This window comes from Lycium barbarum, chromosome 4, assembly GCF_019175385.1.
Source record: "Lycium barbarum isolate Lr01 chromosome 4, ASM1917538v2, whole genome shotgun sequence".
Lineage (NCBI taxonomy): Eukaryota > Viridiplantae > Streptophyta > Magnoliopsida > Solanales > Solanaceae > Lycium > Lycium barbarum.
In genome coordinates this window covers 5,564,988-5,621,967 of record NC_083340.1, presented here as the reverse complement: position 1 = coordinate 5,621,967, position 56,980 = coordinate 5,564,988, and the positions used below count along the sequence as shown (strand labels likewise).

General features: G+C 34.1%; 3 protein-coding genes across 5 annotated transcripts; all 3 read left to right on the top strand.

Annotated features, from left to right (window-relative positions):
* The first annotated feature begins 12,310 nt into the window (after positions 1–12,310).
* LOC132634968 (uncharacterized) lies at positions 12,311–32,108 on the top strand. Of its 3 annotated transcripts, XM_060351163.1 has the most exons (12): positions 12,483–12,963; positions 13,256–13,313; positions 26,323–26,472; positions 26,556–26,835; positions 26,920–27,007; positions 27,448–27,569; positions 27,651–27,723; positions 27,858–27,984; positions 28,576–28,736; positions 29,382–29,695; positions 31,702–31,830; positions 31,925–32,108. In XM_060351163.1, the coding sequence occupies exons 3-8, from the start codon at positions 26,329–26,331 to the stop codon at positions 27,982–27,984; spliced, it is 834 nt and encodes a 277-aa protein (XP_060207146.1). In that variant the 5' UTR covers positions 12,483–12,963; positions 13,256–13,313; positions 26,323–26,328; the 3' UTR covers positions 28,576–28,736; positions 29,382–29,695; positions 31,702–31,830; positions 31,925–32,108. The 3 variants fall into 3 exon arrangements, 1 of the variants encoding a protein (XP_060207146.1); XR_009580374.1 differs by lacking the exons at positions 12,483–12,963; positions 26,323–26,472; positions 26,556–26,835; ... (4 more) ...; positions 28,576–28,736; positions 29,382–29,695 and adding an exon at positions 12,311–12,466; XR_009580373.1 differs by lacking the exons at positions 26,323–26,472; positions 26,556–26,835; positions 26,920–27,007; ... (3 more) ...; positions 28,576–28,736; positions 29,382–29,695.
* A 3,175-nt stretch (positions 32,109–35,283) lies between these two features.
* LOC132634967 (acetylornithine aminotransferase, mitochondrial-like) lies at positions 35,284–38,945 on the top strand. The gene is made up of 3 exons (XM_060351162.1): positions 35,284–35,907; positions 36,553–36,987; positions 38,179–38,945. Exons 1-3 carry the CDS (start codon positions 35,521–35,523, stop codon positions 38,716–38,718), a joined length of 1,362 nt encoding a protein of 453 aa, XP_060207145.1. The 5' UTR covers positions 35,284–35,520; the 3' UTR covers positions 38,719–38,945.
* A 211-nt stretch (positions 38,946–39,156) lies between these two features.
* Positions 39,157–41,939, top strand: LOC132634966 (probable (S)-N-methylcoclaurine 3'-hydroxylase isozyme 2). Its single transcript, XM_060351161.1, has 2 exons — positions 39,157–40,642; positions 41,071–41,939. The coding sequence occupies exons 1-2, from the start codon at positions 39,761–39,763 to the stop codon at positions 41,677–41,679; spliced, it is 1,491 nt and encodes a 496-aa protein (XP_060207144.1). The 5' UTR covers positions 39,157–39,760; the 3' UTR covers positions 41,680–41,939.
* The last annotated feature ends 15,041 nt before the right edge of the window (positions 41,940–56,980 follow it).

Below are 56,980 nucleotides of genomic sequence, written 5' to 3'. Positions count from 1 at the left end.
GTTTCTACATTTCTATTAGATGTATTTAAGTTGATAGTACTTTTTAGTAAGAACAATACGAGTGAATTTGCAAAAGAATAATGAATTCTTTTCTCTTTTTTTAATGATATTTTAGAACAAACTATAGGATAAGAGAGATTACAACAACAACATATCAATGGTAATTCTACAAGTGGGTATGAGGAGAATAAAAGAGATTATAATTTTAAGATAGTTGATCAATCAATATTTTGTTTTTGATGAAAATAATTTTGGATAGAGAAATTACTAAGTAAGTAAATAACTATTTAGAGTGAAGTAATCTTCTAGTACTTTGTCAAAGTCTTTTTTGTTCTTTTGAGAAACAAAAATAGGAAGAATAAAGTTGAAATAGGAATAAGAAGAATTATTTTTATCTTCTTTTTGTGATACTTTTTTTTTTTTTTTTGGTTAGTATCTTCTTTTTGTTATACCAGTCTACTTAATCCAATTTATCCTAATTAAGCTTTCTCATTTTATCTTTTTTTGGTTTTACCTTAGCCTGCGCAATCTTAATTATCCTCTTCCTTTTATTCTTTAGGTGATTAAGGATAAATCTAATCGTCTTTATTTTATTGAACTCCAAAAATAAGTATATAATGCATAGAATTTTCTGGAAGACTCGTCATTATCGCAATTACTATTTTTTTGTCGATAAGACATCTTTATTGCATGACCTTAATGAAAATTGGTACTTAATGGAGTAACTACTAATCCATCTCTAACATTAGGGGTGTACAGACTAAATCGACAAACCGCACCAAACCGATAAATCGAATCAAACCGAGAAAAAAACCCGACTAGTGGTTTGGTTTGATTTGGTTTGGTGTTGGAAAAAAAACCCGACCATAATTGGTTTGGTTTGGTTTTAACTAAAAAAAGTCAAACCGAACCAAACCAACCCAACATTACATGTATTCAATTTTTAAAATATTTTATACGTAAAAATATTTATTTGTAAAGTAATTTATAAATATTTCTTAAATTTTTTCATAATTTCTTATATATTATCATATTATTCAAGCTTGAACTTTGAATTTTGAATGTCAATAAATTTTATATCCTATGGATGTTAGTAACTCAAATAAAGTCCAAACCAAAACCAACTCAACACTAATCCTAACAAAAGAAATTCAATTTACCACTAGAAATGACAATAATGTTGGATATCTATTCTTTAGTTTTGCATAATTGATTTAGAGAGTAAAAATACATAACTTAAGTTTTTTTTCTTTGTCATATAATTAATACTTATTTTAGCATGACTTAGTATTTTTAGATTATGGTCATTTTCTTTTATGGCTTGTTAATTAGCAATATTTATTTTAGCCGATTATATTAGATTTTGTTGAATATTTTAATACAATGTCCTCACTCTTCTCACATTTTGTGTTATTTTCTTAAGAAACATCTTAATTATATAATTGTATCTTACTAGGACTAAATAAATATTTAAAGTAAAAGTTATATGTTTTGTATCAAGACTATTCCGAAAAAAAACCCGAAAAATCCGAGAAAACCGAACAACCCGAGAAAACCCGAGGTTGAAAAAGCCGATTTTTTTTTGTTTGGTTTGGTGTATAAATTTTAAAACCCGACACAATTGGTTTGATTTGGTGTTTAAAAAATCCGAACCAACCTGGTCCATGTACACCCCTATCTAACATCAATGTTATTTTTTTAAGGGGCTAAACACCAATAAGATTCTATTTGTTGTCTTTTCTTCACATTATTATGTACTCATTGTCATTAAAAGGGTTGGACTGCATTTTTTAATTTTAAGTTATAAACAACATTTACACTCTATCGTTTTCTTGCAAGCCATAAATTAAGGAAGGTATTCCGTTGTTTTAAAGTTTTCTATTCTATAAGTTTAAATTTTGAAATATGTAAGGAGTACTAACAGAAATATTCTCTACATATATAGTTGAGGCTACAAATTAAAGTACCAAATTATTGGTTAAGAAATCATTAAGCAACCGCTTTCTACTAATGATATAATAATTGATCGTATTAGTACACTTTCCGTCACATATATTGCGTATCACACGTCAATAAATTGCTTTCTACTAATGATATAATAATTTATCGTATTAGTACACTTTCCGTCATATATATTGCGTATCACACGTCAATAAATTGCATTATCCAGTTCATTGCTTTTTCTTATTTAAAACCTGGGTTATGGTCGGTCGCTAATTTGCCACGTTTATAAAGATGTTAGTTGACAGACATATGTATTAATCCTATGATATCAACCAAAATACAAACATAACACAATCATTTTGTATCATCCCTTTTTACCGAACTAGCTTTTTAAAATATTCACAATATGAGTTGTTTCTGTTATTCTTTCTTTTATGTGCACTTTCGGCAAGAGGTAGGCATTAGTTTAGGCATAATCAAAATGCGAACCAAAATTTGATTATCTTCAATTTTGGATTGAATTTTAGGGATTAAAATATTGGATTTTGAATTTAATTTTAAAAAATCTAGATTTTGAATTGGATTGCGGACCTGAGATTTTGGATTTTTGTTTTTTTCAAAACTTTTAATTAGAAATCAGAAATTCCAATTTAAACATGATTTTACTATGTAATATATGGACTTGTTAAATCTTAGGCCTTAATACTTTTGTTGCTAAGAATTCACTTGATATATAATGATTTTATTTATGATACTTCATGAATATCCTATTTGGACGATGGTGGTGTGAATCAGAAATTATTAAGATATTTAATATGTTTAAATTAGATGTCCGTTTTTGTAAGAAGAAAAAGTGGCTCATCCGAAATAATCAAACTGATAAATTTGAAATCAAATTTTAAAAAAAGAATCAATATAATCTAAATTTATTTGAATTGCAATTTTTCTCAGTTCAAAATGAATAATAAAAATGTGTATATATCCAATCCAAACGGCTGGCCACCTTGCTTTTGGCTTTCGAATTTAGCTATGAAACCGTGATCCTGTTGAAATCCACTACGTATATATTAAACTGAAAAATACGCTATACAAATCAATGTTCCGTTTACGTGTAGAAATCTAGCAAGAATATTAAAATAACATACTATAGGTTGCATAGACAAATTAAAAAAAAAATAAGTGGGTTGTGGGGGGAGTATTCTATGTATTTAATTAATATTTTTAAATTTGGAAGTAATAAATGGCATAACCAATAATAGGGGTATGTACCTAGTTAACTCTACGTGTTAATGAGTCAGCAAACTAGATAACAGCTCATCGTATTGTACCACGTAGCTCATAGTCGGTGTGCGTGAAATTGTAAATTATTGAGAGAAAAAATATTTTCCCTCTATTACTAACTTAAGCCTGAAGCTATCGGAGTTTCACTTTTCCCTTCATTGGAATTGGAATCTACTTCACTAGATGGAACAAAGATCGAATTCTCCTAAACTTCCCGTGGAAAGTTTAGAATCCAACTTTATTTAATTTAATACAGGAATATATTTTTCTCGAACATCAGTTTTACCTGAATTGTTTGAAGCATCAGCTTTACCTTCGCCACTTAAGAGCCCTACTCATATTCCAAAGGCGGGTCCACTTTGTACCAAACAACACAACCAACACCCGTGATAATTAGAGCCAAGTAACGCCGGAAAAACCCGGGTCCACATGTTTATGAAGCAAGTTGAGTGGATAATCATCGTATTTAGTATATAGTTTACATGACTCGAATCTTTAATCTATTATTTAATGAGATAGAGTTAGAAATTTTATTTATACATATTAACAGAAATATTCTCTACATATTTTATTTATACATATAACAGAAGGTATTTTTTGATTATTAAATTCTAAATAAATTATTTATACATATTAAATTTCTTCATCAGATATAGAATTTGTAACAAACTTATTAAATTCTCCGAACCGTAGCCTTACTTAATGGTAGAACTGTACATCTAATCTAGAGCAAACTTGACTTAGATCGTCAATTCAGAGGGATTAATAGTTGACGATTTATTTTTTCGAATGAGATAGCATAAGATGCTACCAATTACCTCGAGTGATTAGCATTAATCTATTTAAATACATAGGTAATTAATTCTAATGCATTTCAAACTCCAAGTCACTTTTCAATTGAGATAGTTCGCATAAAAAAAAAAATCCTAAGTCTTGATAACAAGTTTATCGAAAACGGCAGTGCAATACAGAGTAGCGGCTGCCTTTTTGATGGTATACATGTTAAAATCAAAATAAGCAGGTGTCATAATATGTATTTTAATGACAAGTCGACAATAAATAACGATAAAAGAGATATCAAACAAATATAATAACTGAAAACAGTTCAGCAGATTGACCTTAGATATGATAATTCACTAAAAAGAGCTGTAAAAATATCGAGAAATTTTTTCCAACCCCGAAAAACTACATAGTGAATGCTAAAAAGTAAGAAGATCCTCAATTTTATAGAAGTCCAACCAAATATGAGAGATTTTTATTTTTCACTAGTAAAACTGACTTATGGTAAATGTTTGTCATTCTTCGAGTACAAAGAAAATTCAAATATGATTCATTTAAAGAAAATGCAAAACATTATACTTCCTCCATCCTAATTTATGTGATATAATTTAACTCGGTACGGAGTTTAAGAAAGAAAAGAAGATTTTTTAAACTTGTGATCTAGAACAAGTAATAGTTATTTGTGTAGCTGTAAATCATTTCATTAAGGATAAAAAAAGAAGTCTTCAATTAAATTATTTCTAAATAGAGAAATATATCATTCTTTTTTAAATAGACTACAAAGGAAAGTGTATTACATAAATTGGGACAAAGAAAGTATCATTTAAAATATGAGTTAGGAAATTACCTTCCCTTTTCGTTTTACATGTGATGACACTTTGTTTGAGACTAGCCACTTTTATATGACTTTTTTGGTCGGAACCAATTTCCTGAAATAGTGTGGAAATGCCAATGTGACCATATACTAAATTTTTAAAATTAGACCTCATTGTATTCTGAGGAGGACATGATTAGATTACACTATTGACTATTCGACCAAATTGAATGTATGAAAAAGGAATTCAGTGTCTCGAATGGGAATAAATGAATTGTTTCAACTTTCAAAAACTAAGGCACGCACTAGGGTTTTGAAAGTCAAGTAAGACTATTATACAAATTATAGTATTCAAATATCCTCCTTATAAAGAAACTTCCAAATTCTAGAAGGACTTGAATGGCTGCAGGTCAATTAATGTTCTCGAAATGGTTTATAACTTTATATATAGAGACTCATAAAGTCTATAGTATATAAATAATTAATTACAAATTTTTAGTTGCTAGACTTTCGGTTATAGGGTCGATTGAACTCAATAGTTTTGATCCAATTTTCTTTGTATTTGTCTTAAGAATTTTATAACCCAGCAACTTAAAAGAATTAAACTCTCAAACGCATAACCTTTAAATCCTGGCTCACTCTAAAAACCGAATCCTCAACTTACAAAATTAAAATACTGAATATGCTCGTGTCAGTCCATGACAAAGTTATTACTACTAGAAGTCAATTTTAATGTATAAGCCAAGAAGTGGAGGTACATGCTGACAGAGTAGTACAGGACTACAACTGGAATGATGGAGAAAGCAATATACATATATGGTGTAAATCAAGCAACTTAACTTTTCTTCTTCTGGAAACCTTACAACTGAATTGAAAGCGACACAGTATAAGTGAAATTTATCAAGTCAATATTATATTTTTCGACGTGTGTGTGTGTTATGGTAGAAAAATATTCACAGGTAGAAATTGTGGATGCTTATGTCAAAATACAAGGGGCCAAATTAAAGAGCTACGTCCTAAGATGGCTTGCTGATATATAAGGTTCTAAATTAGGTTCACATACATGGGGTTGATGATAGATTTAATGGGGTGTGTTTGTCAGTTTTTTTATGTAAAAATATTTGAATGGTACTTAAGATCTTTTAAAAAATATTTTCCCTAGGGAAAAATAAGTTTTTTCAAACTTGGGAAAATAACTTTTATGACGGAAATTTCATAAGTGACATGCCATGTTATGATTGTCTCTTCAACCCCCACCCCCACCCCCGTCACCCACCCCTCTCCCCCTCCCCTCGGCCAACCCCCACTCCCTCCCCCACACCCCCAACTCCTCATCCCCCTCTATCCACACCCACCGCAACCCACCTTCATAGTGTTTGTCTAAATTATTTTATATATATGCTTTTGGCAAAACACACACACAAAAAAAAAAAAAAAAAAAAAGGAGGTAAGAAAACCAAGTCTTTCTCAGGAAAATATATTCTAAAAGAAATTTTTTCTGCGGAAACATTCTTCTTCGTACAAACACACCCTTAGAGTTTCAAAGTTGAAATTTTGCAAGTGAAAACTTAAAAAACAACTTGAAATGCTGCTAAATAACATTTCTCTATTTTAAATTTGAAGTTGAAATTACCATACCAAATTAATAAACAAACATTTATATATAACAATCTTCAAATATTATTTCAAATCACATTCATTTTACAACGTACTTGTGGTTAAGCTAGGTTGCTAGAATGCCCACTAACAAAATCGCTATATTCTTACAAGTGGATGAAAATTTATGAAATAAATTGTGGATGACAAAAGAAATTTCTTAGCAGGCAGGATATGAACATTAGCCACTCAATGCAAATCAAAAGTAGCAAGTTGCATAATCTTTATCTAAGGATCACCATAAATAATGTAGTATACAGTTGGGAAGATACATATCTAACCACCAAAGGATGTGGTGGGACGGATGGAGCTACCCCTTTCTTAATCAGAGAAGTCTTGGATTTAAGCTCTGGATATGGAAAAAATCCTTAGTAGGGAGCGCTTCTCTCGAATGGAGCCCTACGAGGCGCGAATTCAAATATAATCAGGCTCTAATGTGAATACCGAACACCAGATAGAAACTTAAAAAAAAAAAAAAAAGGATATATAAGTGTTGCTTCAAAAGTCTAAGGACCGTGCATTTGTCACGTCATCTAGTATCTTCTGAATCCTAACTAACATATGCCCAAGGCAGTAGCATGCATGACTCCAAATTGTAGCAACATTTCGGACCCACAAAATCACAATTAGGTAAAGCAAGTAATCTAATGATTAACTATGTCAAAAGATCATAAAATGTTCAATTTCTAGAGTTCTAGACTCCTTGTAATCGTTGTGATCCCATTGATAATGTATAAGTACGTGAACCACGATAGTTCGGTATCTTTGTTAAAGAGCAATTGATTTTATATGTATTATATATTATATATGTATACCAACAATACAAAAGAAATCTGCACTATCATGTATAAGTTGACTTAATACAAGTTATAACAACAGCTAATTACTTTCCATATCAAACTAAATATGATCGATAACCTGAAAAACGAAGTAATGGCCAGCTTGTTTAACTGATTTCATTTCATTGAGAGTATACGCCCAACATGTATAATTTTTTTACAAAAATATTGCTATATACACGATAAGTAGGTACATATCCACTTGTTTAAAATCTTTCGTTTCTTTTAGTTTCTCATGCTGTATCGATATTCTCATTGGACCCTACTAATCCGGATTCGCGCTACGTAAAACCCATTTAAGGGGGAACCGTTCCCTAAAATGATTTTTTCCATACCAAGGGTTTAAACCCGAAATCTGATCAAGGATGGAGCAAGGGATCACCTATCCATCCATCACAATCCTAATTGGTTAAAATTAATCCAAGGTTACTTATAAATATTGCTATACACGGTATAAATAGCCATGTAGGTACGACTAAAATGTAACCAATTTTGCAAGGAGGAATATTTTTGTATATCATTTACATTTACTTTTGATAGATTATGATATATTCGTTGAACGAAAAAAGGGGCACCAACCATTTATTAGAAAATGTAACTTCATCATTTATCATTTTTATTAGACCATTTTATGATTATGGTGTCATATTAAAAAATAAAGAGGCACCAATTAATAAAGGTTGTGATTGAGTATTAAGTACTTCTTCATTCTTAATTAGAAGTTTCGAATTTGTATCCTAATATAAAATCATCTTTATTAGGAAGCTAGCTATTTATCCTTAATGTAAAAAAATTCGGACGCGAATCTGAAGATGCAAAACCACAAAAGTGAAAGGCGTGTGAAACATGTTATATTCGACTGAAATATTCGTTGTCATACAACACTGGATTGATGGGGAAACAAGGTAAAAGTGGCTAATTCTATATTCTTTTAATTTGTGATTCGAAAACTTTCCACGCATTTACGTTGAAAGATGTTCCCATGCTCAGACTACGACAACTACTATAAATGATTAATCATACCAACAGTAATTTACTGTTTGAATAACTTTTTTCATGGAGAGGAGAATCTCATTATTTTTTTTCAAAGCAAGAAAATAAAAATGACCTGTTGTTGACAATGACAGCTGATTGAATCATTTTGGATGTGGAAAACGTGGTCATTTTACAGCCATAATGTATAGTAACTTATTTTTCTGAAATTTGTTTATAACCATTTACTCTACTCCTCAAAATCACCGACACAAAATTCCATTTCTTGTGGTGCTTTATGGATTATATATTCTAACCTATGTACCAAATAACACGAGGTCAAAAAAGAAAAGGAAAAGAGAAAAGAATCTCTGGATCGGAAATGGAGCTTCGCTTGTTATCGCACATTGGATAAAATTCACAAATAATCACTTTTCAATTTTTATAAAAATAGCAATTGACATGAAATTTTAAATTTCATAAATAAAATTCAAGATACTATCATGCAATTTCATTGATAGAAGTTGAAACTCCATAACGATGATTATTGTCAATTACATTACTAAAACGTGACTCGAATACACTATTACTACCATATTAATTTAGTAATCGTTCTCGTTTACACTGAGACACATATTCAATTAGAGACGGAATACATTTTCCCCCATAGATTTGAAATCACATTTTGTAGGGTCCACTAAGATGAAGTGCTCTTTATTAAAAGTTTCTTCTTAATACTCAAATTTGAAATCTTGATTAAAGATAAAAGAAATTGTAAATTTAAAATTTCTTTTAAAAAAAAATTATTTAATGACCAACAATTGGATTTCTTAATAAAATAATGAGAATTAGCCAATTTATATTTTATCAGTTTTTTTTTTTTAATCATCACCCAATTCACCGCAACCTTTTGATGTATTATATGTGTTTGGTTGGTTGGTAACGAGAAAGGGAAAGGAAACCACTGTCAACAAATTATGGAAAACAAACCAACATAATTACGGAAAACCATTGAAAATTTGAAATAGCCAAAAAGGGTAACACAATTATGATTGATTTGAGATTGCATGTCCATAATTTCAATTTTTCCAACTACAAAAATATTTTTTGAGGCCAATCAAATCTTTATTGAAATCTCTTTGGCCTTTCCACACTAAAGTCCTTCATTTACTTTTTATATTTTGGAAAATGGGACGAAAGATAACAACCACTATAATAAGAAATTGACACACCAACTTAATTTGACATTCAAAAACATTTTTAAAAAAGAAGTGGGAAAGATTACAAAATTGAAATAATTTTAAACTATATTGTTCAGTAACTAAAATATTACAATTAGTACTGCCGAATCACGAGTTGAATATAACAGCTTTCAGTTATTCACTATCTCATTAGATATCCTTTTTTTCCAAGTTATGTACGAAACAAGGCAAATTAAAAAAGCACAATTATTAGGATCGAAGAGGACCGATATGCCCAGAGGATCGATGCCATTTCCGTGCTTGATTATTTGCCTTTTTTAGGGTAATGCTTATTAAGACATAACTTTATCCCGAATAATCGTAGTTTGTTATGAAATCTTGCCTTACAATTTTCTTTTTTATACTCTGCTAGGTTTCTATACAAGTTTGGCCTTAATTTGCTATGAAATACTCCCTTGCGATTTTTTTTTATTTTTTATACCCTGCTGGAGTTTGAACCCAGAATCTGAGGAATATTTTCAGCCACTTAAAGTGCCGAAGCACAAAAATTAAAAACTAGTAATTTCAGGGACAAAAATTAAAGACCATCCCCGAAATAGGTCATTTGTGCGAAAGACCGGAATAGGGGGTACATAATAAACAGTAGCCTCAAAAAATGCAATAACGAATGAGCCCAGCTAGAGTTAAGAGAAACCAACCCAGTTAAACATTGTATTGGGTCCTTTCTGGCCTATTAATGGGCCTGTCTAGATGTTATAAATGTAACAACGGGTCCTCCATTTAGAAATCGCTATTTAATTTGTATTCAGTTTTTTACTTAAGACATATAGTATCAGTTTGTAAGCATGCTTGTAGGCATGCAACAAGCATTTCATTTACAAGATAACATTACTGCTATTAGCATTAGGCTAGGGTATACTAAAGAACATGAAGACATGAAAAATGATTTTTATTTTGAGAACTTATTAAACAGAAGAGTCTAGTAAATTACCATAGATCGCAAAGTGCATATATTAGAGAGAAGAGAGAAAGAGAAAGAGAAAGAAAAGGGTTTAATTTCATTCAACATAATCTAGAAATACAACCACAATAAGAATATAAACCCAACTTAAGCAGTACAAAGAGCAAAAGAAATGAGGTCACATGTCGATGATGATATCAGCTCACTAACTAATTTGGCATGGACTGAAATGTGACATTACTAAAATCTACAGAGCTAATCTTGCATATAAATGAAAAATGAAATTTCTAGGTAACGCCTTGAATTTCTATTGTATTGTTTAATGGGCAGAGAACTAACAACTTCAAATTTGATGTGCACCTTGATCCTTTTTTCAACATTAGCAAGGTATAATAATTCGTAGCCAAGTTACCTTTTCTATAAAAATATGGACTAAAGAACAATTGAGCTTCTTCATATGTTGTTAATCGTGGTGATAACAACTTGAGATTCAAATTCAACAACCACAAAATAGTAGTCATTAGCAATACATATAAATCTAAACCTTGAACTAAGGCCTTAGCCTATGTCATATGATTACTGCATATAGAAAACAGCATAGGCCATAAGGAAATTTTGAAAGTGATCTTAATAATACCTCCATCTCAGGAGCTACGTGGATTCCTTTGCAACACATATCTAAGTTGAGTTTAACACAACCAATATCAGACAAACGATGATTAGCATTTCTAATTGTTTCAGATTCACCGTAAGAACTATTACTTGAACTACTTTAATTTCATCAGCTGTAGATGTTTCTGCAAGACATTTAGCTTATCTTTGCTCACTGATTTTAGGACTATTTTGTTCGTTGGTTCTTCTTTATTCATATACCAAAAGATACATATGAAAAATTAAACAAATAAAATGAACATTAAAGCATCACATACTCTTTTTGTAGATTTATAATAACAGAATTCTCTTTGAAAAGATAAGTTAAAATTCACTTCATAGAGAAAAAGTATGTAAAACAAAGTCATCTAGTGTTCCGTTCCTATTTAAAGATTATTTATAAACTACATTAATTATTTTAATTTTTAGTAACTGTTATTTTAATTTTTACTAATCGTATTTAAAGTTAAATGTTAATTATAATTGAAGAATTGTGGTCTTACTTAAGTCCTCTAGCCTGGTTTTTCTTCTGTTAATAGCTATCAGATTCCTTTTCTCTTGTCTTAAGGCCACTGGACACATGGTTTTAAGATGCCTTGTATTTTCACAATGATCTTGACTTCCATTTCATAAAAGAATATGTTTATTAGTAACATTTTCTATAATACTAAACATAGCAGGTAATGTATAACTTCTTGGATCATTAGATTGTGAAAATCCAAACCCTAATAACAACTGTAAGTATGATAGAAGTAATATACATCTAATATAGGTAATGCTTAACAGTTTTTTAAAGAATGAATAAACTTATTTTCTTGCTTATAGTTGTTAGACAAAACCATTTTAACCTTAACTAGAATTATTCATCAATCTTTTCTATATAAATTTATGTTAGAAAACTGGTAATTAGAATATGATATATAAAGTCTAAAAACTAGTTCTTTTTTTTTTTTTTTTCCACAGATTTTGATAGCTCTATTCTACGTTAGTTGTGTTGTTGCAAAAGATGAACACTGCGTCATGTAATTTTAAAGCAAAATAAAAAAAACTCTTTGTTATGGGAGAGGGGGGGGGGGGGGGGGTGGGGGGTTAGTTGTAATTTTATTCTAATTCTAACTATTTAGAAGAGTGAGTTTCCTCACTTCTTCGTCGACATGCCTATAGACGACCAAGGGCATTGTTGTAATTTCAACTACTAAATGGTAAAGTCAGCTCTCTATATACATCCTCCAGAAGGCTCCAACCTTTTAATATTTTCCTGAGGCTTCTCACAAAATCCATCTCTATCAGCAAATCTCTATCATCAAAATCAACAAGCTATCTCTATCAACAAAATCTTTATCAGCCTGTTTGAGCACCAAAACAAGTGGGTACAATATTTAATATATATATATTTTTTTACTCTTCATGTTCTCTTCAATTTCACATTTTTCGTGACTGAATTTCGTGCAAATCTCTATCATCAAAATCAACAAGCTACCTCTATCAACAAATCTTTATAAGCCTGTGTTGAGTCCGAAGTGTAGTCTTTGATGCTGTGTACTCTCGATTTAGTGTTGATGAAGTTCTATGATTTGGGTTTTTGGATTGACTAAGGGGCGTTGTTTCTTTTCCACTTTAAGGATGGTTTATTGGTTGAAGCTAAAGATTAAATTTTTTATGCCACTTATCAAAAAAGGGAATAAAAAGATTGGATTTTATGTCTGTTCTAACTGAGTTGGCCACAAACACTTGACTCTAAAGTGTGTGTAATGCTTATAGATGGTATTTAGATAGTGATCTTCGTATGCTTCAGTAGTTTGACTGTGTTAGTGGATGAAATCCACATGGGTGTGGTGACCTGAGATGCTAAACTTGCTGCAAGTGGGTACAATATTTAATTTTTTTTTTTTTTTACTCTTCATGTTCTCTTCAATTTCACATTTTTCGTGACTAAATTCCGTGGCTTTTGAACGAAAGATTAATAAACTTTAGGTGAAACAAATTATTGTTGTAATTCTATTTCTATCCATGCCTACTTTTCAATAGTGTTTATGTTGTGTGAGGTACATAATAGTGTCAATGTTGTCTGATTTTTGCCATTACTATAAATTTGAAACTTTCAATCACAAATGCTTATGTCAATAAGTTCTATGTTTGATCTTATTTGTTGCAGGTTTGACTCTGTGTTGCAGTAATTTTGTACATATGGAGGTTCAGTTTGTTTGATTTAAGTAAGTGTCACTCTTCTGCATTGTTAGATTATCGTCTAATTGCTTCTTCAATTTATTTTGTTGTTATAATTATGGCATTTGCCTGTGTCTTTATTTGTCGTTTATTTACTTTGAGTATACAAAATATGTATTGTACATTTGTTGAGTTGTTTTGTTAAAATTATCATTCATTAAAGTCTCTTTACTAAAAAATATTACTAAAATTGCAGCAATGTCAGACGATAAATATAGAAAAGATCAAACTTCTAAAACCATAAATGCTAAAAAAAAATGATACGCAACGAGAGTTATATAAGGTTATGGCACCTGAAAAAAAGGAAGCATGTTTAGCTCGACGACAGGAGTTATATAAACTAATGGCACCTGAAAAAAAGGAGGCATGTTTAGCTAGATGACGGGAGTTATATAAGCTAAAGGCAACAGAAAAAAAGGAGGCATGTTTAGCTCAACAACGAGCAACCAAAGCTACTTCAGTTAATCCATCATCCTTTGAAGTTAGCACTTCTTTCGCAGAGCAGGCTTCCTCCGTTGTAAGACGGTCACTGCTTCTTGGTGAAACAGGTTACTCAGTTTTTCTACAACTTACAACCTTACCTAAAAAATTACTTAAGCTAAAAAGTTTTGTTTATTGAATAAACAGGATCGTCGTCAGGCACAAAGCCTACACATCATGGTACAAAGTCAGTGATGACTACAAACCAAGGTTAATGTTTGAGTTGTTTTGTTAAAATTATCATTCATTAAAGTCTCTTTACTAAAAAATATTACTAAAATTGCAGCAATGTCAGACGATAAATGTAGAAAAGATCAAACTTCTAAAACCATAAATGCTAAAAAAAATGATAGGCAACGAGAGTTATATAAGGTTATGGCACCTGAAAAAAAGGAAGCATGTTTAGCTCGACGACGGGAGTTATATAAACTAATGGCGCCTGAAAAAAGGAGGCATGTTTAGCTAGACGACGGGAGTTATATAAGCTAAAGGCAGCAGAAAAAAAGGAGGCATGTTTAGCTCAACAACGAGCAACCAAAGCTACTTCAGTTAATCGATCATCCTTTGAAGTTAGCACTTCTTTCGCCGAGCAGGCTTCCTCCGTTGTAAGATGATCATTGCTTCTTGGTGAAACAGGTTACGCAGTTTTTCTACAACTTACAACCTTACCTAAAAAATTACTTAAGCTAAAAAGTTTTGTTTATTGAATAAACAGGATCGTCGTCAGGCACAAAGCCTACACATCATGGTAAAAAGTCAGTGATGACTACAAATGAAGGTTGGTTCCAACCGTTTCAGTAAAAATAATAATCGTCGCACATTCCTTAAATTGCCTATTATTTCGTGCTTATGTTAAAGTTTAACATGCAGAAAGAGATTTCATACAAGTTGGTACCTTAAGTAGTGCAGAAGCAAAAAGCAGCTATATTAGCTTGAAAGATGTTCCGAATTGTGAATTTTGTGGAGCCAAAAAGTTTGAATACGAACCGCCTGCATTTTGTTGTAGTAATGGTTCGATTCACTTAATTTCATATCAAATGCCACAAGAGTTAAGAAATTTGTATTTGGGAAACACTGAGGAATCAAAGGAATTTCGAACTTACATTAAAACATACAATAACACATTTGCTTTCACATCACTCGGAGTAACTTATGATAAAAATTTAGCAAAATGAAGTAATGGAGTTTATACCTTCAATGTCCAAGGACAAATGTACCATTTTATAAATGATTTGGTTCCAGCTAATCAAAGGGCTAAGAACTTACAATTGTATTTCTTTGACAGTGAAAACGAACTGCAAAATCGAATGGCATGCTCAAACAAGCTTAATGAAAAAATTGTGAAATCTTTGATGGACATCTTAAAATGTTACAATCCTTACTCTAAGTTTTTGAAATCTTTAATAAAAATTTCGCAATTGTCTGATTTCTACATTGCCCTTAGATGTGATGCTGGTCTAGATCAACGAATCTACAACTTACCAACAGTTTTAGAAGTTGGTGGAATATGGGTAGAAAATGATAATAATAACTGTGTATCCGCACCACATATTCGCATAAATACAGAAAGCAATAGAAGTCAAATAGTAAATTACTATTATGGTTGTTATGATTCATTACAATATCCATTACTATTGCCTTATGGTCAAAATGGATGGCACTGTGGCATTAAAAAAAATAAAACCTTCAAGTGTGAGACCCACCAACCTAATGTATTGTGAACATGAAGAATTGCCCAATGTAAAAAATATGTGTTCAATATATGGTTTTCTTCATATGGAAGCTGAAAACATGCAAAAAGGAAAACGCAAAAGAAATACTGTTTCTTGCCGTGAGTATTATTGTTACAAACTACAAATAAGAAATGATGAAAATATAATTTTGCATTCTGGAAGATTATTTCAACAATATACAGTAGATGAATGGATTAAAATTGAAAGCCAGCGATTAGATTTTGCTTCACTTAATCAAGATTTATTTAGAAGATATGCTAGAAGGACTCTTAGATATGTTACGTCATGGCGAAAGAGAAGCTTCGCAAATAGGTAGAAATAGATATCTTCCTCACAGCTTTACAGGAGGACCACGAGACATGCGCCGTCGATATATGGATGCTATTGCATTGGTGCAACATTTTGGAAAACCTGATATATTTTTTACTATGACATGTAATCCTGCATGGCCTGAAATAAAAGCTAATATCCTACAAACAGATGAAGTACAAAATAGACCGGATTTAGTTAGTCGAATATTTCATGCAAAATTAGAAGAGTTAAAAAAAGACATCTCAAGAAGAAATATATTTGGTAAAGTTGCGGCATTTATGTATACTGTAGAATTCCAAAAAAAGGGACTTGTCACACCCCATTTTAACCCGGGAGTTAAATTTAGAAGTATGACGTATTGGAGATTCCTATTTTTGTTTGTTTATTTTGTTTTAAGGAGTCGCCACCTAATTATTTTATGGTGAATTAGGACACCTAAAGTTTATTAAAGTTACTTTTAAAGTTAGCTCTGTTTAAGGTCTGCGAAACTTAAGATTCTAGATAAGGGTTCAATTAGTCTAAAGGGAAGGTATTAGGCACCCTTTAAGACCCATTAACAATGGTTAACCGACCGGACTTATGATTAATTAGGCTAAGTGTAAATATAGTATTGTAGGAAAGAAAAATAGCTTGGTAAATATAGCTAAGGTTACAGATAGATATATAGCAATGTTGTTTGAAAATAGGATTCGTAGAAGGTAATAATTTGTATAAAAGAATACTTCTAATGTTATTTTAAAATACGACTTATAAATGTTGTTAAGCTTTTAAACGAAAGTATAATGGTATTGTTTAAAATAATACTTGTAGAGGAGATTCCACAAATGTGAACTTTAGATAAAAATTATATTGTATGAATATTGCGATGTAGAAAAATCTAGACTTATTTTATAAATGGGGTGCAAAAGGAGGTGAGCTTTCTTTTTTATTAACTTATTTAACTAATTCGGCTAATGGTATGCATAGTTGAATACGTCTTAAAAATAATGTTTCTGAAGAATATTCGGATTAATATTTACATATTAATGACATTTTGAAAATTTTAAGATAGTAAAATAAAGTATGATTACTTTGACTTGAAATATATATAATGCTGTTTTGAAAACGAATAATTCTAAGAAAGATGAATATTATGAGTATTATAAATAACTTAACATAAAAAGAAGAAAAAATGAAATTTATGAAATTAATTATTGGTTTCTCTTTTAGACTAACCACCCATTATACTAACATTAACCCATTAATCCTACTAAAATTCATTCTAGCTAAGAAAACCAAAACAAAGTAAAATGTTAGTTGCATAATACAAGTTAGACCCACAAAATAAAATAAAAGGGGGAGCAAATATAATTAATGGGCTCAACCCATTTTTTTAGAACTGCTGCGTGTCGCTGTTGGGCTTTGGCCCAGGTTTTATTTCCCTGTTTGACGGCGGATTAGCTGCTGCTGTATGGAGGGTGACTCGAGAGGAAAAAATCAAGTTGGGCTACGGCCCAACGCCGAATGCGGGAGATGACGAGTCGCTTGGACTCGTATGCGAGATGTCATGCATAAGAACAAAAGAAAATTATTAGTATGTAATCTGTAAAACTCAACATGTGTAATGCAGATCTAAAATAGGCCAATAGATTTCAACTAAACAGCCTGTGATTAGTATATTAAATAAGTAATGAGGAAAAGAAGTTAAACAAATGTAATGGGTCCATATTTCAGATTAGATGTCCACGAAATAATTTTCAACAGCCACACGAGTAATTGAGCAGCGACCCATAACAATTAAGTAATAACTGACACTAGTCAACAATGTCTAGCCAAAGTGATATACGGCAGTGATTCAGCCAGATAAACAGCAATCCTCCTTCGAAACAGGTACCAAATAAAGAACTAACCCAGACAAATATAGTGAACATTAACTGAAAATATGCAGCAGCCAATACTATATCCAAGTAACAAAGAAATGAATAGAGTAATCCCAACATAAATGGAGCAATTTCAGTTTGGTCACAAGCAGAGATAGCTTAAAACAATGTGAAGCAAGGACGCGATCTAAAGAAATCAGATTTCAGAGCGGAGGGCAATGTAATACAAACAGTGCAAGGTCGATATTTTGGTTCATTCCAGGGCTCAACATTTAAACAAAAATCAGTTTTTGGGAGATGGAACATGTTGAGGTTCCAAGAAATCAGTTAATCTTAATCATGACAGGGTAGATTTAAAAATGCATATGCTTCAAAATTCTGAAAGAGTCCAACTACGAGAATAGGCACCTATGCATACCTATTCAGCAACTAATGCTATTATCATTTGAATGAACCAGAATAGGGACCAGCTTGAGCTAAAAGAGAAAATGGTTCATATTTTACATGCAACTAAAGAGAGACCAAGGAATCTGCTTATACTAAATCGATAACAGGCCTTTAGTGAGCAAACAGACAGAGCTAGGACCTCAACAATACTAAAGAAATAGAAAGAAAGGATGGTTTGTTAATCCAAACAAGCAGCCATCTACACAATATTCAATCCAGCAACATATGTTATAAAGACCATCCAATACTAAAATTGCAGTCCAAACTTAAGAATCCGACTCTAACACTTATCATTCAATGAGCAAAGGGTCCTTGGATTGCACATCTTACTATAAATAGATAAAGTAACTGAACTAGCAATTATCACTGTGTTAAATGCATGAAGTTCTTTCAAACTCTTTTGTTAGTGTAGTTTAAACTTATCTTTTAAAGAGAATAGAAAGGATATATCCAGATCTTCTGTTAACTAACTAAAACTTCAAACCACTTTTAAGAGAATATTAGCTAGAAAAGGTTCAAATAGAGAGTACTGCATATTGTTGATCTGTCCTACCAGATAATCAAGACAATCTCCCACACTCAAATTTATCCATCTCTCAAGAAAGGGATACAAACAAACACTCAAAGATGCCAACATATTTCTTGAGCTGAACAAAAAGACATTGGATCTTTTAAAAGACAAACCATTGTAGACAGACGTATCCTTGGCTGGAAGTTAACTAATGGACATACTAATCCCATAATTAATAAACTAAACACATAGTCAGCTCAAATATCGAACTAATCGACTAAACCAGAACTGGATTTGATTACATTACGCACTCCACTAACAGTGACAATATCACTACTACTGTTTTTATATTAGCATTAACCAAAACAGAAAATTTAAACCTGCAGATGAAATATAATTCTAGAGATGATTCGGTGTTGGTCTGTTTTAATCATATGAACAATATACTTAAGACACACACCATGATGTGTATATCAGACGTATGTTGAATGTATATCTTCTTCTTGCCTTGATGACCCACTGTATATCCTATGTATATTCAGTTTTAAATAGGTTCTAAATCCTGGAAATTCAGTCTAAACATCCAAACTATGGTATACGTCTTTCAAATTCATTTTAGCAGTTAATATCCTATCCTAACAGCTCCCAAACATCAAACAAATAACATGACGACAAGAAACTACATAACTACTAAATATAGCAGAATGAGCTAAAAGTTTAACCGAAAACAGAAACTAAAGACTATAAATAATAAATGTATCGAGGTTTACCTTTTTTGTGTGCAATGAACTGAGGCGTCGGGGTCTCGAATCTATGCTCGAACTCGAACGAACCCGATTAAAGTAATTAAAGTTTCAAAACGAAGAAATGGAAATAGAGTAATTGTCCCCCCCGCGGCTAAAGTTCACCGGGAAGCAAAATTAAGTTTGGAAGATGGTTTGTGTCCCTAAACACTGAGTCAATTCCTAAAATATGAAAATCGATCCCCCCTTTTGTGAACTCTGAATACTCATATATATATAGGACTAAGAGTAGGGTTTTGATTCCCGTTTAAGAAAGGAGAGAGAGGAGCGTATGAGACAAGGATGAGTGGGTGACAGAGGCGCGGAGATGAGGGGACAAGGGAGTGTGGATGTGCAGAGGAGTGGGGGGAACGTGGGGCGTGCGGGTGAGAGATGGAGAAGATGACAAAGAAGAGGGAAAAGAAAGAGAAAGAGGAGGGAGATGGAAGGGGGCGGCTGAAGATGGGGAAAAAGAAAAGGAGAGTGAGATTAGGGTAAAAGAAAGGGGGAAGGGTTGGACCGGGTCGGGTCAGCCGAATTTTGTTGGGCTGGATCGATTTGTTGTTTGGGCTGGTGAGTCAAAAATATGGACTGGTAATGGGAAAATATGGGCTGGTCACGTTTGGCATTTTAGTTGGGTTGAAAATGTGGGTTGGGTATTAAAATGTGGGTTGTTTATTTGGGTAGGGAAATAATATTGGTATTTTGGGCCATAAATTTGGCTGAAAATTGTTGATCCTTCCTCCGCTATTATTTTGGGATTCTAATTTAATAACTGGTATATAATATATATTATGTAAACACAATAAATAATTAATTTGTAAAAAATAAATATTTTGCAAAGTGTTGTCTTATAATTAATTTAACGAGTCCAAACCCGAAAAAATGAAATGATGACGAATCATTTAAAATTTGTGGTAAAGTAATGCTCGTAGTGTTGAAAATAACAGTAGCGGTATTAATAGTAGTAGCAATAATAATTTTAAAAAATAGTGAAAATAAAGTATTTAGCTCGTCAGTAAATTTAGAAGCCCGAGTAAATTAAAATAAAGGAGGGACAAAATTGGGTGTCAACAGGACTTCCACATGCTCATTTTCTCATTATATTAGAGGAAAAATACAAGTTATTGACTCCTGAAGCATACGACAAATATGTTTGTGCTGAATTACTAGATCCTGATACCAACCCTGAATTATATGCACTTGTTACAAAACATACGATTCATGGTCCTTGTGGTGTGTTAAATCCAACGAGTATGTGTACTAGAAATAAAGGGTATTGCAAGTTTAGGTATCCAAAAAAGTTTGCTGAACAAACAAGCAAGGGAAAAAATTCATATCCAATTATAAAAGACGAAATACCGAAAAAAGTGTACAAATTAGAGAACATCTAATTGATAATTCATGGGTTGTTCCTTATAATCCATCTTTACTTTGTAAATTTAGCTGTCATATAAATGTTGAGATTTGTTCAGATATAAAAGTTATTAAATACATTTATAAGTATATCTGCAAAGGACATGATAAAATTGCATTTAACGTACATTCAAATGATACAAGTATAGAAATAGATGAAATAAAAGAATATCAATTTGCTAATTGGGTATCACCGCCAGAAGCTACATGGCTTATATTTGCTTTCCATATCAGTGACATGATTCCAAGTGTATATCACCTTTAAGTACATTTAGAAGGACAACAATTTGTTTCCTTCAAAAGTACTGATAACATTACTAAAATTCTAAATAATCCTACGATCGGGAAAACAATGTTGACAGAATTCTTCTTAATGAATGCTGAAGATGAAGATGCTAAAAACCTTAATTTACTATATCGAGAATTTCCAGAATACTTTGTGTGGTCAACAGATAAAACGTGGTCCCGTCGCAAACAAGGAAAAGTTATTGGTCGTGTTGTAACATGTCATCCAACAGAAGGAGAAAGATATTATCTTAGACTTCTACTAATGAATGTTAGAGGACCAAAATCTTATGAAGATTTGTGAACTGTAAATACAATATTATATAATACATTTCGAGAATCAGCTGGAAAAAAAAAAGATTCTTACTTTGCGATAACAATTTGATAGAATGTATGTCTGAAGCTATAAGCTACCAAATGCCATACAGTCTAAGGCATTTATTTGCTACATTATTAATTTATTGCAATCCTACCAATCCAAGAGAATTGTGGGAAAAAATTGAGAAACCATTGTCTGAGGATTTTCATAAATATACCAATTTAGGCACACGAGATATACGTTTTAGAGTATTAAATCATATTAATGATATTTTACATTCAATGGGTCGTGATATCAACGAATTCCAACTTATACCAGAAATGATAAAACCCCCTGAGATAGAAAAAGAAGCTAAAGATGTTCATTTCGAAAGAAGTATTACAGTTAGTGAACAAGATTTATTATTAGGAAAAAAATTAAATATCGAACAAAAAAGAGCTTACCATGTCATACTTGAAAGAATATTTTCAAACAAATCGGGCGCTTTCTTTATTGATGGCCCCGGTGGAACAGGCAAAAGCTTCTTATATCGTGCTTTATTAGCTACTGTTAGATATAGCGGGTTCATAGCTTTAGCTACAACAAGCTCAGGTGTTGCAGCTTCACTCCTTCCCGGTGGTCGAACTGCTCACTCATGCTTTAAAATACCTATTGACATTGAAGAAAATTTTAATTGTAATATAAGCAAACAAAGTTCATTAGCTTCTTTGATTCGAGACGCTAAGTTAATTGTATGGGATGAAATCTCAATGGCAAAAAAGAAAATGATTGAGGCTTTAGATTTACTTTTAAAAGATTTAATGGAGACAAATATACTATTTGGTGGAAAAGTAGTTGTTTTTAGCGGTGATTTTAGACAGACCCTTCCCGTTGTACGTAGTGGAAAAAAAGAAGATTTTATTCGTGAGAGTTTATTGTGCTCTGATATTTGGAATCAACTTGAAAAATTGCAATTAACAGAAAATATGCGTGCAAAAACAGATCCTGTTTTCTGCGAATACCTAATGCGAATTGGTAATGGAAGCGAAAAGAAAAATACTCGAGGAAAAATTACAATTCCTCATTCTTTAATTATTCCATTTACTTCCGAACAAGAATCCTTGCAGCTTTTATTTAGAGTTACTTATCCCAATTTACATGTACATCATTCAGATGCTTCATTTATTACTTCTCGCGCTGTTTTAACAACAAAAAATGACTTTGTTGATGAAATTAACAATATGTTAATAACACAATACCCAACCCCTCCAAAAATTTATTTGGCTATTGATGAAACAATTGATCCAAAAGATCAAAGCGAATATGAAGACTTCATGCACAGTTTAAATCCTGTAAGTTTACCTCCGTACAAGTTGACATTACAAAAAAATTGTCCAATTATGTTATTACATAATCTAAATCCTTATGATGGTATGTAATGATTTCAAAAGTCATATCATCAGTGCAACAATATCAAGTGGGGATTTTAAAAACAAATATGTATTCATTCCACGAATCCCTCTCCTAACATCGCAAGATGAAAAATTACCTCTTCAGTTTAAAAGAACACAATTTCCAATACGATTATGTTACTCCATGACTATAAATAAAGCGCAAGGTCAAACGTTAGATTTTGTTGGTATTTACCTACGTGAGCCAACATTTTCCCATGATCAATTATATGTCGCTTTATCACGAGCCAAAAGTTCTAACTGTGTCAAAGTATTAATTAGACCATCTACAGCTGAGGACAACGACGATCACTCTACTTATAATGTAGTCTATGATGAAGTGATTGAAAAGGCTTTTTCTGTGAATTGAGCCTATCATTTGGTGCAACACAATAGTTGTTATTTACCTTTTGGTAGTGTATAGAACATGGTCATTGCTATCATTTGTTAATATAACATATATTGTATTGACATCTGTTTGTTACTGTTGACACCTAATTTTGGCTCGACGTGCTTAAAATTAACATTTTGGGGGGCCCTGATTCGTTAAAGAGCACGAAATACATTTTTACACATTTTTACATTTTTTCAACAATTTATTGATGATTATCCTTATTTTAGGAATTTTCTCAATTTATTGTCATTTTTTCAAGAATCATTATTTTGCACATGTACAGCGTAATACTACCATTTTTGTGCAATTAATAATTGTTTCTTAATTTTATAGCAATACATTTTCATATCATAGACATTAATGTTTATATTTTATACTTGCGTTATTATTTATACATGCATTAGTTAACTATATTTTAGTACAGTCTGACAGTGCAGAGAAAATCGGAGTAATTATTTTTTTTAACGCAGAGTAAAATCGGATCAAGTCAAGATTTCATCATTTTTTTTTAAAAGGGATTAAGATAAGCATTGAGGAGATAAAAGGGTGCAATCTTCTATTCTTTGGACAAAACAGGGACCATTTTGCATTATAAGAAAAGGGTGGGGTTAATTTAATTATTGGACACACACACACAACACTTGAACGCTCAGATTTTTTTCCCTCTCTTCTGAAAACCCTAAACATTTTTCTCCCTCTCCCCACTCCCAACAACCGCCGCCGCCTCCACGAGCTCCGGCGACGCTCCGCCCACCTTTACCAAACTACCACCATCACCGCACAGCCCCACTTGATCTCCCTCTCCCCATTAACGCCGCCACTACCCCCACTGCCCGACGCTGGAGCAGTCGAGAACCACCGGACAACCACCACAACGCCGCTGCCCCACTCCCTTTTCTTCTCTAGCCAACGCGTCGCCAGCCCTCCACGCCAGAGCTCCCAGTTCCGATGAACAACCATTACCAGCGAACCAGCAAACAGCCACGCCACCACCACCTCGCTCTCTTCACTGTCTCTGTTTAACTCCATTAATACCGGCGAACTCCGAGATCCGGTGAACTCCTCTATCATTTTTACTCTATATTTTTCTTCCATATTCGCCGATTCCAACACCATAGTCTCCCAATTTTGCTTTGAACACACAACAAACATCCAGTCAAAACAATACTGATAACACAAAAACATAACCCAAAGTTCCAATTTATTCTTTCAAGTTCTCGATCAATTCTCCGTAGCTTTCGTGTTTCAATCGACGAACGAGATGTGTCTATGGATGTTGGGTTTATGGAAGAACTGAAAAACATATTGGGTAAAAAGACGAAATTGTCCTTGCCAAGAGTTTTTATTGGTGGGAAGTACATTGGTGGTGCTGAGGAGATTCGTCAATTACATGAAGCTGGTGAGTTGAAGAAGTATGTTGAAGGGTTAATTCCAGCTGATTTTAGCACGTGTGAAGTGTGTGGGGGACATAGATTTGTACTATGTGATGAATGTAATGGAAGTCACAAGTGTTATAGTGAGAAAGACGGATTTAGAACTTGTATGGGTTGTAATGAGAAGGGTTTAATCAGGTGCCCTTCTTGTTATTTTGCACCAATTACACTACTTTGATTTTGATTAGATTAGCTGAGATCTAATGACTATATTTTTAGGCTAGTCAGAAAAGTATAAGGTGAAAATGAAGGTGGAAAAACTTTACACACTTCATTTTTCTTCTTCCTTTTTAAGTTTTCATTAGCTGTTTTTTTGTATGATTAATCTCTCTTTATCTTCTTCTTTTTCGAGGGGAATGGTGCATTGCGTGTGTTTATATTTTAAGAAGGTTTGGTTAGATGCAAAATGCGGTCATCAAAATGTTTGATTCTTTTTTTGGGGGTGTTTTCATTTGACATAGTTCTGTAAGGTACTGAGTGAAATGTTACTAAAATGTAGGATGTTAACATGATATTTACTATATAAAACAAGATTTATGATACTGATCCAGAGAATGTTAACCCAATTGGCCGATGAAGAAATTTCCGTCGATTTTCAAGGCCTTCCATGTACAAAGACGGGTTTTTTATTTTAAGTTTATTCATTATTTTTTTAATTCATCCGATAGTTATTTATTTTCTTACTAACATTTTTATTAAGTCTCATGCAGGTATCCGGAGTTACTTTTTGAAGATGACACTCAAAAGAAGTTTAAATAGCTTCTTAAATTCTCTGTTTATATATATTTATATTTTTTACATTATTAAATTATACAAGCATAAAATATAGTGAAACTTTACTTTTTTAGGGTGCAGGTTGATGGTATTTATTTATGATCTGCTTAGGTGATTTAAATTTTATGTGTTTTAGACAAATTAATATTAGGCAGTTATTATTTTTGTAGCTAATATTCTTATAGTTATCATGTTTTGCTAGAGTTTTAATTCAATAGCTTAGCACACTTAAGTAAATAAATAGGGTGATTTGCCTCAATATTTAGGCTTTAGAATGTACTCTCATAATTAACTGATTAGGCGTACATACTTAGCTAGTTAAATTAGTTAACTCACCTTGAGTGCAAAATAATTTCATGTCCATTCCTTATACCCTTTTCACATACCCAAGCTTCTAAGTTGCACATAACTTTTTTTTTAATAATTATTATAACACCTATGTATAAAATACGTATTGCATGATTATTTATGTGAATATTCATATTATTCTTTAGTCTAAATTCTATTAATTTTTGTAAATAATAAAGTCTTTTTACACATCCCTCGTATAGTTAAATTGGTCCAGCCGGGAACCACATTTGTGGATTCTGAATGATGCCTAACACCTTCCCTTAGGAATAATTTGAACCCTTACCTAGAATCTCACTTATTTTCGTAGACCATGTTAAGCTGCATATATTAATAATTCATAGGTACCCTAGTATACCTTAAATGCTAGGTGGCGACTCTGTACATAATTAATTATTTCAGAGCTCCATAAGTTGTGCTTTGTTTAGCCTTCGGTTAAAATAGGGTGCAACAGTTACGTAATTGCAAAATAGATTGAGATGACAGTTAAATCTACTATCAAGTCAATCACTCCAAAAACTGAGGATTGGATATGCAAAATTCAAGTAGTAGATAAAGATCCTCCCCGAGACAAGAAAGACAAAAGTGGAAAATACCAACTGATGGTTTTGCAAGACGAAGAGGTGCCTTTACCGCTTTTACACTCTATACAAACTATACATGTTTCCATAATTTAATCACAATCTTATGTGCAATTTGATTACAGGAAAATCAAATTCAAGCCATCATTTGGAATGTTGACATAATGCAGTTTGACAAGTATTTCAAATCATTCCAAACATACCTGGTGTCAGTTGCACAAGTAAAAGAACTGAATCCTGCATATGCTAATCCATTCAACAAATACATTTGGACAATTGACAGAAATACTATTGTTGAACCAATTGAAAAAGTCATTCCTCCAGATAATCCACTACCACCGCCAACACGATTGGCTATCACCCCTTTTGAGACTATTGAGTATCAAATGAAAGATTTTGAATTTGGTAACTAAAAAACCTTTAATATTTCATTTGCAAATTCACACTCTATTTTTTACTTATTCATTTATTGATTTTTTTTAGCTAAAGATCTCCTTGGACTACTTATTAATGCTGGACTTCCAAGTAACGCATCAAATGGGAAGAAATTCCAAGAATTCATCATTATGGATACTCAGTATTTCTATACTATCTTGACTATTGCCCAACTAGCTAATTTCAATATTCACTTGTTTTTACATCATTTTATAGTCTGATGCCAGCAAATTATTTGAAAAAACATCTGTTGCACACAACAAAATTGAAATCAGATTTCAGAATTTTGAAATAGATAGATAATTGAGACTGATCGAATTACGATTCACATAATTGTTTCGAGCAAGTCATTAATGAGTTGCTGTAGATTTTAAAATGTATTTTTGATCTACTTCAAATGTGTATATTTTACTATCACTAACGAGATAGTTTGAGAAAATATAAGGAAAAAAAAAGATTAGTTGATCTTGAAAACTCTAAATGAACAACATGAATAAAACTTTCTCTTTAGCGTAATCAATTTGTTTTGATGAAGTTTACATCAATTCAAATGGTTAAACATCTGCTTTGTATCATCCACAGAAAAAAGCCTAAAAAGCTAACACTTTGGGAGGACTCCGTCGAACATTATGGAAATGAACTTTCAGAGAAAGTGAAGCACTATCCCGTCTTCCTGGCTAGAAGAGTAGTAAAATCATCATCAGGTAAAATACATGAAGAATTATGATTTTTTTCCCCCTAAACACTTAACAATTAACCAAAAATAAATATTCATATCCATGCAGGGATATGGAACAGATACAACACAACAATACTCTTACATCCCACATATCCAGAAGCTACCACATTAGCTGCATGGTAATGATAATACAATTTTTATAACAGTTGTTTACAATAACTTATTTAGACTCTTCAAAAATATGCACGAGTGTCTTGATTTTAGAGGATTCAACTCAGGTGCAACAACATTTTTGAAACCACCTTTTTTGCAGGGCCAAAACAATTCAACAACAACTCATTGAGTACACAACTAGAAGCATGTCCCCAGAAGGCACTCTTCTTTTTGTTCCCTTTGAAGAAGAATCAATATTCATATCCGATATCCAAATGCAACCATAGGTACATTCTGTTTAAAACTTTAACACGGAGTGCAAACCTTTTAAGATCAATAGTATCAGTATAAAAGTTACTAAGTTGTTTATTATTTGCATTTGAAACATTTGCTCCGATGAGTTCTTATTCGGAGATTATTTGTTGGATATTTGTTTTGCAAAATTCTCGGGTCTCACTGCATAATGGAGTTTGTGTTGTTTTCTAGAGAAAAGAAATAATATATTTTAGAATTGAAAAGAAAACCCTATTGTTCATTTTGGTGTAAAAAGGAATTGGTATTTAGGTTCATCTGTTGGCTCACTAGAATAACCTATCTGAGTTTGATTATGTTGTAAGCTTTTTAATTCCCTTCATTAAACAGAAAAAAAAGGGGCATAATTGAGCTTTTGAAATGATTTGTCTTCACTTTGGTTATAATAAACTAGGTCAGGACTTATCTTTTTATGTGTCAGCATAGCAGGATGACCATTCTTGAACGCCTACATGAGAATTTAAAAATTTCTAACATAGCTAAATCAATTTGTATAAAGCAGTAGCGAAGTTCTTTGCAACTATTTTTTCACTCAACAAAAACTAAATCAATTTGTTAATTTACAGGGACAAATATTCTATATCGACGGTCAACTTTCATTGATAAATGAAGACCAACATTTCTGCTCCATGGCGTGCTCAGATTGTAAAATGTCATTCTTAAGAACTACTTCACCAAGGCCAATCTACTGCATCCAGTGCGAAAGATCCACCCAACTTATTCCCAGGTATTACTGATAAACATAGCATCGTCAAATATTCAACCTTTAAAGAAATACTAAAAGATGTTTACACTTACATTACTCAACTCAACCGCTGAAACTACTATAAAACTACTGCACTATCATAGTTCGCGTAAAAATAAAAATAGGAGGAGGATCTTATACCATAGATTATATCATACAATAGAGACATATAATTACCATTTATATATATGAAGTTTTAAAGATTATACTACTCTACGAACATTTCCCGAACTTCATTTATTATTTGCTAGAAATATTTTTAACTTTATATATCTAAAGTTTTAAAGATTATCACGTTTTAGTATGATCATTCAAATGATGTTTACACATGTTCGAGGAGTCTTATTAGTGCATAAAAACAAAATGATTAACATATGTTGGGCCCGTGCTACCACTTATTAAACTTGAAATTGTTTTTTATTACTTTATGACAGAATCCAATTTGAAGTTAAGGTCACGGATCACACTGGTAGCACAGTAGCCTCCATCTCGGAACAATCAGCAACGAAGATGTTGAACCTCACTGTACAAGAGATTTATGACATCTGCCATGCACAGGTATTTTATATCATAGAATTTATAAACTAATGACAATCATCATGACTAACTAACTTTTTCTCGCTGTAGAGAAAAGCGCTACTTCTTGACAATGCGCATAAACAATTGGGATCAAAGACTTTCAGAATCCAAATGAAAAGATTATTTTCCAAAAATCAAGATAGGCTAGCTATCATGAATTATGAGAAAAAAGAGCCTACCAACCAACCATTACCAACTGCACCAATGACCAGCACTGCTGAAGCAAGCAAGCGCAAGGCTATGGAGATTGGCTTCGACGGAACGAATCAGCAGAACCTGCCCACCAAAGACAGACCTTCCAGCACTAGACAGAAAACAGAAACCAAGACTCCTCTCAAAAGGGAGTGAAAACTACTGGAAATGTAAGTCTTACAATTTCACACATAACTGAATCTTCTCCTTACTTATTACCATTATTAATGTTACCATCTCGGAGAATCTTCTCTAGCTTACGTTACAAATATCACTTCTCTGTTTGAAGTTGCTATTACCGACATTTACTTATTTACTTGACAATTGACATACATAACATCAGTAGTATTTGTAATGTCTTATTTTTAGATTTATCATTAGTTTTTGGTATACCATTGCTAAGCACTCATTAAGTCAAGAAAATTATTCAAAACTCCTAAACAGATCACTGCTTTTCCCTTCTTTATTTAGTCCCTTTATTTAGAAAAATATACATTACAGATTACTTACATGAATGATATTCTCTTTATGGAGGAGCAAATTAATCTCCTGCTTTTCTGATAGCTACCCTACTTTCAACCAAATAAGATCAAAGTTAACTAATGTGTCCATTGGTTTCTGCTGTAGCGCATAGGTGTTGGGATCACATATCTAAACCTCCATATTTCTAGGATTAATTTAGAGAAATGGCGGCTAAAGTGTACTTTTCATAAAAAAATTGAGAAATGGGCTAAAAGTGAATTTCAAAATGGATAGTTTCTCATTCTGTCTTTCTCTTGATTTTATTTTCACTTTGATTGTGCTTTTGTACATTAGTGCAACTGTGGTGCTACTATTACAACCAGCAGCAAGGTTACAAGCACTGTTTGATGATGTTAAAGTTGCATGTATTTAGTAATGTGGTACTCTTTTGTTTCTTATATGATATGGACAACTTGAATTACATCTTAAAAATTAAAACCAAAACTAAGTTAAAAGGCGATATTTCACAAATGACATCCTCAATATCATGAAATTCCACCCATATCTTCTTATTTCCATCTCTCTGATTCTAGTTGTTGATGATCCAGTAAATTTACTTGATATTAAGCTGCTGTCATAAGTAATTTCACATCCATAGGCCAAGTTAATAATACAAACCTCGCATGTTGATGATGATAAGTGTAGACATGCCATAAAACTTGGCACTTACATTATAGAATCTAGAGTACAACTGTATGATATCATAAAAAAACTGTTGAATTACCATAGTGATATTATGCGGTTTTCATTTTTGTTATCCGTTTGCCTATTTAATTCTAACTGTTTCTGCAGCCAAGAAACAACTCATGTTCGACATATCTTCCTTTTGACATTAAATTGAGTAGGCATTTGGCCATGAAGGCCAAATATTTTTCACTTTATTTGGAACTTTTACATTGAAATTGAACTTGGAATTCTAAATGAAGTTGTTTTGCAAAGAATAGTAAAAACAACACTCTAATTTTCTTGATTTCCATAAGCTGTTTCATATGGTTTTGATGCGTATCCATGATGTCCGACGTTCCGTTTGATATGTTTCCGAATGGCATTCGAAAGATAATTGATATGATTAATGTTTTGATCTTCAAATGCTAACACGTTCGATTATTCCATTGAGTCTTCGATATATTTTGATACGTACATATGGTTCCAGAAGCTCTATTTGATTTTTCTTTGCTCATTTGATTTATTTGGATGTTATATATTATGGTGTGTATTACTCCGTGTTGAATTATACATGACATGTTACTCTTCTGACTCCACATCTTATAGAAAAATTCTAGAGGGGCTGCTGCTCTTCCATGTCTAGTCAACCGTACATTTACCATTTTCCAATTCCATATATTTTTATGAAAAATACACTGATATAAGTTCTGAATAAACTAAAAGAGATGGTCTTACACTATTGTTGGAATTATGCAATTTCTGGAAATTACTGCTGCTATAGTAAACTCATCCTATTTCTGTATGTATTGCTACTAATACAAAACAACAGTGTTACTTCTAGGAAAAAAAAAATGCTTTCTTTATATCTCTAAACCACTTTTGTCTAATGTTGATCTATCAATTGGAGTGGCTAATAGAACCCTTTGGTTTTTTCATTTACTTTCAACATCTACATTCCTAACCAAAGTTAGCATCATTTTGTTGTCAGGTTTTGCCAACAAGTTTTTGGAGCACATCTTTTTGCCAATGCACTGTCAAGCTACTATCTTTTTGCCGCAAGATTGCCTTTTTGAAAAGCTACATTACAACCATATGTGACGCCCCATGCTTTAAAAAGGTACATGACATAGCTAGCTGAACTGCACTACTACTACACTCTCTACATCCATCACTTGAAAACTTGCACTAATTTTAGCAACAAATTTCTACAGGTATTTTGTCAACCATGGCGTCACACAACTACAACATGCATGATTGCTACTAAGAAAATACTTTTTCTGTAAATATGTGATATAAATGATGTACATATGACAGTGCAATCATAAATGTAATAGACAAATGTATATATGCATAAACAATGCAACTTAATTAATGTCAAAATTTCCGTGTTTCTTAGATATCTTCAAGAAAGTAAGTAATCTTAATTTATGACCTCCTTCCTAGATAAGTTGTATTTCATCTTAAGTAGATCTATCTACCTTTTGTATGATCTGATTAAGGAGAATATATTGGTCAAAAGTAGTTGTTGCCATGTTGATCAAGAAAGTAGTGTGTAACACAAAAAATCTGGTATATTGTATCAGCTTGAGTATGATGGGTCATCTAAATTGAGGGTAATTTCAATAGGTATCATGAAAAATGTTTGTGAAGAGCATAAGATGCTAGAATTAATTAGTGTTGTGTAATAGTTAATAGTACGAGTTTTACTCCAGCCAGCTTGTTGTACAGGCCCATACATTGGTTTAGTTTCATAGCAATAACATGACTCAACCGTGTTACTTATGTTGATTCTTTTTTTAAGTCTAAGCTCTGTTTCAGTTTTGCAAATGTACTGTCTTCCACAGTTTCTCAAACAAGCAAATTATACGCCCTTTGGTAGTTTGAAATGGGCTTTGCAATTTATACTTGCTGGTTACAAAAAATATCTAACTCTTTCCATGACATGTAGTTGATATTTCAAATAAAGACGGGTTTAAGATCGACGGAAATCACTTGCATTAGCATTAGAAGAAATGTTTAGTTTTTGAGCTCCACTTTCTTTCTTTAATTACTGAACCTTGGTTGGTGAGTTTGGCCTGTAATATTATGTTTATCTAACTATCATTTCTCATTAGATGCTTACCTTTATATTTATTCACTTTCATCTTTTAGGATATCGTGTATGATTTTAGAGGTAGTATATGTTAGCATTATTCTTTTGTTTTGAATTATGTTAAAATTTCTATTTAGATATCGAATTATGCATCACTGATGTATTAGTAAACAATATTGCCTGCGCTACGCACCGACCCAACATTTAAAAATCTGATACTAATTAATGTGACTACCCTCCAGTTGCACAGTTTCATTCACCTAAGATGTGACTTAAATCTTAAATGGCAATAACTACTTGAAAATTAACCATAATAACACTACCAAATAACACTATTCAATACATAAATTTTTACAATTATACGCAATTATATATATATATATATATATATATATATATATATATATATATATATATATAAATACACTATAATCAGGATCGAGCCCTTATTAGAGGCGTGCCTACAGACACCTGTCAAAGTCTTCGGCTTGCATGACGTCTCCTTCCATTTGCTCCAGCTATGAAAGAAAAGAATGGGCGCAACACTTTATTCTCTTCTACCGCTCTTTGTTTACTTCTGACCTTCCCGAACTTGCGCACGGGCATACACCTTCTAGTATTTATTATAATTGTAATGTTTTTGGAGACGGTATACATTATTCAATACAAGAAGGAATTAACTTCACAGGTGATACGCGCCACATCTGTTTGAATGAATTCAAACAGACTGAGTACGTACGAGTCCTATCCTGCAACCATGTGTATCATCATGGCTGCCTACTCAAATGGATGACTAGGAACATGACGTGCCCAAAATGCCGTTGTGATTATAATCATCATCTAGAGGCTTAAGAAATATAAGTTAACATACACATAGAGGGGACACGGTATGCGCGTGTGGCGCACAGGATGCACTTGCAATGCATATAAAAGTTAATTTTTATTATGGATTTGACTTTACGTCACTAATTACATTGAGTCGACAGGGTATGCACGTGCGTCGCAGACAAAGTTAGCTTTTGTTACAAATCTCATATGAAACTTTGGAAAAAAAGATTGTGGAGGCAACGGAACATGACTCAACATACACGTGCAGAGAAACTAGTTATACTTCCTCCGTCTCCATTTATGTGATATAATTTGACTAGACACGGAGTTTAAGAAAGAAAGTAAGACTTCTGAAACTTGTGATTTAAAACAAGCCATAAATATTTGTATGACTGTAAATCATTTCATTAAGGGTAAAAGAAAAATTTTAAGTTAAATTATTTCTAAATATAAAAATGTATCCAAATATACCCCTGTACTATCGAAAAAGGGTCAAACATACCCTTCGTTATACTTTTGGTCAAAATATACTCCTACCGATATATTTTGGGCACAAATATACCCCTCCACGCTAAAGTTGACCAAACCCAATTTTACCCACCCATTACCAGCCCCCCCCCCCCCCCCCCCCCCCCGACCAGATATCACCGGTGGAGTTCTTTCCGGTGACTGCTCCGGCGAAGATGCCGGAGCTAAAAGAGATACCTTAATTGTTTGTTCTTGGCCTTTTAAACATGATGTGTTTGACCCATTGTTGAATGAGAAGGAAAATGTACCTGGTCTTGATGGGTGCCACTGCATTTTTATAGAATTAGATTTAAAAATTAGAAGGATTGAATCTTTTTGCAAATTTCGAACGCCCTTTTGAATTTTAGCTGTGAAACTTTAGAATTTTGAAGAAATTGAAGTCATATACAAGAAAGTTGAGACTTTGACATATAAACTACCACTCAGTAAATTCAAGCTTGATTTTTGAAAATTAAATTCATTAGAAAACTTAGAAAGATTAAATCTTTTTGCAGATTTTTGAATACCCTTTTGATTTGCGTATGCATATATATAAGAATTTAGAGAGCCCCCGTAGTCTTTAATGACTCTCATTTCCAACCAACCACCTTTTAACGCCATTCTTCATTTTACTTTTTTTCACATAGTTAATCTTCAAAAGGTGTCTACTTTGGAACAGTAAAAAAATTAATTATTAATGACTAAACCATTAGTAAACGTGTCAACTGATGAAACATTTTATGGTGCTATAATTTTTTATGAAACTAAAAGTGCAGCAGCTGGGATGTCAAAATCCATTTATGTTTTTCGGAGGTGCCATTGTGAAAGATGATACGAAAGGAGGTGTGTAAAATTGAGTTTGATCAGTGAGGTGACATGCACATGATATTTAATTCACTAAAATTTTAATGTTCATGTGGTATTGAACTTCACCTTAGTCAATTTTAACGGTGAAGATATATATTTATGTTCAAAGTATAATTACAAGACTATATTTGAACTCATAATATAACGGAAGATATATTTAAACCTTTTCCGATAGCACATGTATATATTGGCCTTTCTTTTTTTGACTAAAAAGTTGGGCAGATCGATCATTAAAAACTAGCTTATTAATAAGGTACAACTAGAGGTTTCTAAAAAAATGTTTACCCTGCAAATCGAGAAAGCGACAGGAGATGCGTGCCACAAACTGGACAACGTGAAAATTGTGTTCATCAATTTTAGGAATTTCATTTTATTTTTCTATTCTTATTACATACTTGTACAAATACCCCAAATCTCAACTTTATTCTAATTTATTATCATAAGAAAGACTCTTCTCGGTGAAATCCTCTCCATATTTTTGAGTAAAAATAAAATCTTTTTCATTCATCAACAATGACCTATTCATCATCTATTTTCCTCAACAACTTTTCTTCAATTTCATCATCAACCCATCTCCACCGTCCATTCAACAATGCAAGATCCAACGGTATTAGAATCACCTCTTGCCTTAACATGGAAGTGCAAGCACAGGATATTTCCAACTCAGTAATGGAACAATCTAATAAGGTATTTGTGGGTACATATGCAAGGGCACCATTAGTTTTGTCAAGTGGCAAAGGATGTAAATTGTATGATATTGAAGGGCAAGAGTATTTGGATTTGACATCTGGTATTGCTGTAAATGCACTTGGACATGGTGATCCTGATTGGATTAAAGCTGTTACTCAACAAGCTAATATACTTACACATGTTAGCAATCTTTATTATACTCTACCTCAGGTACAAAATTTTCCTTTAAAAGTAAAACTTAGTAGCAGAATGTAAGGGCCTGTTTGGTAATCAAGGAAAATGTTTTCCTGAAAAATAAGTGCGTTTATTACTTATTTTCTAGTGTTTGGTACATAAGCAAAAAAATATTGTCCCAAGAACATTTATATGTAATCTAGGAAAATACTACGGAGGTGGGATGGTCAAGGGATGGGGGTTGTGAGCTGTTGGGGTGGGAAGTGGGATGGTCAAGGGGTGGGAACTGTTTGGTGTGGGCTGGGGTGGGGTGTGGGATGGTCAAGGGTGGGGGTGGGAAGGAGACTGGAAGTCCACTTGTGCTTGTTTTCCTATTTCCGGAAACTTGTTTTCGTAGAGAAAATATTTTGACCAATCAACATGAGAAAATTGGAAAACATTTTCGTCCGTACCAAATACACGCTAAGTTTCTTATTTTCTAGCTTCTTTGGGAGGCGGTGGCAAGAGTGGTCTTATTCAGCAGAGCTTTCCTCACATGCTTGTTCTTCTATGTCTCTAACTTGATATATCAACTTATTTACCTTCTTACCTGTAACTCTATATATGATTAATAATTGAGGCTTCATTTGCAAAAGGATCTTTGTATATATCACTAACATAGCGTTCTATTATTTCTTACAGCTGGAGCTTGCAAAACGCCTAGTTGCTAGTTCTTTTGCAGACCGTGTTTTCTTGTCAAACTCTGGAACGGAAGCAAATGAAGCTGCAATTAAATTTGCAAGGAAGTTTCAGAGATTCTCGCATCCCGATGAGAAACAACCTCCTGTGGAGTTTATTGCTTTCTCCAATTGCTTCCACGGAAGGACCATGGGTGCTGTTGCTTTGACAAGCAAAGAACATTACAGGTCACCTTTTGAACCTGTAATGCCAGGAGTTACTTTCCTGGAGTATGGCAATGTTCAAGCAGCAAAAGAACTAATTCAGAGTGGTAAAATAGCTGCTGTGTTTGTCGAACCAATCCAAGGTGAAGGTGGCATATATAGTGCAACAAAAGAATTTTTACAAGCACTGAGGACTGCCTGTGATGGCGCAGGTTCTCTTCTTGTCTTTGATGAGGTAAGAAACTTTTCAGATTACATTGCTACCACTTTAGCCCATGAATTCATCAAAACAAAACATATGAAAATGTTTGCCAGAAATTTTGCATAGTGAAATGGATAGAAAAGTTCAGCATATTGCACTTAGGGATCATTTGGTTGAGAGATAAGTTGTGCAGGGATTATACTAATATGACTATTATAGTTTTTATTACAAACATTTGTTTGGATGTTGTTGTTTGGTTGGTTGGTTGTTGTTGGTTTTAATGAGGTTGTTGATTATGTGATAGATGACCTTTATTAAGTTAAAAGTGAATCATTTAGTAAATGTTATCACTGCAAAGGTTTGTATCCTTTATTAAAGTTATCACTGCAGAGAATTTTCCTTTTTGGTGGTGGAAATACTTGTATCTAAGTTAACTAATCTCTATATGCTAGCAGAGTTGCAATGTTTTGGTATGCAAATTCATTCTTTTTAGTTGTTTGAGAATGTTATTCACTTCATTTAAATACAATGCTGTTCGTCACTTCCTAATCTAGTATTATAGCATATAAAGTAGTATCTGAATTGAAAATGTACTCAACTCTGCAGTGATAACATTGAAAATGCAAATAAAGGTTGGGTTGTATGAGTTTATTGATGGAGTTGATTAATTTAAAAAAAAAAAAAAGAATTTGAAACAGATTAATTTTAGTAGAAAGGAATCGGTTTAAAAAAAAAAATTGGGTCAAAAATTGGGCGGGTCGTAACCCAGCTCATTTTTAGCCCATTTCAGCCCAACCCATTTCAGTCCAAGTAACTTTTGGGTCAATGTTAGCCCAACCCATTTTTTACCTCAGCCCATTTTGATTGGGCTGATTTCATCCCAACCCGCCCTTTTGACACCCCTACTTGTTATTATCATTTCAATAATGAATAGTGGTTCTTAATTACTTCATGAGGAAAAAACTTACTGCTCTTGTTGTTTATGTATACTCAATCCACCATAAGCTGGTATATAGGATTGAGGTTCTCTATGAGCAATATATTGGATAAGATTGGTTTATATTTATTCTGTAGATAAGTAAATAATTGAAGAAATATGACTTCTTGGGTTGTTAACGCTCTCCTTCCTACTGTAACAGTGATCTTTTCTGGAATTAATTTGGATTGGAATGTGTTAAAGCACAACACTGCACTGAATCTTTTACTTGTATTTTCTATTATTAGGTTCAATGCGGCCTAGGAAGAACTGGTCATCTTTGGGCGCACGAAGCTTATGGCATATACCCAGATATAATGACTCTCGCAAAGCCTCTTGCAGGAGGTTTACCTATTGGAGCAGTGTTAGTAACTGAAAGAGTTGCTGCTGCCATCAATTATGGGGATCATGGTAGCACATTTGCTGGCGGTCCTCTTGTTTGCAATGCTGCAGTTGCTGTGCTGGACAAGATCTCCGAACCAGGTTTCCTTGCCAGTGTCGCAAAGAAAGGTAAAAATTTCAGGGAATTGCTTGTTAAGAAATTAGGAGGGAACTCGCACGTGAGAGAAGTACGAGGCGTGGGGCTTATTATTGGGATAGACCTTGATGTACCAGCATCTCCGCTGGTTGACGCATGTCAACAATCTGGCCTGCTTGTATTGACGGCGGGAAAAGGAAATGTTGTGAGGCTTGTACCTCCATTGACCATCACAGAGCAAGAGTTGGACCATGCAGCTGAGATCTTATTCAATTGTTTCCCTGTACTAGATAAGACCGCCAAGAACTAGAATTGAATGAAAGGTTTTCTTGCATGTTCACTTTTATGTGGAGCTTCAAAGGATCGTATGCATTGCTGATGTAGATCACATTCATGAGAAGTAAGGAAGTGTATCTGTATGTAATATTAAAGGTATCATCTTCTCATGTTTTACCAGATTGCGTCATTCTGTTGGCTGAAGATTCATTTAGGAGCAATTGGTCATCGTTAATACAGTTGATCTTAGTCCTTGCTTCACTTGTTCATTTCTTTCTTTTCAAGCTAGACATGAATGAAAAGTTTTGGAGTAAGCCATTGGGATATACCATTATTGTGCATTACCAATGGTCTTATTTGTGCTATACCTTGCATTGTGCATTAGAAACAAGTATTTTCTGTCCTGCTGTAATCTTGTGTAGTTATAAACAGAAGTTCTTGGGGTAATTAGAGGCACGTTATATATTAAGACAAGATCATGTCAAGTGCATAAATTTTCAAGTGAAAATGTTTCACTTGGATTACTCTCCTTGCCCTCCATGACAATGGAAGAGTATCCACTAGATGAGTGTTGTAGAAATGCGGATGCAGATGCTAAGATGGATGTGCTAAAATAGCGGAGTAGTGTTGTTAGGTAGAACGTGTAATTACCTATTTAGCATGTCATGAGTATCTCAAACCCAGACAATAATTACCTATTTATTGTACAAGAGGTTTTTGAACCTATTATTTTTTTATTTTATTTTAAAAAGAAAAGAAATAAAGATTGGAAGTTTACCTATATAAAAAAGAAATGCTCCAAATGACCTCCCCTAGTTTTAAGTAAGATTTCTGTTTTATGACAAACAGAGAAAACTGACTAAAATATCTTCCCATATATCACCATCTTATAGAATCAATCACTTTCCATTCACAATAATACAAGTTAGCGCAACAACACTTGCTCCACAACTCGTAGATAAGTACTTTTGACTACAGGATTTTGACTAGCTTATGAGGTTACTTCAATAAATCTACTAGAGAATTCTACACTAAAATATATTTGAAAGAACAAAAAAACTTGTTTATTTGCAGTCATGGCTCAGCCATCTGAAATTCTTTTCCTGCTTCCATTTTTCCTCCTACCCTTATTTTTTTTTCTCTTCAAAGTTTTCAAATCATCCAACAAAATCCCACAACTTCCACCAGGACCAATACCATGGCCAGTCCTAGGAAACATTTTTCATATGGGAAAAATGCCTCACATAAATCTGACAAATTATGCAAAAACTTATGGTCCCCTTATGTCCCTAAAACTTGGAACTCAATGGTTAGTTGTTGGATCATCACCTTCTGCAGCTATAGAAATCCTCAAAACCCATGATAGAATCCTGTCTGGTAGACATGTTCCAAATGCTGCTCCATCTAAAGGATCAAATCTTGACAAGACATCAATGGGCTGGACTTCTGAATGTAACAATGGATGGAGATACTTGAGGACTTTATGCAGAACTGAGCTTTTCTCGGGCAAAGTATTGGAGTCTCAAGCTTGTTTGAGGGAGAAAAAAGTGATGGAATTGGTAGAATTCTTGAGGTTAAAAGAAGGTCAAGTGGTGAATCTTGGAGAGCTAGTCTTTGCAACTGTGTTCAACATGCTGAGTAATGTTATGATGTCTAGAGATATGGTTAACTTGGAGAAAGAGAAAGAAGATGGTGGGGTGAAGAGTCTTGTAAGGGGGGTTGTGGATGTGGCCTCTGCTCCAAATATATCTGATTTTTATCCAATTTTTGGAAAATTAGATCTTCAAGGTCTGCGAAAAAAATCTAAAGATTTAGTCACAAATATTTGTTCCAAGTGGGAACCGATTCTTCAAGAAAGAAGGAACAGTATAGAAAGCGGTTCTTCTAGCCAACAAGATTTCTTGGAAACTCTCCTTGATAATGGTTTTACCAATGATCGGATCCACCAGCTATTTATGGTTTGTTCCCTCTCTTTCTCTCAGAATATGTTCTGGGAGATTCGTTTTCTGGTGTAGATCAAGTTACTCTTTAGTAGTATCTGAAAAATGAAGATGAAAGTAATCATGTTAGTCTTTGTGCATATACAGTCAAACCTCTCTATAACGTCATTTGCTCTGATATTTTTGGTTGCTCTAGCAAAATGTTGTTAAAGAGAACATATAATATGACGTAACATGAAAGATTGGTTCTACAAAAAACATGGTTGTTATAGTGAAATGCTGTTATAGAGGATGGCTGTTATAGACAGGTCTCACTGCTGTAACATGACTGATACCGATGCAGTGAACCAAATAGCACTTCTCTTTTTGAAGTTCTTATATTCAAGAAAGTTCGAGTTCTCTGTTGGAATGTAGTACATAACAAGTTTCCTTTTAACCTTGTGAAGGAGTTATTCTCTGCTGGTGCAGACACCAGTACCTCAACAATCGAGTGGGCGATGGCAGAACTGATGAAAAATGTAGAGTCAATGAAGAAAGTTCAAGACGAACTCAAGATAGAACTCGGTGAAAGTGATTACCCAAAAGAATCTCAATTGCTGCGGTTGTCCTATGTCCAAGCCTGTGTGAATGAAACACTTAGGTTGCATCCTCCAGCACCATTGCTGCTTCCACATCGTGCAATCAAAACCTGCCAAGTGATGAGTTACACAATACCTAAAGACGCTCAAATCTTTGTTAATGTGTGGGCTATCGCGAGGGATCCTTCAATATGGGAAGAACCAGAGATGTTTAGACCACAGAGGTTTCTAAGTTTCGATATGGACTTCAAAGGGAATGACTTTGAGTTCTTACCTTTTGGTGCTGGAAGGAGAATATGCCCGGGCCTGCCTATGGCTGCAATAAAGATTCCGTTAGTCCTTGCTTCACTTGTTCATTTCTTTGATTGGGAACTTCCTCATGGAAAATGTCCCGCTGAGCTAGATATGCATGAAAAGTTTGGAGTGACACTGCAAAAGAAAGAACCGCTGCTTCTGATTCCCAAGGCCAGAAAATGAACACTGGAATATACTTGAAAAATCTCTTATCTGTGCTATACCCCCCTGTGCATTAGATATATGTATTTTTCGTCTTGTTGCAATCTCGTGTGGTTATAAACATAAGATCTTGTGGAGGATTTTTCTTGCATGTTCACTTTTATGTGGAGCTTCACAGAATCGTTTGCATTGCTGATGTAGATCACTTTCATGAGAAGTAAGGAAGTGTATTTGTATGTAATATTAAAGGTATCGCCTTTTATGAAGCCCATTCTTTGCTATACCTTGCATTGTGCATCAGATACAAGTATTATTTGTCCTGCTGTAATCTCGTGTGATTATGAACGGAAGTTCTTGTGGTGATAAGAGGCTAGGTATAGTCCTATTAAGATAAAAGATCATGTGCAAGTGCATAAATTTTCAAGTGAGAACGTTTAACTTGGATATACTCTCCTTGCCCTCAATAACTCTAAGCATGTCATGAGCATCACAAAACCTAGGTAATAATTGCCTATTTATTGTACAAGAGGTTTTCGAACCTATTAAAAAAAAAATAAAAAAAAAAAAAATATTGAAAGTTCACCTATATATATTAAAAAAATGCTCCAAATGACCTCCATAGTAGTTAGTTAGATTTTTGTTTCATGACAAACAGATAGAAAATTGACTACTAAAATATCTTCCCTATATCACCCTCTTCTAGAATTACTAGATGCCGGTGGCGTGTGCTAGCACGCGCCCAACAATTTAAGTCTTCCTGTTAAATTTATAGTATTTTCTAATTATAATATTAATCTGTGTTTTTAATTTTATCTTTGATACTTCTATGCAGAGATATGATATGAAGGTTTCAATGAGATGGGATCAGTATACATAACCATAAAGATTGACTGAATTTTGTATTGAAACAGTTAGGGGTCATTTGGTTTGGTTGCTGATTAGAGTTATCTTGCGATTAATTATGCAAAGTTTAGTTATTTATGTATGAGTTATTCCATCTTCTACTCTGGATAGAATAATACATAAATTGACTCATAACTTATACTTGTTTTACTTATGTGGGATTATAAAATGGTTAGTAAACATTGTAAGGCGTGCTAAATTGTATACAAAACAACTAAACGCTATCAAACATGATATTAGTAACTCCATTCATTACCAATAATCAAACAACCCCTTAACTCTTTCAAGAGTGTGCTCACCAAAATTCTCCACTTACTTTTTTTTCCACGAAAGAGCCACAACCCACGTATATAGTAAAATACGCCATGTTTAAGAAAGGATATATAATTGAGAAAATCACGGCTTCAACAGTAAATGATTTCGCCCCTAAAGTATCAAATGGATAAAAAAAATAACGACACAGTATAATGGAGTTTGAAACTTTTAAAAGTGAGCATCGCCCCTGCGACACTATTAATCAGCCAAACCCATAAATGATATCCACAAGTGTAGAAAGTCGTATATACTTCATATCTAAACATAACAATGGAATACAATAGCCATGTAACTGAATAATAATCTCAGTTAATCAAAATTAGTTTAGTTATTTGATTTTTGTAATTGAAAATTAAGTCATTGAAAAATAATTCTACTCAAGGTTAATTTAAAACGCATCTAAGATTTTTTAGAATATAAATATTATAATCAGTAAACAAACATCATTTTCTTAAATCTTAATACGTATTAAACAACTTAATCATAAGAAAACCCCACAAAAATGCCACTTGGAATTCTACATAAATCATGTTAATATTCCTTCCCGTCCATATTATATGGTCTTTTTAGTTTGGGCAAATATTTTAAAAAAATTTACTCACCCCTAAAAAATAAGAAATATTTTTATGAAATTATTTTTAATTTAATAGTATTTATTTAATATGATTTCTAGATTATGTAAAAATACACTTATCTAAATAAAGTAAATTAAGAAAAAAATTAATACTTTTTAAATTATATAACAATTGTGTAGTCTTTATTTTAGAGTACATGTAGAAGCTACACGAGTACAAACATTACAATAGTTGTAAATCCAACGAATCCGCGACTTAAGTAGCACAAAAAATAAAAAGTTGAACCAAACTAGTATAAAAAAAAAAAAGAACATAAGTAGTATTCACGCACGAAATTCGTGCGTGAAAGGACCAAACTGCAAAAATGCAGCTTGACCCTTTCACGCACAAAATTCATGCGTTAAAGGACCAACTTGCAATAATACCATATATTCCTTTCACGCATGAAATGTAATAGGATATACTCCTTTCACGCACTAATTTCATGCGTGAAACCATTTTGCCTTTCACGCATGAATTTAGTCCGTGAATGGAGCATTATTTGACCGTTTTAAAGGATCAACTTGCAATAATACCATATACTCCTTTCACGCACTAATTTCATGCGTGAAGCAGCACAGTTTTTTTTTTGTCTTACCTTTCAAATCACATTTTTTTCCATACTTTGGGCAAAGATTAGTCATGTTTCAAAATCCCAAAATATCAATATTTTTTATAAAACTTAATATCTTTTTTTGCGTACAATAATGTCGGCTCATTACATCAAGTCCACCTAAACGTTTGGATAACCGTTTTAGGGTTCTAAGGTGCCCCGAAGTAAGTTTTGAAACTTGTCTATTTATAGGGTTTTGATTTAAGTGTTTTATTATATTTGAATGTTCAAATATAAATATTTGATTTAATAATAATTCATCCAATACGAGAGGTTTATACTAATTTAAAAATAATTCATTCCATCTAATTACAATACTAATTCAAAGTAATACAATAATAAATTACAATAATAATACAATTTTCAAGTTCTAGAGACTCTATTACTTCGAGAGGTGCTTGTACTACCACGGCTTTGTTGCCCACAGGAACGCTTGTCATGGCCATATTGCTTACAGGTAGAGCACTTGCGAGAATAAGTTCTTTCAATAACATCCATTTGATTGGGTCTACGACTTCGTGAGTTAATGCCCAATTTCCTGATGTAATCCTTGTTAGCAACCATCGAAAACGGCTCGTTTGGCCAATAAGCTTCATTACCAAGTGGGTGGAATTGACCGGAATATGCTCTAAGGTAACTGTGGACCTTGTATTCCCCCGCCACATAACTTGTTACCGTTTTTCTCATTCTCTCGAAGCACTTGACAGCATGAGAACACGGCATGTGATACGTTTGCCACTTACCACAAGTGCACGTTGCCACCCTTACCGTTGTGATAACCCGTCCTAACTTCGTAGACATGTCGAATTGGGTCATACTCGGTCATTTGGTGGTGCTCACATTTTTTTCTATAATGCTCCATAATTTTGAAGGGCTTTGGCATCCATGTCCCGCCGTCGGCTAATATCGCTCTAGCTTGCCTTGTCCTAACAACAAATCGCTCCACAACCTGCTTGAAAGTCATTCTCACCATTGCGGTGACAGGTAGTCCTCGAGCTGATTTCAGCAAGCCATTGAAAGATTCTGAGCTGTTTGTTGTGAGCATGCCCCATCTTTTTCCTCCATCAGCATGAAGCGTCCATTTTTCAACTTCGAGCTTTATCAACCAAATATATGCGGGTTCACTCACTGCCCTGATCAGATCCATTTTTGCAGCCCATTTTCGTTGTTGATGCTCCATCGCAGCCCCCCACATCAATTTGTTTAGAGTGCCATTGTGAAACGTTGATTGCAAATTTGCCTTCAAGTGCCTTAAACAATAGCGATGGTAAACAAAGGGAGGCTGCCACCCTGGTAAATTAGCCATATTGTGCAATATGCCTTTATGACGATCAGACAACACGCATATGCCGGTACGATCCTTAATAACATGAGTTTTCAAATGGGTCAAAAAGATCCCCCATGTGTCGTTGCTCTCGTTAGCGGCAATTGCGAAAGCAAGAGGAAATATTGACCCATTGGCATCCATTCCTATTGCAATTAGGAGCTTGATGTCGTAGGCACCATATACATGCGTACCATCTATGGATATCACTGGTCGGCAGTGAGCAAAACCATCAATGCATGGTTTGAATGACCAAAATACGAAGTTGAAGATTTTACCCTCTATAAGCCGCCACTCTACAACAGTACCATTATTAAAATGTTGTAGAGCTGCCATATACCTTGGCAGCGATTGAAAAGAAGTATGCCAATTTCCAAAGACCATCTCAAAAGCGCCTCTACGCCCGAGAAATCCCTTTCTGTTGCTTATAGTTTTTCTATATATGGTTTGAACGTTTCGAATACAATCTTTGATAGGGATCCTGCACAAGTTTAAACAAACAACATTTAGTAATTGATCTTTTAATCGATATAAGACATATGATGTACTAGGTAGGATAAGTTACCTTGGCGTTTCGGCAATGTCCTTAAGTAATACTTGAGCAATCATGTTTGTATCTAAATTATAATGATCTGCTCAATTTTCTTCCATATCACAAGTGTGTCTTTCGCGGAATTTTGTGATAGCCCACATACCATCAGGCTTAACAATTCCCCGAAGCAACCACTCACAGCCTTGATACCGTCGTTTACAAACTAGTCTCCATATCTTTGAGGTTGAAAGATCAACCTTAAACTCCCTCATGTCCTTAAAACAATAAATTTTGACAGCCCGTTGCAACGCCTTTTTGGATGCGAACAACATTCCCTTTGCAAGGTAGCATCGATCTTTGTTGAGATCCTTTGGTTCAATCCAGATTTTTTGGCGACTATCATCATCTTCTCTTGTGAAGACAAATGCATCATCACTGTTGACACCCAATTTTGTCCCTCCTTTATTTAATTCTATTCATTCAGACGTCTAAATTTATTGACGAGCTAGATACTTTATTTTCAATGCTATTTATATTCGCTACTTTTATTTTTTAACATTACAAGTTTTAATTTATCACAAATTTTAAATGTTCATCGTCATTTCACTTTCGGGTTTAGAATCGTTAAATTAATTACAAGACAACATTTTGTAAATCCTTACTTTCTATATACTGTTGACACCTAATTTTGTCCCGCATCTCCTCCGAAATACCTATTTATACTTCTGGTATTTCGAGAAATTAAAAAATATGCATTTAAGTTTTACTATAATTATTAGTCTTTTATTCTTCTGCAGTTTATTATTATCATTATTATTATTATTGTTATTATTATTATTATTCTTAAATTATCATTTATTACTAATTGTCATTTATTATTATCATTCTTGTTATTTCCATTATTATTATTATTATTATTATTATTATTATTATTATTATCATTATTATTATTATTATTATTATTATTATTATTATTATTATTAATTACTAGTCATTATTATCAGCGTTATTATCATCGTTATTTTATTATTAATTATTATCATTGTTTTATCATTAATTGTTATTTATTATTATTATTATCATCATCATTTGTTATTTTTATTTTTATTATCATTATTATTTTTACCAGTATTATTGTTATTAATTTATTATCATTTTGTTATTATCAATAATTGTTATTTATTATTATTATTGTTAATTATTATCATCTTTATTATTATTATTAATTATTCTTATTGTGATTTTGTTATTAATTATCCATATTTGTTAGCTACTATTATTATTATATCTATTATTATTTTTTATCACCATTATCATCAGCATTATCATTATTACCATTATCATTATTGTTATCATTATTAGCAGTATTACTACCGCTATTTATTCACTACTATTATTTAGTATTATTGAAACTTGCATTTCTCGACGTTTCTACCAACTTCCGCACACACATCGCATTTATTTAGCACATTTAAATGATAGCGTTTGTTATTAAATATTATTGCACGGTCATTTGCAACATCATATAATTTTTTACCCGGGTCTTTTTATAATTACATATTTCTGTATTAGGTGATATTCTGGCACCCTTAGTACTTCGTTAATCAAAATGTGTCTCTTATTCAAATTTAGAAGCCAAACTATTTCTTGCACTCAGTCCGTATTTTGACTTACTGGACCCCAAATCAAAGTCCGATTAATTCCTAATATTTTTGGACTAGACCATATTTTTATCTCAATTTTTACATCAGTCCATGTTTAATTTACTGGTCCATTCTTTTAAATACCCAGTCTAAAATTTGACCCGGTCCACAAATGGACCGGGTCCAATTCATTTTCAGCAAAGTAAGGGAAACCCTTTTAGGGAAAAGGGTTTCCCCTTCATTTCCGCCTCTTTCTTTTTCCCTCCTTCTTTCCGCCTCCCACTCTCCTTTCCCATCTCACTCCGCTCCCTTCCACTCGCCGCCTCACGCCGCTCCCACTCACCCCCTTTCCCTCCTTCTTCTCCGCTCCCCACTCACCCCTGTCCCCCACTTGTCTCTCTCTCCCACTCCTCCTTCTTTTTTTCAGTACAAAAACAAACGAAAACAAAACCTATAAAAAGGGTAAAGAACAACGAGGGGGAACGGAAAACAACGGCAACAAAGGAGGAGAACAACGAGGGGGAAGAAAGAAGAAAGGAAATCAAAAAAAAAAAAAAAAAAAAAAAAAAAAAGAGAAAAAGAAAAAAAAATATAAGAATCACGACCCTGCAGGCTGTCAAGATAAGGGATATTGTTAGAATGCCACTGAATTGGGCTTTCAGAAGTTGGGTTTTCAGCCATCGGTGGTGGTACGTGGTGGTGCATTGGTTCTTGTTGGTTTTGGCTTTGAGGAATATTGTTGGTCATACCAACTTGAACATCATCATCATCATCTTCATCATCGGTTACCTCTGCATTATTAGCTAGTTCATCGTCATCACTTGATGATGACTCATAATAATTAGGAAAATCTTCATTATCAAGTGCATTCATCCTCCTACACGAAAAGTAACATATTTTAAATACCAACTTCATACATATATATAGATAAATTAATATCAAGGTGATGAACTTACTGTCGTTCATAAGCACTGTCATGGTGTGGAGAATGATCAACTCCACCGAACTGAGAGGATTGACCAACATCCATATTTGGTACCACTGGTGAGTTTTGAGAATAGTTCCTATAAAGATTTGAAAAACTGGTTATTACCAATTTATACAACAAACACATGCTACTACACATAATAATAATATAAAAAACTCATATTTACCAATTTTCGTTGTAAGCTTGATTAAATTGCTGGCTTAGATTTTTCAGCGGCACTTGGCCACTCAAAATGTCTCCATAGGAATTAAAGTCCCCATATGTGTTACCATGAATAGGCTGGACTTGAGGGATTTCTTCCCGAGGTATCTTTTCAACATACATCTCAAGAACATTAATGAATACTAAATCACGATATTCTTCCGGCGATCCCAAATAATCACTCAAAGATTCATCATCGTTGATATTGTGCATGCCATAACGCACTACACCGTTTGATATTGTTTGTGGATATCTGCCAGTTATTGAGATTCCAAACTCAGTGGGTGTAGTTTTCATTCTTTCGTGCATGTACATGACTAGTGTTTCATAATCTAAATTTGTTGGAAATTTAACATGGGCTTTTGGTTTGGTACTATAACGAATGGAGTAATTGTCCTCGACGATATCTCCATCCCAAAATAGTGAAACCTTAACACGTGAAGCATTTTGAGACATTTTTTCAATGAAGTTTGATTTTTTTTTATGACTTGTAAGACTTACACTTATGCAATTTATGAGTTTTTCACTCGTCAAGCCTTCAAGTTAAATAGATTCCTGAAATCGTCATGCGTGGTGTGTTGTCAAATCAATACTTATAGTGCGCATTAAAATGGTGCGCAATACAAAACGGTCAAATATTGCAGCAACGTATTGTCAAATCAAGCCTTTATGTGTCATAGATTCCTGAAATGTTGTCAAATCAATACTTATAGTGCGCATTAAAATGGTGCGCAATACAAAACGGTCAAATATCAAATCAATACTTATAGTGCGCATTAAAATGGTGCGCAATACAAAACGGTCAAATATTGCAGCAACGTATTGTCAAATCAAGCCTTTATGTGTCATAGATTCCTGAAATGTTATGGGTAACGTGGTGCACTTTCACGCACAAAATCTGTGCGTGAAAGGGTAAAATATATTTTTCCACTTTCACGCACAGATTTTAGGGTTTATGGTGCACTTTCACGCACAAAATCTGTGCGTGAAAGGGGAAAATATGCTTAAATTAGGCACGCACAAAATCTGTACGTGAAAGGGTTAAATGTATTTTTCCACTTTCACGCACAGATTTTAGGGTTTATGGTGCACTTTCACGCACAAAATCTGTGCGTGAAAGGGTAAAATACATTTTCCACTTTCACGCACAAAATTTGTGCGTGAAACGGCATAACGTCATTTCACGCAAAAATTTTAGGGTTTATGTGGTAGTTGCTGCACTTTCAATTTACGATATGAAACAATAATAAAGACTAAATATGCAAAAAAAAAATATGTTATTTACGATAAATTTTACAACACTAATGTATATACACTATCGAGGATGGGTCCCACATGTAGTATGCCGGAGACTATCCCTAGGCCTAAGGCTCATACCATCCCCACCGCCCTCGTCATCGTCTCCATCGCCTTTTTTCCTCTTAATAACAGGGCGCTCCAAGTCATGATCATCATCTCTTTGCCTGGCACGTGCTCCCTTGACTAGAACGTGCTTCTTCTTGGGATCTGGTCCCGCTGGCACACTCAGAACCTCAGGATGAGTTAGGTCTGGTATCTCGAACTCTACCTCGTCGGGAGTCGCCACCTCAGGCGCCGAAGGATGAACCTGAAAAGTATATAATAATTAGTACCATTTATTATTTATATTGAATACATTAACGTTATTTATTTAATAGAACCTGTGTGTCAACGGGCGCCTGAGTAAGCTCCTGAGATAGGTGTGGTGGTGAATATGAGGTAGTCTCCTGGATGGGTCGCTCTTGTGGACCCACAGGCGTAGAACAATGAACCTGAAATAATATATAAATAATTTGGATTTGATGTATTCTAAAACGGAACTGAAATAAAAAATAATTAATAAATTATTTCCACTTTATTGTAAAAGTCAAACCTGTGTGTCGACGGCCTCTATAGATGCCTGGTGAGAGGGATCCTGAGCGGCCGCTGGAGCAGGAGATGCAGATGGTGCCACATCAAACACGAAGTCCTCGAACATGGAGTCGTCGAACTGCAAATGTAGGCCACCCTGTAGATCACGAACAGGCCGCTCACCCTGTGGATCACGAACTGGTGGATCTGAAAGTGAAGGCCAGGGCACATAACCTGAAAAAAGGTCTGGTGTATACAGAGGTGTCTGTGAAGTCGACGGCCGGGAATGAGAAGTCGATGGGATATCTGTCGACGGAGCGTCATCACCTCTGCCAGCCCTAGCACCTCTGCGACGGCCACCAGCTCCTCGGCGACCACGGCTACCTGCTGCCCCAGGTGGGGCACGGGGAACACGCTCATGGAGACGCTCAAAGTCATGTGCCTGTCTCATACCAGTCTCGGCAAGCTCAATCATCCGTGCTGCGTACTCCGCCGTCTCGGGGGACTCCGTACGGGCAGTTGTCACACCCCCATTTTAACCGGGTTGATTTAGGGAGTATGACGTATTGGTGATTCCTGTTTATTTTATTTAAGGAGTCGCCACCTAATTAATTTAACGGTGAATTAGGACACCTAAATGTTAACTAAGGTAAAGTTAAAACTAAACCTCCATTAATAGTCTGCTTAACCAGTGTGATTCTAGGTAAGGGCTCTATATTATCCTAAAGGGAAGGGGTTAGGCATCCTTTAGAATCCGTTAACTTACGGTTATCCGACCAAACTTAGGTTAATTAATTAAATACAGTGTTTGAATTTTGAGAAAATAACTTGTAAAATATAGTAGTGTCATTTGAACTGACTGGTAGGAAAACATAATAATTTGCATAAAAGGAATGCTTTTAAAATGAAACTTATAAATACTGTTAAAACTTTTAAAATGTTTCAAATGCTATTTATAATAGGACTTGTAGAAAAAGGCTTCGAATAATGACGCTACTTAAAACGAGACTAACGATTTGTATAAAAGGATGTTCTAAAATGCTATAAAATTATGAATGTTGCTAATGATTTAAATGGAAGTGGAATAATGCTATTCAAAATTAGTTTTACGAAATATGATAATTTGCATATAAATGGGAAAAATACGAGTTAAGTGCAATGTTTTAATAAATATTTGAAACAAAACTAAACGATGAAGTATTAATTAACTTTGCGTTTTCAGAAGTACAAAATATTCTTTAATTCCTATTTGCATGTTAGTGATATTTCAAAATTTCCCAATAAAATATGAATTCTTTGACTCAAGATATGAAATTAGGTTGTTTATAAATCAGTTATTTTAAATAAGGTAAATATTAGATGCTTATAAATAATTTTTGACATAAAAGAAAAGAATGGATTTATGAGATTGATCGTTAGTCTTTACCTAACTACCTCTTTGCTAAACGATCCCTACTAATTTCCGATAATTCACCAAAGAGCTAAGGGAGAGAACGAAATAAGAAACAGGTGTTAGTCAAATAATATACAAATTAAGGCATAAAATAGCAGAGGTATAAAATCAAATGGGCAGCCCATTTGGGGCTATTGGGCTTCGGCCCAGCAGCTCTTATTTTTGCTGGGCCGCTGCTGCTATTACTAGGCCACTGCTGGGCTTCGGCCCAGTAGTCTCCTTTTTCTGGACTGCTGTTGGTCTGACACGGGAGGGGATTTCGTTGGGCTTTAGCCCAACATCGAATGCGGAAGTGGACAAGTCTCTCGGACTCGTATGCGATGATCATGCAACAAATGAAAAGGAAAAGGATTAGTATACGATCAACAAGACTTAAATAAGCAAAAGTACGAATCCAAAGCAAACTCCAGAGACACTAGTATATATATATATATATATATATACTATGTATATTTGATGTATACTAACACTTGGACGAGGCAATTGTCTCATTCATCCCTAAAGAGAGCTGAATAATCAGAACGGTAGGGACTGACAAGGAGATGTTGTTCATCAAACATGAGTATAGGCAACATTAAACGAACATAAGCAAAACCAGTAGTGTAAACTTCATTGCAACTTAAACATGTTTTAAAAAAAAATCAGATATGTCATGTGGTTCAAACAAAATGAGCACACCAATCTACACATATTTAACAACTTGCGGATTAAGCATGATCTGATGAACAGTCGCAGAATCTAAGAGAAACAACACATTCTTAAGTGGACAGTTGGAGATGCATAGATGAATATTACTATTTTTTATATATCAGGCAGAACCAAATCTGGACAGAACTAGTAGTACTCCTCAAGTTATGCTTTAATCAAATCATCTTCATTTTCAGCGAGAAATGACGCTAAAGCACACTGGTCCAAACAATGCCTATTAAACTGAGATTCACTAAGCTGCTGATTCCTAACAAACCAGGCTTATAGCCATCCCACAACATTAATAACAGATACTGATGTAATTATATCACACGAATAACATTCAATTAAAAGAAATCTAAGACTATCCTACACCTTAAATAAGGAAATTGAGCTAACTGACAGTCATACTAGTAGTGCATCAAGTTCATTGTTTAAGCTAGAATGGAATCAACAATATGTGGTCATACACCTAATGCAACAATAAGTAAGCCAGATCTACAAAATCCTTCAAAATAAGGTGGCAGTTCAAAGAGAAGGCGATACTGATTTCAAACAAGAAAACATACATGGGATGCAGACATAACTAGCATAATGGTCAAACCATGTAGATACTTTATCTATAGCAAGAAGTCATGCTTATCAAATAGTCTTATATTTAGGCTGAAACAGGAGAGGGGCTTGACAAATTACAGTATAGATGGTTAAATGCATAGTGAGGGTGGTTTCAGATGAGGGGTCACACAGGATAAACAAATATGCACAAGCAGGCAAACTGAGATGCAAGAAAAGAAGGCAGAGGAGACACATAATCACACATAGGAGGACATAACAAGGTAAGAAGGAGTGGATGCAAAGAAACACAAGTAGGCCGTGAACTATAAGGAAGCATACACAGAGATGAAAGGGGATGCTTATGATGAGAGGCAGGATAGCAAGGGAAAAAGATATGTCAACCTCAACATACAGGGGATCAATCAGAACAGTATAGGCACAATGCAAAGGGTGATACGACCTACAAATGCATGGCTGAGACACAATATATGATACTGGATCCTAGAGTCTAGCCAAGGATTAATCTGGATATTGATAATAGCAATGCAGGTTCTTTCCAAGAAACAGCTACAAACTAGAAATTTAAACAAACCATATTGAAACCAAAGTTACACCTTTAAAATTGTTCTCAGTTTGAGTCAGCAGTAGCTTCAAAACCATTTTGAAGTTACATCATATGCTAATATCTAGACTGTATACAGATTACAACAGCAACCAAACTAAGAATGGCGAAAGAAATAGGCTAATGTTTAACTTGAACTAGTATACAAAACTTAATCTTATGAAGAACAAATAAGTAGTGTGAGCCCAGCAAAACACATGATTAATCCAAATCGATATCTAACATAGAACGGAATAACTACAGAACTAGACACGTGATCAAACTAATCTCAAACATGCGTAATTCAACTAAACCAAACACAAACAAGAATTAAATCATAACTGGTCAAACGAATCACGCAAGCAGCTTAAGCACTCAAACATTTATTAAAAAATAACTAATGGAAGAGGTATTACCTTCTTCGGGTGCAGCGAAGTGAGGCTCGAGCTTCCGATATACCTCGAAACACTTCAAAATTCGAACTCGCGTGTATTCAGATTCAAACGAACACCCAAAGTAAAACAGAACAAGATTTAATATTTTGTGATGATATCGAGAAAATTGAAAACCGATGTTTTAAAAAAAAAAAGAACTGGAAACCATCAAAGATTTGTATTTTAAAGGTGAATCTGGCGAATCAAAGACTTTGATTCTTGGGAGCGTTTCTTACTGATCCGAAAAATCCCCCCTTTTATCGATGAATCAACCCCATTTTATAGGGTTTTGGGTTCAAGACAAAAATGGCGAAAGGAACAGAGGGAGAAGTAACGTGGTGATGTCAGAGCACGTGGGGGTATGGGTGTGGTGGAGATGATGGTCACGTGGTGTCAGAGGTATGGGTGCGGGATGGGGGTCACGTGGTGAGGATGGAGTGGAACAGAGGGATGGCAGAAGAGCGACACGATGAAGTGGAATGGCAGTGAGGAGTGGAGATGTCGGGCGTGAGTGGAGATGATGGATATGGGTGTGATGATGTCGGAAAAGTAGTGGGGGTAACGTGGGAACAAAAGAGGATGGGGTGGCAGCTAGGGTTTAGGGGTAAAGGGGAGGAAGAGGAGTGGGGCGATGGAGTGTTTGGCTGGATGAGGAGGCGGCGATGGGGAGGTGGAGAGGCGGAGAAGGAGAGAGGGAAAGGAGAGGAGGTGAGAAGGGAGCGGCGGAAGAAAGTGGGGAAAATGAAGGGGAACCCTAAAAGGGTTCCCTTATTCGAATGACAAAATGGATCGGACCCGGTCCACGAGTGGACCGGGTCAATTTTAGACTGGGTATTAAAACAATAGGCTAATAAATTAAGACACGAATTATTCTAAAAATTGAGATAAGAGATATGGACTAGTCCAAAAAAATATTAGGAGTCAATCGGGATTTGATTTGGAGCCCGGTAAGTCAAAATACGGACCGAGTGCAAGAAATAATTTGGTTTCTAAATTTGAATAAGAGACCTATTTAAATAACTTGTGTTAAAATATTGATCGACATAAAATATGCAAACATTAATGTTCAGATAAAAAATGGCGTAATAGCCGTGCAATAATATTCCGAAAATCCACAGTAAGATAAATATTATTATTTAATTATGCAAAGATAAAATGCGATGTGTGTGCGTAAGCTGGTAAAATACTGAAATGATAAAAAATTGTGAATAATAATAATAATAATAATAATAATAATAATAATAAAATACGATAAATAATAATAATTGATAGAATGATACAATGGCGGTATTGATAAGAGGCTAATAATTATAGTAAACATAATATATATTTTTTATTTTTTTCAAAATATTAGAAGCTTAAAATAGGTATTTTGGCAGAGAGACGGGACAAAATTGGGTGTCAACAGCAGTGCTCTCATAGCGCATCGTCTGAACGGTCCGTACCTGCATATGTTTGTCAATATTAACAATTGAATAAATTTGTAAAGTAGTACATAAGACGATGGTTTAAGTTTAAGACTAATAAAACTTACCAGCGCCTCGTACGCTCCTGCGAGAGCTACATATCCCAGGCCATCTGGACGACGCCTATAGGGGTTGCCAATAATGATGCGAGTGATCCGCATGTACCACTCCATGTACACATGGATGGGAGTGTCATGTCCGACCACCGCTAGGCTCGCCATCCTCACATCCCAACTCTGGACCTGCTGCTGCATATGGAGTCGCCATGCATCATCGACGCCCGCACGCTCGTCCCTCGCATAGTGGTCATGCTCCCAAACCGTACCACGGGTATATTCTGTACATACCCAAACTGCCGTAACACGCGGTCGGGCGCGTGATACTCAACGATATCCATATGTATCAATGGACACCGCGACATCCACATGTGCTGACCAGCCCTACAAAACGCCGGCAGCTCATCCAAAATATGATCATACGGCGTCCATATAAAAGCCTGTAAAAAGAATTGAACTAGTTAACAACAAAAGACTAAAATAGTAGTTATGTGGTCTAGCGTGTGAATCCAAAATATGAACATACCGTCTGCGCCGTCATGCGGTCTAGCTGATCCCTAAACGGGAGAAGGCTGTGGTGCGTCTCCACACGTCGGCGTACGCCTCGCGACCATCTCCGCGCGTATGGCATCGGGACAGTAAGATAGTCAGCGGGAGGGTCAGCTGGTATGGGCTGAAAAGGTCTCAACCTAGTCCACACCCATATCTAATATAGTCAATTAAAAAAAAAATTATCAGTCGTCGTTTTAAATAAATATATTTTGTGTATAATTACACACACTTAAATATATTACCTGAAGAAGCGAGCAAAATGCAGGGACCTCTACCCTCGTGCCCATAGAACATCGGCATAATCCTCGATACATGTAGCCCAGCACAGCAGCGCCCCAACTATAGCATCCTATCTCGGCGAGATCGTCGATATACCGAAGATACCTCAAGCTCATATGCGAACCCGAAGTGTTCGGGAATAAGATGGCCCCGAATATGATGAGTAGGTATAGACGCGCACGTCGATCAACATCAGCCTGAGGCGTGTCCTCTCCAATCGGATGTTGCATGTCTGTG

Excerpts from the sequence above, each read along its gene's own strand:
- LOC132634968 (XM_060351163.1), top strand. The coding sequence starts at position 26,329 with ATGACAGTTAAATCTACTATCAAGTCAATCACTCCAAAAACTGAGGAT. Across the intron at positions 26,473-26,555 it reads TGGTTTTGCAAGACGAAGAG|GAAAATCAAATTCAAGCCAT; the intron begins GTGCCTTTACCG and ends ATTTGATTACAG. Across the intron at positions 27,570-27,650 it reads AGTAGTAAAATCATCATCAG|GGATATGGAACAGATACAAC; the intron begins GTAAAATACATG and ends ATATCCATGCAG.
- LOC132634967 (XM_060351162.1), top strand. The coding sequence starts at position 35,521 with ATGACCTATTCATCATCTATTTTCCTCAACAACTTTTCTTCAATTTCA. Across the intron at positions 35,908-36,552 it reads TTTATTATACTCTACCTCAG|CTGGAGCTTGCAAAACGCCT; the intron begins GTACAAAATTTT and ends TATTTCTTACAG. Across the intron at positions 36,988-38,178 it reads CTCTTCTTGTCTTTGATGAG|GTTCAATGCGGCCTAGGAAG; the intron begins GTAAGAAACTTT and ends TTCTATTATTAG.
- LOC132634966 (XM_060351161.1), top strand. The coding sequence starts at position 39,761 with ATGGCTCAGCCATCTGAAATTCTTTTCCTGCTTCCATTTTTCCTCCTA. Across the intron at positions 40,643-41,070 it reads GGATCCACCAGCTATTTATG|GAGTTATTCTCTGCTGGTGC; the intron begins GTTTGTTCCCTC and ends AACCTTGTGAAG.